A 72,089-nucleotide genomic window follows, 5' to 3' on the forward strand; every position below is an offset into this window, starting at 1 on the left:
TTGTATCACGGTGCGCTGAAGCAGGGTAGCATCTAAAACATGCAGGGCAGTGGTACTCAAGGACCAGGATTGAGAAACACTGATCTAAGGGATCTGTCCGGTATGTATTCAGTCAGCATGTCAACCATGTAGGAGGGAGCTAAGCCATTCATAGATTTAAAGACAATAAGAAGTACTTTAAAATCTACTCTTTATTTAACAGGGAGCCAGTGAAGAGAGGACAAAACAGGAGTGATGTGTTCATACCTCCTGGTTTTGTTAGAATTCTGGCTGCAGCATTTTGAATTTGTCAGTCCTGCAAAAAGTGCATTGCAATAATCTGAGATAAAAGCATGAACCAGCTTTTCAGAGTCTGATTGTGACATCAAGCATCTTACTTTAGATATATTTCTAAGATGATAGAAGGCAGTCCTGGAGACATTAGCTATGTGTTTCTGGAACTTAAGATCAGCATCTAACATAACACCCAAACTTTGATAAGTTCACAAGGTTTTACTGACAGATGAGTTAATAAAGGGAGAATATGTTGCCTCAGAGCACCTGGACCAACTAAAAGAATCTGTTTGATCCTCATTCAGCTGTAAAAAGTTTGTTGCCATCCAATAATTGATATCTGTAATGCACTGAATGAGGTAATTGAAGGTCTTTTTTAGTTTTCATCCTCCTGGAAACAATGGAACAGGTATGCAGGTCTGGCCTGTAGCTGCAGGTCTTTGAGACAGTATGGACTTCTGTACCTGGGAAAGATCATTTAATTTATATTAGGCAACAACAGTGGAATATCTTTTGTGTATCAATAAGATTGTCATGTACAGAAGGTAAGTATACCCTTCTTTTAAAATAAATAAATAAATAATTCCATTAAGGTAACAACTGTAATTTAATAAGTAGACAGGTCTGCAAAAACACCATATTTTAGGTTAAAATCCAAAGTGGTTTTTAACAAAATATTTCAAGATTCATCCCATGTTTATGGGATCCCCTTAGGCATCCCATAAACCAGATTACAATTACCTCGGTTAATCTATGCCTTGTGCCCTCAGACAGTGGTTCATCAGTTGCTCTCATATGTTGGTAGCAGACATGGAGCAGAAGAGCACATCCCTGCAGCTGAAGAAATACAACTACTGTAATTAATACAAAACATTTATAATAACATCAGTTACCAAAAACAGACCTTCAACTTCAAAGAAGAGGCTTAGTTGCAGTAATACCGGGAATGAGACACTATCTTTCATTCAAGGCAGGATTCAGGCTGGTTCCTGACTGTTCCAGTCTGAAAACCACATGTCATGTTTAACAACAATCAATATGCTGCTGCAATCATTTATTTCCTTGTCCAGGGTGGGGAAAATCTAATCACTGATAACATGTATTTGTGGACTTTTTACTGCAACTACCATTCAACATAGTTCTTCTTCATGCAGCTGATATCTGTAACTTACTGTAGCTGCAGAGAAGTGAAGCGGTCCTCATCTCCGCTACTCCATATCCACACTGAACATAAACACCTTTATGGAGGAAAGCTTTGGTGTCACCTTCACTCATTCCCTCTAATGCTGTCTAATGCAGCCCCACGCCCACAGCTCGGGCGCTGCGTCGTGCTCTTCGCCGCAGGTGACATGAGTTGTGGGTGATTAGGGAAGGACGTCCAGCCAGGTCCAGCACAGCTGCAGCCACTTCCTCATCTTCATCTTCAGTCATTCATCGCCAGCTCTTCCCTACGAATTGCCTGGCAAGCAGTGGGGAACCTTCAGGGCCTTCTACGCCTTCAGACAAGGCCTAAAAAAAGAAATAATAATAAATGTAATGATGATAATAAATAAAATAAATGTTTCCCTTAGTAATCCCACAATGGGGACATTTTAGTCTCTGCATTTAACCCATTTCCAGTCAAACTAGGAGCAGTGGTCTGCCATGCAATGGCACGGCACCCGGGGAGCAGTAAGGGTTGCTCAGGGGCCCAAAGTGGCCCTCGGTTGCAATCCAGGGGCTTGAACCTGGAACCTCCAGACTCCAGCCCTCCTCTGTAACCACTACACCTTTGTTATTAAGTATTCAATAATATTTTATTTTTTTCATTTCTATTTCATTTAATTTCATTTATATACAATATATTTAACAGATTTTCTCTCATCTATGTTCTAAAATTAAGTTTACTGTCAAGTTTATGTCCTGAAAACCTGTTATCCAATCAGAATGGTCTGTCTCTATTAAGGCCCGGTTATCTGGCTCATTCATTGGTCAGGACTTCATGAATCCCGGGGAAGGACCATGGATGTATTATAGAACTGGTTGGGACATCAAAAATGGCCGCCCATTCATTTCAATGCATTCTGCTCAGCCAGCGCATACGCCGAAAAAATTTCTGACTTCCGGGTTTACTTCCGCGTTATGCGGCCCATAGAGCATGCGCAGTTGAGTCACCTCCCATGATGCTCTGGGGCCTCCCATCATGCCCCGGGGCAATTACGCAAATATTAATATAATATGTATTAATATAATATATTAATTAATGTATATTATTACATGTATAGTATTACATATATTATTAATGTATTAATATAATATAATTACATAATATATATTAATATAAACATCCGTGGAATGCACGGACACGGCTGTGACGTCAGCCGTGACGTCACGCCCAGAAAGAGACTTTTCTTTGACTTTTCTGGCCGTTATAAAACATTTTTGACGGATATAAAGTCCATGACTTAAAAAATATAGAATACAAAGATTAGTAATTGTCGGTGATTACAGCTGGAGGTTCCTGTGAACAGTTTTAGAGGCTTCTCTTTTACTATTGCAGTCTATGGGAAAAAAGCTTTCTGGGCCCCATGGGATTTTTTGTTGCAGTACCGCGGCTGGCCACTGGGAGAAATCGGCGTGCCTTCTGAGTGCGAGACCTGGGGGCTGGGAAGGACAAGCTGTGTGTTTTGGTATGAAGAGTGACGGGCAAATCCACCAATCACGGTTTGATTTCAAGTGGGAGGAAATAAAACAAAAGATTGTAGGCATTCATGAAGTCTGAACATCAAATCTCTGCAGATCTGAGAGACGGTTGAGAGACAGTTGAGAGACGGAGTTAGATGGAGGAAGACGAGAGCGACATTGTGGTTAGCTTGATAGCATCACCTTTTTCAAGACGGCCTTTCACAGAAAAAATTCATTTAATAAAAAACGGAAGACCAACTCCAGAACTGGAATTAAAAGAAAAGGTTAAGAAAGTAGAAAGGCATTTCAAGACTGAAAATGAATATTGCCAACAATCATCCCGCTTTGTGACTGCTACTTCAGTAAACCAGAGAGCATTGTTGGCATCATATAAAGTGGCGTACCAAATTACTCGGTGCAAAAAACCCCACACCATAGCAGAGGAGCTGATACTACCTGCAGCATGCCAGGGATGTGCATTGCAAAACGTGCTCATTGTAGCCATTAATCCAGACATCACCTTTGATAAAAAAAAAAATCTGCACAAATTATTATTATTGTGTTCCTGAGTTAATGTTGATGATCAATTTGAATGCATTATTATTTATTGTAATATATATGTAATTTTATTTTTCAGTATCATATGGTTTGACATGGTCAGCCAAAAAATGTTTGTAGTTTAATAATTAAGGATTTAATGTTACTTTTGAATTTCAGATGCACTTTTAATCTTTTCTGTTACAGTTAATAAAGCTATTCTTTGTTGTAAGTTGGTCCATATTTCTTTCTTTTTTTTATTCTCTTATACGTTTATAAGGATACAGTGTTATGCAGAGGTGTACTTATAACAATTTTATAGACAAATTATAATATTTATAGTCGTGCAAGATGTTTTCTTCTTCCTAGGGGGGGCATGACAGGAAATAATTGAGAAGCATTGCTGTAACCGAACCCACTGAGAGTCAGATACCCAGAATAAGGTATATACAGATATTTTTATTAAGATATTGAAAACTGTAATCACCCGAGGCCTAGGATATCTGAGAAACCTCTCCCTGATGTCCTGTGGAGGATAATTCATAGACCGGAACTTCTGAGAAAGAATAAGTCAAAGACTTTCAATTCAGTAAGCAAAACTCCTTCCCGGTATGAACTTTCATACAGATGTATCAAATCAAATCAAATCAAACTTTATTTATAAAGAACCTTTCATACATAGAATGTAACACAAAGTGCCTTACATAAAACAAATACACAAACATAAAACGTATTAATGCCATCAAGACCATTAAGACACTTAAAAACTAGTAAAAGAACCTTAAAATCGATCCTGAAGTGCACGGGGAGCCAACGCAGCGATTTTAAAACACGTGTAATGTGCTCCCGCCCTCTGGTCCTCGTCAGCACGCGTGCGGCTGAATTCTGTAATAGTTGTAGGTTGTACATGTTCTTTTTGGGAAGACCAGAGAGCAGGGCGTTACAATAATCTAAACGACAAGAGATAAAAGCATGCATTAGCACCTGAGAGAGAAACGGGCAGACTCTGGCTATGTTCTTAATTATGCTGAAAGGGCATGTACACAGAAAAGGGGTCTGCTGGAGCCTATCCCAGCTCATTACAGGCAAATGGCAGGAGTGCACTCTGAACAGATCCCCAGTCCATCACAGACCCACATATATTATTCACATTGAAGACAAATTACAGGCTGAATTGAACAAAGTGGTCAAGTAAGATGTGATAGGAAAGGTGGAGGACCACACAGGTTGGTGCTCCAGTCTTGCATATAACACAAAAAAGGATGGATCCCCGTACATATGTTAAATGCCAGCCTTAAGAGATGCCGTCATTAAGTCCCAACTGTGGAAGAACGTAATCCAATTTTTTTTTGCAAAGGGATTTAGCAAACTTGATGCAAAAGAAGGCTATTGGTCAATCCTGGCCCACCATTAACAGTAAGACTGGAATCCTGGACCTCTGCCAGGGACATTTTTCTTTCCATTCGGGCTTGGAATATATAAATATGGATGACCCCTCTTCCCTCTGTTCCCTTCAGGCTTTCTTGCTATCTGATCATATACATTACTGAGTCACTAAGCCATTTACATTTCTAGGTAGTAATGTAAGTGACTGCACCAATGACTTGTTTGGCCTTGATATACATTTTTATCTCTTTTGAAATCCATGTTTCTCCTCCATTTGCCTGTGTTTTGCATGTCTGAGAGTCTGTGGACAGGGTGTGCATGTCTCAGCCTGTATCCCTCGCTGCATTTCATGGAGGTTAATCTGTGGATGTTCCTACTCTGCCAGAGCGACCCCTGACACGGCTCGTGTGTTCGCGGTTTTATGACGTTTTTATTTGTTTTTACGGTGTGTTTGATGGTTTTGTCCTTTATATCGGGATGTTAATACCAACTGCACTTTATCTGGCCTGCCTTTGGACAACGATCGCGAGTCCACGGCACGTAAATGGACTTTGTTCATGGCCGGCGCAGCCTCTCACCAACAACCCAGGTACGCTCAGCTATTCACGGAGCTACCTGGAGCTTGGCCGCTTTCGATCGGAGCCAGCAATTTCCTTCCTCTTAAACAATAAACCTTGTGAGTTAGAGAGAGTGGATACGAAGGAAACGAGGATCCAGAGGAGGGATACGAAACAGACTGAGGAGGAGAGGCAGCCGGCTACCGCTACCTGCCATAACGCTGTCAAATGTGCGATCGCTCCGGAACAAGACGGAGGAGCTTTCCACACTCACAAAGTTTGACACGGATTATGGGCAAACCAGTCTCTTCTGTTTCACAGAGACATGGCTCTCTGAGGGCACAGACTTTGAACTGGACGTTTTTAACATCATCCGGTTTGACAGAGATGCAGCTAGCCTGGAATATGCTTCTGCGCTACAACAACGCAGAGCACACGCCGTTGCCGTGATGCCGTCGTGAACCCTTCGGACTTCTCTGTTACTCCATTTCGCCACGGTGCAATACCCCCCGCGGCCGCTAGGGGGGGAGGGTGCGATCTTTTCCTGAATGGTTTATCAGACTTTTCCGGTCACAGTGAATCAAAGAGATAAGGACAACTATTGTGCAAAAAAACAAAAAAATAAAAATAAAGATAAGAGCACTGAAAGTTCACGACTGCTTCACGAAGCGGAACCGGAAATGCGTTGCTACCAAGCGAACCAATCACAGCCCTCTCGGCCTGCGTTGGTCTGCGACCTGTTGACGTGTAGTTACAATTTGTGGGAGGTGCGCGATTTGTTGCAGAACCATAATCCAGCCTTAAGTGGGCAACCAACTTTACAGGGAGAGAGACCATGAGCTGTAAACACTATGAACTGTTGACCGTGTCATTTAGACCGCACTATTTACCCCGGGAGCTTTCCCAAATCACCGTCATCCTAGTTTATGTACCGGGGCCTGACTTCAATCTGGCTGCTGAGCACAAAGCTGACAGCTACAACAGAGCTGTCAATAAGACTGGAGAGCAACCTGTGTTTCTGTTAGAAGATTTAACAGATGTCACATCACCACACATCTTCTTGGAGCAATATGTCACAACTCCCACCAGAATGCAGAACACACTGATTGTGGTGGTGATCTCCATGCACTGACAGACACACTGACCTCATATATTTTATTCTGTGAGGAGACTGTCACTCCCACAAGACAAATAGGTTTTCACCCAAACAATAAAAAATGGATTACAAAGGACATGAAACACTGTCTTGCTCTAAAGAAGAAGGCCTTCCTACAAGGAGACAAGCTTAGGGTGAGGGAACTGGAAAAGGAGTTCAGGAGGAAGGCCAAACTGGCCAAGATCAACTTTAAGGACAAAGTGGAGAAGAAGCTAACATCTGGGAATGCAAGGGAAGCATGTTAGGGAGGAAACACTATGATGGGCCGACCCACCAAACCTGCAGTGGTCAACTGCTCAGACCCGATCTCCTTGGCAGAACATCTCAACAGCTTCTTCACCCGGTTCAACAACAACAGCAGACCAAGCAACTGGACCTGTCCAGAGTCAACAGAGTCAACCCACACGACGCCCCTGGCCCTGACAGGCTCGGAGGCAGGGTGCTCAAGGACTGCTCCACCCAGTTAGGTGGAGTTCTCACCAGGCTGTTCCAGCTTCTCCTGGATTTTGGCTGTACCCCCAACCAATGGAAATAGTCCACAGTAATCCCCATCCTCAAAAAAGCACACGCAAAGGACTTGAAGGACTACAGACCAGTGGTCCTGACCTCAGTGCTTTGCAAGTGAATGGAGAGAGTAGTGGGTGACTAGCTGTCCGACATGTTGGCCGACAAACTGGACCCCCTCCAGTTTGCGTACAGAGCAAGACGTGGTGTAGAGGATGCAAGTCTCACACTTTTAGACACCGTCACAAAGCACATGGACTCTACACACCCACACACAAGGGTTTTATTCATGGACTTCTCCTCTTCTTTTAACACTGTAAACACCAGCACCTGCTCCACTGCCTGTCAGATCTTCAGGTGCACCCAGCACTGCTTTTATGGATTTATAACTTTTTACAGGACAGACCACAACAAGTGCTTGTGAATGGTTTTAAATCGAGCAAACTGGTTTTAAACACAGGGCTTCCTCAAGGTTGTGTTTTATCTCCCATCCTCTTCTCTGCATATACCAACAACATCTCTTGCAGCAGAGAAGGATTGACACTTTTTAAATATGCAGACGACATGGCATTGGTTGCCCACATGACTGGTTCTGATGCCCTGACTCAGTACCAGCAGGCCGTCAGCAACCTGGTCCAAACCTTCACTGAAAACTCACTCCAGCTGAACATTGCCAAAACAAAAGAGCTGTGCTGTGGAGGCAGAAGCAAGGCAGCAATAACGCCATCTCGTTTCCAGCCGCTCAGCATCCAGGAGCAGCTAGAGCTGGTCCAGTCCTTCAGATACCTGGGGACTGAGATCCACACCTGCCTGTCCTTCACACAGCAGACAGACTTTATTTACAAGAAGGCACAACAGCGTCTCCACCTGCTGAGGAATCTAAGGACATTTAAGATCAGCAAAGACATTTGAACTCTGGTTTACCGTTCACTCATTGAATCCATTCTTACATTCAACATTTCATCCTGGTACAACTTGCTCACCACCAAACACAAAACCAGACTCTCCCGAATAATAAACCAGGCCAGCAAAATATGCAGATCACAACACCCCCCCCTGTCTGATCTCTACAACCGCTCTGTGGTCAGGAAGGCCACTCTGATCACAGAAGACCCCTCTCATCCTCTCATCCTCTCATCCTCTCATCCTCCACCACTCATTTCAACTACTGCCGTCAGGCAGAAGGTATAAAATTCCTCTGGCCTGGAAAAACATTTAAAAAAATCATTCATTCCATCTGCTACAATCATTCTGAACCCTATTAAATAGATCATTGCACTTTTAACATGCACTAGTCATGTCTGTTCTAAATTATTTACTGTTTTTTTTCTTTTTAATGTATTTTTAATGTATTTATTCGTTTTCTATCGTAATGCGTCTTGATGGGAATGTGTGAATGTGTTTGTGAGCCCTGTCAAAGAGGAATTTTTGTCACCATTAAAGTATTCTAATCTAATCTAATCAAATAAAAAATAAGTACTGGACGAAAGGACCATAATGTGTGGGGTGCAGCTTTTTAAAGTGTAATTTTGTAGCTGTTCACTAGGAGGAGCACTAGCTATGCCTTGTGCAGACATTTTTTCACTTCTTTATGTTTTTGAGGTACTTTTATTTTATATATTTATTTTTTAAATGATATTTTCCGTACCAAGTTTGACAGCCGCACCAATGGCGGCGGTGCTCACTTGGGCTACTGTGCCGGGATCCCCCCGCCCCTAAAACCACACCCCCCCCACACACATGTGCAAGTCTTGTGATGATGATGTTTCATTTGTTATGTTGCTTTCTGTGCTGAGGTGTTTATTTGCACTTTCACACTGTGTATTTATACACAGTGTAAAAATGCCTTTTTTTTCCCTCCCCCATCCCAGTGTCATCCTTTCTCAACTGATCTGATCTCACCAGTTGATTCATGTCTCATGTTGTTTTGTCATTTGTTTTGTCTGTTGTCTTGATGGGTTGTACTGGTTGCAATTTCACTGTGCTAGGACGCCAGCCCAGCGACAATAAAGCTTATTCATTCATTCATTCATGTTAACATCATGAGGGTTAAAGTTTATAAATCTCGGTCTATGACAGTGTGAATTTGGCTCATGTGGATTTGACTTATAATTATAATTTCGGTACAATAAAACGATAAACAAACAGACATACTGTAAACATATCACTCATGTTTTTGTCCCATAATTATATGATAGACCGCAGGTCAATAGGGGGAGTACTGGATTTAATTAATTTATTTTTTCACTTTTTTGATTTGAAGATTTTATTTCGAACATGCATGTTAAAACAAGAATACAAAAAAGTAAAACAATAAAATACAAACGGAGTAGGATTGAAGTGACCACTTATCCAGTCCTACCCCTGAATCTTACATACATTCTTACATATAACAAGAGTTTCAATAAGCTTACTTATAAAACACACATACCTACTTTAATAACTGTTCAATACAGTGATATAATAGTCAATTATATGTATATATAAATATAGTCAAAAACAAAACAAATCAAAGCAAACAAAAGACAAACAAAACAAACACCCAGTAATTAGTTGTGCTACTATGTATGTATGTACTAATAGAAGTAATTATAATGCATAGTACTGCATAATCATTACTTTACAATAATATTACAATATAATAGAGAAAAATAGACAGCAATGATATAACAATGTAATTGAATAACTATATAAGACTAGATATGCTATACACTGGTTCATATATTTACCTCCAATTCTATACATACAAATTACTATAAATCTATATATCGACATATCTACATATAACTATCAATCAATATAACTATAAATCAATATATATTAATAGAGATTAACTTAAAGCACTGATAATAATATATCAAATCCCATGTTTTAGCCAGGTGTGTAATATGAATGAAACCGTGAATGAATGCTTCACCACCAGGTGTCGTATGTGGTCCATGCATGAGTGCATCAGCTCCTCCTGCTGCTGAGAGGAAAACAACGTTAGGACTGTTAAATGCGATTAAAGTGCGCAGTCTTGAGAGCAGCACGTGCATTCTCCCTGCATGCATATTACAATATTCCAATGCAATAACCCGGATTCCCTTGCATATCCATGGACTCATAAATCCCTACCACCATGTCAACAAGTCCTCCACCATTTCGAATTAGTAATTCATTAGTCATGCGCTTTATAGCGGGGATAGTGGGACACATTCCGAATTTGATGGGTGATTAAAGTAGCCTAATAAGTGAGTGTTTTAGATTTAGATTTAGTTTAGTTTAGTCTATTGGTCCTTTAAACAAATTACAACACAAATAACCCAAAGTACAGGTGTAAATCGTCAGTGTAATACAAAAAAATATATAATTTTGGTATATATATATATATATATATATATATATATATATATATATATATATATATATATATATATATATATATATATATATATATATATATATATGTGTGTGTGTACAATTTTAACTAAAAACCAAGGACCAAAAAGTGTAGACTGAAGTTTAAGATTATGACGCCTACCCTTTTCACAAGAAAAAAGGAAAGGAGAAGAATTTTTTTTTAGCTTTTATAAACTACTGCATTTAGGATTTAGAGAATGAAAGAAAATACATAAATAAAGCCATATGAAAGTTGCCTACAAATATATATATATATATATATATATATATATATATATATATATATATATATATATATATATATATATATATATACATATGTATGCACATGAATACATGCATACAAGTGTTTTACTCATCAAAGGAGGCAGCTGAAGCTGAACTGGGGTAAAGAGAGATACAGAAGCCCAAGCCAATGTTGACAGTCAATTCCAGCAGCCAATCAAGAGCTCTCATGTAGAATCCGGCCATGGGAACCGCGAGGGAGGTGCATGCATAGGGAAAGGCAAATACGTGCGTGAGCAGCCTCAGTACCGACCAGGGGAGAACGCATGGAGGGGCAGAGGTTGGAACTGGATTAACAAAAAAAAAAAAAACATGTCTGATGATCTGATTACGGACTGGCACCCAAAAAGACCTTATATTGGCCTTTTCATTCTCACATGAATTCTAGTCAGCAGCAACCGCGTCTTTGGATGGACTCGCCGCTTCACTGAGATGCGCGCAGTAGAATCTCCGGGGCTCAGCAGAGGAGACAGCAGTTTTCAAAGTTATTGAAATATTTAAAAACGCCATCAAATCATTTTGTTCCTTTTTACATATTTGTTAAGACGTTTGAGACTTGTAACTTCAGGCAGAGATGGTTGAGGTTTTTTTTTTAAAGTTAAGTTAACAAAAGGATGATGGTCTATGACGCGTTTTTCTTTAAGCCAAGTGTCCTTCTTTTTCCGGCAATGATTGTGTTTCTAATCATCGCGTGCCTTACGGATGAAGCGTTTTCCCAGATCCGCTACTCTGTCCGAGAAGAGGCGGATCGCGGCACGTTGGTGGGGAATATCGCGGAGGATCTGGGGCTGGACCTGACCAAAGCGGATTCCCGGCGGTTCCAGGTGGTGCCCAGCTCCAGAACCCCGTACCTGCAGGTGAACCTGGACACCGGGGCCGTGTCGGTCAACGAGCGGATCGACCGGGAGCAGATCTGCAAGCAGAGCCCCAGCTGCCAGCTCAACATGGAGGTGTTCCTGGAGAACCCGCTGGAGCTGTTTCGGGTGGAGATCGAGGTGATGGATATAAACGACAACCCGCCCAGTTTCCCCGAGACGGACATCACGGTGGAGATCTCGGAGAGCGCGACTCCCGGGACGCGCTTCCCCCTGGAGAGCGCCTTCGACCCGGACGTGGGCGCCAACGCTTTACGCACGTACGAAATCACCACCAACAACTTTTTCCACCTGGACGTGCAGACTCAAACGGACGGGAACAAGTTCGCGGAGCTGGTGCTGGAGCAGCTGCTGGACAGGGAGCAGCAGGCCGTGCACAGGTACGTGCTGACGGCGGTGGACGGCGGCGCGCCGCCGCGCACCGGCACCGCGCTACTGCGCGTAAAGGTTCTGGACTCCAACGACAACGTGCCGGTGTTTGACCAGCCCGTGTACACGGTGAGTCTCCCCGAAAACGTACCTGTGGGGACTTTAGTCATACAACTGAACGCCACAGACCGAGATGAGGGACTAAATGGAGAAATCGTGTATTCCCTCAGTAACCACGTCTCCACGCGCGTAAAGGCGCTGTTCGGCATCGAGCCGCGCACCGGCCGCCTGGAGGTGCGCGGAGAGGTGGATTTCGAAGAGAGTAGCTTGTATCAGATCTTCGTGCAGGCCAAGGATCAGGGTCCGAACGCCGTGCCCGCGCACTGCAAGGTCTTGGTGAAAGTCGGGGACGTGAACGACAACGCGCCGGAGCTCAGCTTCAGCACCGTGGTGGACGCGGTGGGCGAGGACGCGCAGCCCGGCACCGTGATCGCGCTGCTCAGCGCCACGGACCGGGACGCGGGCCAGAACGGGGACCTCCACGTGGAAATCCTCGGAGACGTCCCGTTTAAGTTAAAGTCCTCCTTTAAGAATTACTTCACCATCGTGACGGACGGGCCTCTGGACCGGGAGCGGGCCGACTCCTACTCCGTGACGGTGATGGCGAGGGATAAAGGAACTCCTGCTCTCGCAACCAGCTCCTCAATCCGCGTCCAGGTCTCAGACGTGAACGACAACGCGCCTGCATTCACTCAGTCTGTATATGACGTGTATGTGACTGAGAATAATGTTCCTGGGGCGTATATACACGCCGTGACAGCTCTTGATAGTGACACTGGACAGAATGCACTCATTAATTACTCCATCATGGATTGTGACATCCAGGGGATGTCAGTCAAAACGTATGTGTCGATCAATGAGGAGACGGGATACCTTTATGCTCTTAGGTCCTTTGATTATGAACAGATCAAGCATTTCACATTTATGGTCCAGGCAAAGGATGCAGGTACTACGGAGCTGTCCTCCAACACCACGGTCAAAGTGATCATTGTAGACCAGAATGACAATCCCCCACTAATGCTCGCTCCTGTAGGGAAGAATGGAACAGCCAAGGAGCTCCTCCCTCGCTCCGCTGAGCCAGGATACCTGGTGACCAGACTAGTGGCGATGGATGCAGACGACGGTGAGAACGCTCGCTTGTCCTACAGCATCCAGAGGGGGAATGAGAACGGCATGTTCCGGATGGACTGGAGGACGGGGGACCTCAGGACTGCAAGGCGGGTGTCATCTAAACGGGACACTCACCAATTGTACGACTTGCTGGTGATGGTGAGAGACCACGGCCAGCCCCCGTTGTCCTCCAGTACCAGCGTGTTGGTGATGCTGGTGGACAGTGTGGCTGAAGGCCAGGGCGACAGGGACAAAGTAGGCCCAAACAAAGCCACGGATAACACCCTGGACCTCACGCTTATCCTCATCATTGCCCTCGGTTCTGTCTCCTTCATCTTCCTCCTGGTCATGATTGTGCTGGCGGTGCGCTGCCAGAAGGATAAGAAGTTCAACATTCACACCTGCCTGGTCAGCGACTGCTGTCTGGACTGCAGCACCTCCTGCTCCAAGCAGGACCGGTCCCGGAAGAAGAAGCTCAGCAAGTCGGATATCATGCTGGTGCAGAGTAACGTCCACGTTAGCGGGACTGGTACGCCGCAAGTCCCCATTGAGGAGTCGGGGAGCTTTGGCTCCCACCACCAGAACCAGAACTATTGCTACCAGGTATGCCTGACTCCAGAGTCTGCCAAAACCGACCTCATGTTCCTGAAGCCATACAGTCCGTCTAGGAGCACAGACACCGAGCACAACCCCTGTGGAGCCATAGTGTCAGTGTACACAGACCAGCAGCCGGACATCATATCAAACAGCAGCATTTTATCTAATGAGGTAAGAGTCATCCCCACATACATTCACGTTTCTGGAACTTGTCTTAAACTGCATTCATAAAGTGGATTGATTCTTAGAAATACAAATCCTTATTTCATTTATTTCATGATCAGCAAAATTCAAAACACACACACGTGTACATACAGTATACATATATAGAGTATATATACACATATATATACATACATATATATACACACAGTATATATCTATACATATATATACAGTATATACGTATATATATATATATATATATATATATATATATATATATATATATATATATATACATATATACACACAGTATATATACATATATATACTGTGTGTGTGTGTATATATGTATTTTTACAATATATATATATATATATACACACAGTATATATATGTATATATACACTGTATATACACGCACACACACTTATACACACACACACACACCCACACATTTATACACACACGCACACACACACACACACACACACACACACACACACACACACACACACACACACACACACACACACACACACACACACACACACACACACACACACACACACATTTATGCACACACACATGCATGAAGCATGTCTTCTGCTAACCCCTTCTGCTGGTGGTTGTGGAAGTGACGGTATGTTTGACGTGTGTGTGTGTGTGAGTATGAGCTGGTATGAAACTCCCCCAGGGAGAATGGTACAGTCACAATGCTCTAAAGTTACACAAGATCATATCAGTGCTCCTCATAAAAGAGCAGCACTGCTTCATCTTGTGCCTTCGTAAAATATTTGTGGAAATTGCACCACCTCAAACATGTACTCCAAACCAGATATGAGAAAATGAAAATACTGACAGTACTTTTTTTCACTATGCAAATTATGTTACATAAGTTGTTGAAATGATGTAGAGAAAAATCTACTTCTCTTTCAGACCAAACACCAGCGCACTGAGCTCAGCTACCTGGTTGACAGATCGAGACGTGTTAACAGGTAAAAACCAGATTCTCACAGCAGGCTTTCTTCCACTTTCTTTTCACAACAACCTGAAATACAGCTCTAATATTTTATTTTTTCATCTAGTTGACTCAAAAATGACAGTCATTACAGTAAAGGCAATTTACACCTATTCAGGGAGATCAGAAAAATATATTTTGAAATGAAAATGAGGCTTTGCTGCTCTTTTTTTGTCTGTTTCAGTTCAGCCTTTCAGGAGGCCGATCTGGTTAGCTCCAAAGACAGTGGCCATGGAGACAGCGAGCAGGGGGACAGTGATCATGACGCCACTAATCGAGGCCATTCTTCTGGTAAGGTTGACTGTATGCATAGCGTCGCCTCTTTTTATCCCAGCAGGCTGATTTTGGTGTTTTTAAGGTGGATCAAGGGAAAGATCAATGGCTTTCAAGTTTCTATAGGTCCTGAGGAGGATTCATTGATTTGCATGTGTTTACTATGTGATCGGGATCCCAAAGGAGATAATTAATGGTAACAAGATCTGGTTGCAACAAACAAAACAGCTTGGTTATTAGAGCTACTATGAAACTATTGATACTAACACTCAGTTGAAGTCAGTATCAAATGAGCCATTTCATGCTGTTCAGCTTGGCCTTGAGTTAAACTGTCTTGTGATTTCCTGCTATCCTTTAAATTCAGTGTAACAGAACTAGATCCCGTCTTTGTGACCTGTTTACAACAGCTATGCTCTGATGAGAATGTGTTGGCTTTTTCCTTCTGTTTCGGAGGGGTTGCCACACCAGATCACTGCAGTCTGCATATTGATTTGGCGTATGTTTTACACCAGATGCCTTTCTGGACACAATCCCAAAAGCACAGGGGGATTGCTGATGATTACAATGTTTCTCTTGCCAATGATTACAATGTTTCTCTTAATACTTTTTTGTATCTTGTCTGGCATAAGATGATTGACACATGATTGGACAGTGATCAAATCTGAAGCTGCTGTCTGTAAATATGCAGTGCCATTAAATGAGGTGTTTGCTGCTGGGAGCGTGGTCACTCCTACGACCACTTAACAAGATGTGACAGGCTTTTTAATGAGGTGGCGCATGCACAGAAGTACTTGGAAGTGGCCTCCTTTAGCCAACAAAATGAGGTCCATTCATTTGTTCATTAGATTAATTTACAAGTGTCGCATTTTTTTTACATGCATTACAAGCACTTCTCCATGCTATTAGATCTCCCCACAACCGCCCTGTCTCAATTTCCTTTGTTTTCACTTCCCTTCCTCCTGACAGTACCCTTTTACAGGACTTGATACCTTTTTATTCCACTTTTCCATACCTATTAGTAACCATTTGGACTCTTTAGACTAGGGCTCACTGAGATATGCATGCCAGCTTTAAATCTTTATTCAGATCAGAGGTTTTTGGTGCAAGCTGTGGAATGTGTTGTCATGCTTGGTCAGCTGCACCAGAGGCACTGACTACATTTACATGCAGTCAATAACCCTTTTCTAACCAGAATATTAGCAATAACCCGGTTACGCACGGCTATGTAAACACCAATAACCCTTTTGAATAACCGGAATTTGCTCATATTCTGGTTTTTAAAAACCCGAAAATGACCCCTGGGTTACTGCTTTTCTAACTGAATATTGGGTCATGTAAACGCCAAACGGGATTTCCCCATCAAAAGGAACATGAATTTGTTTTCTGCCCATGTTCTTTTGGCAAGAATCGTGGTCTTTTGAGTCCAGGAAGTTCTTATAAACACGGAGAAACCAAGACCAGGAGGCGACTAATAACTTCATTGCTTCATGGCGTTCTCTGTGCATAGCTGGTTTGATCCAGATATCCCAAATGATTAATTACCATGTAAACAGGGATAACCCTGTTTGCTCACGCATTGGAAACAGAATATTCCCAATGTTTCAGTAACCGGAATATTGACCTTAACCCGAATTTTGACTGCATGTAAACGTAGTATCTGATTGTGCTATAGAGCTTTTCACTGTCACTTCAGTTGATTTAAATGATTAACAGCGATAAGTAAGCAGAACATCACCAGAGCTAAACATTGTACAACCCATCTCAGACCCCGTTTTAGCTGCTGTGTATTCATAGTTAAATTTTTTTGTCTTGTTTGCCATAGTAGAACATTTTTTCACCTTGACTGAGCTGCCATATGTGTATGGAGTCATAAAGTTTCAAGTGCATAGTCTTTCATTTGATAGCTGCTAGAGCTAATACTTTGCAACAATGGCACCCGTTATTTTGTGGGTTGAGTAGGGTTGAGTATAAACTGTGAGTATATGTAAGATATCAGCGGGCCAAGCCAGGCAGCTGTGACTGATTTGATAGGACTACCAGTTCTCTGACTGTAAGAAGACTGTCATGCATTAAAGTTTCAAGATTAGAACCTTACACAGCCCCGTATGTGCTCATGCTGAGATTTTATGTATAAAAATACAACCATACAAATACAACCCTAGGTTTCATTTGAGTAAAATGTCAAATAAAATTAAAGCTGCAAGCAGCGATGAACGGGCCCTCGCGCGTTCAATTTTCACCCAAAAAGATCAAGGACTCAAAACAAAGTCCTATGACACCACCCATGACTCTTTATGTCAAACCATTCAAAAAATATGGCAGAAAATAGGATCCATCAAATATCAACCAATCAGAAGAAGGGGCGGGACTAATTTGCACCAATTAAGGTGAAGGAGTCAAAACCGCGTCAAATGACACCACCCACGACTCTATGTCAAACCATTCAAAAGTTATGGCAGAAAATAGGACTTATCAAATATGGACCAATCAGATGAAGGGGGGGGGGGGGGGGCACGCTTTTTGGCGTCTAGCATCGCCACGGTAACGCTTTTGACTGAGAAAAGTAATGCGCGTCGTCGCAGGATAGATACGCACACTTTGATGTATAACACGTTACGGTTCAGGCCGTATTAACGGCCGAAGAAATCGCATAATTTGCGCCAAAATGACACGATTAATTCAAAATGGCCGACTTCCTGTTCGGTTTCGGCCATGGCGCTAAGAGACTTTTCTTTAAGTTGCAACATGATACAGGTGTGTACCGATTTTCGTGCATGTACGTCCAACTGTATTGTGGGGCTTGAGGCACAAAGTTTTCTAGGGGGCGCTGTTGAGCCATTAGGCCACGCCCATTAATGCAAACCATTAAATATCCAATTTTTCACCAGGCCTGGCTTGCGTGCAAAATTTGGTGACTTTTGGGGCACGTTTAGTGGGAAAAAAGGCCCTCATTTCGTTGGAAAAAAAAAAAAAAAAAAAAAAAAAAAATTCCTACAGATACAATAGGGCCTTCGCACTGTCAGTGCTCGGGCCCTAATAAGAATAAGAAAAAGAAGAAGAAGAAACAAAAGAAAAAACATCCATATATGTAAAAGATTTGAATTAAACCTTTATTTGCATGTGTGTGTTTGTGAGTGTGGCTGCTTGTGTGTGTGTTTTAGAGACAAAGATTTACTATGGAGAATCAAACTGATGTATCTTTGCATTACATACAGAATAATATTACCAGAAATATGTTAAATACTGTAATATTTGTCTCTTTTTTTGCATGTGTCGTTATGACTTTTCAATCTCTGTTGTCACTTAAATACCATACATCTTCCCCGCTCTTCTCTTTTCTTCCTTCTGCTCATTTCCAGCTGTGGATCTATTCTCTAACTGCACGGAGGAGTGTAAGGCTCTGGGTCACTCTGACCGCTGCTGGATGCCAAACTTTGTGACCTCTGAAGGGCAACAGGGTCTAGACTACCGCATCAACCTTCACGTCCCCGGCATGGACTCAGTCCCAGATACGGAGGTATTTATGAGACCGCAACAAATGAACAGCTGATTTTCCACTTTTGGTAAAGGGATGCTTCTCTTATGGCGCTTTTCCACTAGTACCTACTCAGCCCGACTCGACTCGACTCAGCTTGCCCTTGTTTCTTTTCCATACCGGGATCAGAAGTAGGCAGGGTTGGAGTGAAACTGCTGTGACGTACTTGATTGTGAGACACAACTTGTCTCGGCACTGCTGAAAAGTCTGTTTGTAGCCCTGAGCAGACATGGACTGAGAAAGCTCCTGATATATTTTTTCATTCCTCGTCGCTCCATCTAGCTCTCTCTGAATATTTTCCTCTGCCACCATTAGACCACGGAACAGAATTCTGTGCTGCCATTGTTCTTCGAATAAAATGAACAAGAAGCCGCAAGCTGCTCTTGAAATGTCACATCCTAACAGACATCTGATTGGCCAATCCCCCGACCAATCGGTGGCATGTAGTGTGATGACATCAGATGCAGCCGACTAAGCCGCTAAGAACCTCGGCAGAATAGTTACAGAAAAAGTATCTACTCGGCACGTTAGACCCCTAGTGGAAAAGCGGCAAACTGAGGCGAGTCGGGCTGAGTAGGTACTAGTGGAAAAGTACCATTTCACTAACATTTCCTCCACCATAATCATCACATTGGACCATCTCTCTATTGAGAAAAGAATTTGAATTTTTGCCTAGCTCATGTCAGTATTCCATGTGCAGCCATGTGCTTCAGTTAAAAACGAAAAACGAATTTAAAAAAATGAAAACAAAAATAAATGTCTCACCCTATGAATGTTTCTCTTGACCAGTTCTACACACACAAGTCTATTCAAATACATTGTTTCCCATTATCAATGTGCAGGATATTGCATATTTGTACCTACAATCACACACTGATGAGCACATGAAGGACAGCTGGAGTCTTATGCTACATCTACTCTAGTCTGCATTAATTTCAAATGCAGTTTCAAACTGCATTTCAAAGTCTGTCAAAGACTTGACAGTGACCCGTACAGTTACCCCAAGAACCAGTGGTCCATGGACATTAATATTTGGTACAGTTACCAAGAACCAGTGGTCCATGGACATTAATATTTGGTACAGTTACCAAGAACCAGTGGTCCATGGACATTAATATTTGGCCACAAATCCAGTTTCCTGATATTTATATGTACTTAATTTCTACGCCGGGGAAATACACGAAGCAAAGATTGAAGGCATACAAAAGTCTTGACGCTTGGTCCGACTTCAAGGCAGGATTTGTTGTAGAAATTAAAGTTATGAGGACACCGAACTTTATGATTTGACTGTTTAACGTTAGCTACCCAAAAATCCAACATTACCTGATACAAAATGGGAACCGCAAATCCACGTTTCGGTGCCTGGAATCCAGTTGTTTCTGTGAATTGCAGCGATCCATTTCTCTCTTAAGCTTATTTTTCAGCAGTCTGTAAAACGATATGACTGGCCAATAGAAGGTCAATCATCATTGACTCCCAGGTTAAAAGTCCAACTTAAGAGCAGAAATAAACATATTTACAGCCTGGTTCAAAAAAAACCTTTTGGTTTCAAACATTTGATTTCACACCCATGACAACTCTGAGGAGGATGAATATTTTTATACCACACAAGGAAAAATCTATATAAAGCATTACATTTATTGATGGTCATTTTTGATATCGCCCTGGAGTCAAGATGTTAAACGGTATATTCCGCTGTAAATGTCTGCCAGCAGCTCTGCAGATATTTAGGCGGGGTTCAGCTGAAGAAGCTGAGTGCAAAGCACCTTTGATTGAGCTTCATGTTCCCATTTGCCTCTTGAGCAATAATGGTTTGTGCCCCTTATGTGTGGAAAAACTGGCTTTGAATCATATTTTCAGAAGCCATTGGGTCACATGACCTACTGCTTTGTCCATTGTTTTAAAGACTATATGGTTGTTGCACATCTATGAGTTATCTTACCTGGCACAGGCAATCAGGAAAGGGTACAGATCTGAAGACGAAAGAAGACCAAATTTTGAAGTTAATCGGTGTCATTGTTTCCAAATGTTTACATTTTTGTCCATCCAGATCACAATGTTTATCTAAAAGATAAGCATGTTTCCATATCTGAAAGTCAAATTTGACTCTAATGTGGATACTAAATGTAACCTTAAAGGGGACCTATTATGAAAAACACGTTTTCTCTTGCTTTAACATATATAAAGTGGTCTCCCCTCAGCCTGCCAACTCAGAGAAGGAGGAAAGCAACCAGATTCTGCAGTGTCTGTACAGCCGCCCGGATGAGCCGTCCAGTGTCATGTGGCTTCTACGAGCCGTTCAGATTCTGCTGATTTTCGTTACGTAACCAAAATGCAAACCACGGCCACAACTATAAAACCGTGTAACTGCATGAGCGTCCGACTATCGTAGCACTGCGTGACATCAGACGCTCTCTGTCCATCTCCCTCCAGCAGCTGCCACTTTATTGAGGTTTTTGTAGTGAAATGAGGAGGAATCATAGAGATAACTTCTCATTTCAACTAACTGGATCAGCCGTTCCTCATCATGACTGTTTCCTACAGCGCTTTCAACCGGCTTTCAACGTGAGCGACAGGAAGAAAATAGAAGCAGGGCGTCCAACAAATATTCAGCTCAAAACGCTGCGCTGCGTCGCTGCGGCCAGTTAGGACAGTCCAATAGAAAATAAAGCAATGGAATTTATTTTATCGCTGACGCTCGCTCGCATCGCATGCATGACACAGTGTAAAGGCTGATTTATGGTTCCGCGTTACACCAACGCAGACCCTATAGCGTAGGGTACGCCGTAGGCTACGGCGTAGGGTCTGCGTCGATTTAACGCAGAACAATAATTCAGGCTTAACTCCGCCGGCCGGGGCTTCCGCCATTTTTTCGTAGCGGTGTATCGCGTCATTCAGGCAGCCAATCAGCACAGTGCCTCATTATCATAGCCCCGCCCACTCAGAATCCCACATAGATAATGAGGTTAGAAACGGTAAAGATAAAGACATGGCCCAGAGGCTGAATTTCTAATTTATATAGAAAAAACAATCAAAAGCTTGTTTTTAAGACATTCAAGACCTGTTTAAAATAGACATTAAATGCCATAATAGGTCCCCTTTAAGAAAAGTTTTATCTTGCAAATTGGAAATGCAATAGCCTTTGTGTCTTGTTCACAGACACTTTGAGACGTTGTGGACCTGAGGATCACAGCACCAGTCTTCTGATTTTAAAACAACCACTCTACCAACTGACCCATGGCTGCACCATTAGGATTGTTTTAAGGTAGATGAAGATGTTTGTGTTTCTGCCCTTGGTGTTGTGCCAAGTACACCAGAATAACCAAATCTGCAGAATAACCAGGTTGTTGTCATGGGTGTGGCTGAGTTGGAGCCAGATGCAGGAAAGCAAGGCGAAAAAACAAAACAAAACAAAACACACACACACACACACACACACACACACACACACACACACACACACACACACACACACACACACACACACACACACACACACACACACACACACACACACACAGCATGACACGAGACAGTACAGGCCGGCAAGCGAAAGACGAGATATACAAAGAAGGCTTGACGAGACACAGATAAAAAACGATGAGGACAGATGAGAACAAAGGAAGTCAAGACACAACTTAAACAAGGACATGGGATTTCAAAACAAAACTGGACGTAAATCCAAAAACCGTAACGAAACCCAAAACTGTGACGGTTGGGTACAGTTCAACATTATACCCTAGTTAAACATAATAATATCCTGAAACATACAATGTTAATAGATACAGAAATGAGACAGCAATCCATCTCCTTGGAATGGTCTTCAGAACACGCAGATATCATAGCAAAATTAAATGCAGTCTTATTTGCAAAGGAGCAACTGCTATTCACAAAGAGCTGAAGTTCTATTCATGAAAAATGTAAAGTATATCTATGGCTGAAACGCATAAGCTCCTATCTGCAAAATGATCAAAACAAAAAGTGGGGAAAATCTAATCTCCACTTTCCAACTCATTAATACCTAGTCTATATCGTTAACAGATAGTATAGTAATCCTGTCCCCAAAAAAGTGTGTGATTTATTGGGTATCCATAAAAATATATAATTGTTTGAGAAATATAGTTTTTATTTTGTGCTGGAGAGTGAATTTTACAGTTAGCAGCCTGTGTATTTCGGTCATTGATATTTTGGAGATGAACAATTATATATCCTTTTCTTGAGGCTGCAGTGGGAGTTTTCATGCAACATAATGGTTGCAAAACACACACATAACGATACACGTAACACATAAATCCTGTTTAACATGTCTGAAAAGGGGTAAGAAGAAGTAAGACTTATTTAATCATAACCCATCTCCAATATGCTCTGCCGGAGGGTCCCCCTTATGAGCCTGGTCCTGCTCAAGGTTTCTTCTTTCCTAAAGGGGACTTTTTTTATTTTTTCTTCTTTCGTGATTCCATGACTACAGCTATGGAAACTTTAATAGCAAAATACTTCAAAAATATTAAATATAAGCAAAAGAAAGCAACTCCACCCTGGCTAAATAATGAAAATTGTATACTACTGAAACAATGGCATTAAAAACATTATCATCTAAACGTAATACTGATAATCTTCTGTACAAAAGTTTGAGAAATGAAGTTGAACAGGAATTACACAACGCAAAGTCATAATATTACTAGGGGTGTCAAATAAGTGCCTTAATTGCGATTCATTAATTACCTGCATATTTAGCGCGTTATGTTTTTGAATCATTTACTTTATTTTTTAATCTCTTACTTTACTTTTTCTGTTTGCGAGTTGGCTTTTTTTTTAAGTTTGTGCTTCTTGAGTTGTTAGGAGTGGAAAGGACTGCCAAGGACTGTCTAGGTATGAGCACTGGGTGATGAAAATGGGTAAAAAATCGGGGATAAAAAAAATAAATAAATAAATAAAAATAAAAAAAAATAAAATAAAAAAAAAATAAATAAATTAAAAAAAAAAAAATATATATATAAAAAAAAAAAAAGGAGTGGAAAAACAATAGTCAGTCACACTTTGAAGCAGAGGTGTATAATCCAGCTGCCATAAAGTAAAAATCCAGTCCAGCAGTTGTTCTAACCGGTCACTAAACCAGCTCCTCTGCAGGTAGATGGTAGGTCGTTAGTGAAAACCCCTGTTCTAAATGTACAGGCTGATCCAGAAACATGGCAGGGTTTTTACTTTATGGCACCTGGATTATACACCTCTGCCTTGAAGTGGACATTGATTGGCTATCACTGTGTGTGGGCGTGGTTAGCTACGCTGGTAGACTCCCATTGTAGCTGGACAGGTGGGGGGGGAAGAAGAGAGGTGAAAATGGAGGAGCATGTGAATGTGGTTGGTCCGGTGAATGGGAAATTTACATTTCTAAAACTTGTTTTCTTTGTGAAAAGGACTTTGCTTACCACCAAAGCAGCTCAAGTTTAGCCTACCACATAAATGCAAAGTCCCGGTTGCGAGCGCGGTCAGAGCTGACGTTAGCAGCAACGATGTTAGCTATGTATCCAGCCACAGCAACGCTATTCACCAGACAAACTGGAGCAGAGCAGCCCGCAGATGTGCACGTCTGCGACCGAGAGGCCGGTGAATGTTCTTGCCAAGAGGATGTACTGTAAATAGTTATGACTGCATCTGTTCAAGCCTGTTAAAAAAATAAATAAATTACTTTATAAAGCCACTTTTTGTTGTTTAGTTTAGTTTAGTTTATTTCGGTCATGACATCACAAAAAAAGAATAAAAATAAGACAAACATCAAAATAGCTTTTACAAAATTAAAAATGAAATAAAAATGACTACAAGGAAACAAATACACTGTTCAAAGAAAACATTACAAAAAAGTTTCCAATATACAAATAACATCTAGACCGAAAAAGGTGTAGGCTGAAGCAAAGCTTATTCATTGCCTACCCTCAAAAATATTATTTAAAGTAATGAAATAAAAGCAAGAAGTAAGAGATAAGACTGCCAGTAAAACAGATTGCCTCCATGGGGATAACAAAGATTCCTCAAGAAATAAGAAAGAAAAAAAAGGTGCAGTCTACTGTACATGTTTCCTTCATCCTTGAATAATCAAATCAAATCACCAATTAAATTAATACCCAAATCAAAATAGCAAGCATCACCGCTCATTACGTTGATATAGAGAAATCATCCTTCTTTTCAATGTTTTTTTAAATAAGGTTAAGGTTCTACATGATTTCAAATCCCTCTCCAACTTATTCCATAAATCCACCGCTGCCACTGTAGTTCATCTCAGTTTGGTGTTGGTTCTGATTTTTGAATTCCTGTAGGCCTATATGCTCTCCCCTCTGAAGTTGTTATATATCAATATTTTGATCTGACACAAAAATGTAACGAATTCAAAGGAAAACACCTCAAGTTGAGGGCTTTTCTCAGCAATTTTTAGTCGCTTGACAGCACTAAATATTACACACAGCTGATAGGAAATGCTAATAGCCATAGTGTAACCCTGTGGAAACAGATTTAATCAACAGATCACATGGTCAAGAATAAATTAGAGAGCTGAAAATAAATGGAATAACCATAACTGATAAGATCACAATGGCTCATGAATTTATGACATACCTCATAAAATGCGTCCAAGAATTAACAAAACTTTGATTGTATAACAGCTGTAACTGACTCGGAGGCCGTAGACATTTGTCATTTATTTAGCATAAAATAAATAAATGAAGTAATTTAACATCCATTAAATTCTAAGGCAAGGGATATCTATAATTTATAAACTCTGTTCGTTAAGAGACAGAGTACAGAGCTTGTTAAATTCATCTTGTTAATTTATCAATTAGAGAAAGTAAAGTTCTAAATGGCTGGAAGAAAGCTATCGTTACACCAATTTTCAAAACATGAGATTCTGATTTGGTCATCAGCTATCGCCCTATCTCTTTTCTGCCTGTGTTTTCAAAGGTACTTGAAAAGGTTGTGGCATCACAGGTTATTGAACATCTAGAAAACAATCAACTGCTGCATTCTCAACAATTTGGAATCAAACCAAAATATTCAACCGAAACTGAAAATATTTTTTCCATTGAAATCATAAAACAATCTTTTGACAGTGGTAATTTCAATTCAATTCAATTTTCAATTCAATTTTATTTATATAGCGTCTATTACAACAGTTGTTCTTTCCAGAGAACCTAAACATGACCCCGAGACATTATTACATAAACATAAACAATGGCAGTAATGTTGTGGGGGAAGTGTCTCTGGAGCTTAAAAAGGCTTTTGACACTATCAGTCACAACATACTACTGGCTAAGTTAAAATCCTTCAATTTTCCAAAGAAACAGTTGCTTGGTTTGAGTCCTATCTCCCTAATAGACAGCAGTGTGTAAAAATGAATCAAGAAAATACAATGGGGATTCCCCAAGGATCAATTCTTGGTCCATTACTTTTTAGTCTACTCATCAATGATTGACCTAAAACCTGTCCTGAGGCGAGCTTCCAGCTTTATGCAGATGACACGGCCATCTATGCTCCTGTCACCCAGCAAGGCAGCAGAGACCCTAACGCAGTACCTGTATGAAGTCCAACAGTGGCTGGCTGGAACATACCTAAAACTTGTAAATGGGACCCATTTGACTCATAATGGAATTTGACCTGTATAAATAAAGGTTAAACACACTTTGTATACACTGAACTATCAGTGGGGTTTTTTTCTTCAATTTTGGTCATATACAAATTGTCACAATTCTATTTAAAGAAAATCTGATCACCGGTTCAAAAATTGGAAGGAGGAACTGATTTGATCAAAATTCCCCAGAAGTGTTTATTGTACAGACTACTTGATATCAAGAGTCTATCACTGACTGATAATCAGAGACCCCGACCGTAATCATTTATACTATAGGTGAAGAGGGCATGGTTTAGACTTTGCCTCTCTCATGGTTGGCTGGTTCTGGAGGCTCGTCCCCTCGTCCAGTCCAGCGCCACCGGAAAAGGGAGAAAACTACATCTGGTGACACTGGAGGAGGAGAAACTACAACCCCCTGCATTTTAGTCTTGCTTTCTCACATGTCTTTGTTCCGAACACGTGGTCCACCAAGCGCAACTAGAGGAAAACCTATCGACCACATTTATGATACAAAATTAAGTTGGCAGGTACGTTAAATGCATTTAAAAAATGAAGAATAATTATTCAGACATGAATATTGTATTTGACATGAAATATGAAACTCTACTGATCAATAACAAGATAAACCAAAGAAAATGTTTCTACCCTTACAATAGCATATACATAACATATTAGTAACTTCTTCAGAACATTTCAATAAAGTCTGGATGAATAATACCAAAGACTGCTGTGAGTGTTGCCGGCATTTGCAAGTTATGCCCAGCGATTGTATAAATGATCCATAGTGCATGCAGTGTATCACTGACGATCACCTGGCATGGCCTAGAAAAATGCTGCCGATCAAAGTTGCACTAGACATCACAGAAGTCGCAGTGTCAACATCAACATCACCCCCATGCAGAAAACATCAAAGAACCCTGTCAAAGAGTCTCCTGGCCATGAGCGTGTGAGTGAACGTGAATGCAAGGAATATCCTTCATCACCCACAACGTCACCATCACGCTCACCCTCTGGTGGAGACGATTCAGGCTCCAACGCTTCAGTGGCTGCGTCTGTGGCCTCGACCTCCTCCCAGCCCACAGAGTTCCACCATAAGCTTGTCATACATGCCAAACTGCTGTAGCCTCCCGATCCATGGTCTTAACCAGTTCTTTCTCCTCTGTTCCCTTCTTCTTCCCCGGGCTCTATGGGCAGCATCTGGTACAGCGTCAAATTGATGAGGCCATACTGATGTTGGAGGACAGCTAGTGCATACTCTTGTCTCAGCCATGCCACATCCTCAATCTCTCGAATGGACATTTGGTCACCATAGTCTTGAGGTGAATATATTTTGTACATGCACAAACATTTTCAACAGCTTTGTTATACTACAATCTATGACAGCATGCTTCATCTCGCTCTGATCTTATCCAAAAGACTTATTCAATTTACGTCAGCGTATTTGCCACATTTTTCACATGTCGGCATACACTGGCTAAATCAAGGTGTGACAGGGCCTTAACTAGTCTGGCACTGTCACTGCCTTTCCTCACCAGCAGCTTATCAAAGCCACTGGAGAGCCTGTTCCAGGTCCAAGTGGGACCTCTGCCATTTATTTTAACTCCAAAGCAACTTCCTAAGCGTGAATTATGGTTCTGCGTTAAATCAATGCAGAGCCTACGCCGTAGGGTACGCGGCTACGCGGCGGCTCTCTAACATTAGGAAATGAAAGCAAATGCACAATGTTAGTTTAATAGGTTTATTTACTTACAGGTTTCATATTGGGTTGATTATACTTACCATTTGTTAATTCCCTTTTTTTGACTTACCATTCAAGTATAGTGTTTGGGAATGGCCGGCTCAGCATTCAGCCCAGCATTTCCTGTCTTTTCTTAATATCAGTGATTCGAATTATTGGGTGATACCAAGCAAGGGGATTTTCTTTTACCCTGGTTATTTGTGTTTGTCCGTTTGATTTTTCTTTTGGGACACTAAAAGGATTTTCTACTCTTTAGGTAACTAAAATGCATATGAAGTTGTAAATTAGTTTTGGCACATATAATTGATTAGGTTGGTTAGAGTGTTTGTGTGACGTGACCCGTTGGTAGGGAATGGTTAATCTGAGTTTAATTGATGAGTGACTTCTGTGTATATACTGAGAGGGTTTAGATTTAGGGGAGAAGAAGATGGTGTGATTTGAAAATGGGAAAATGGGGTTGAGAAAATGAAGAAATAAACTTGAAAAATCATTGGAGTTGGTCTGTCTGCTCTCTACTTGGATGCTCGAGACCCACTACTTTACAATGACAGCAGGAACTATTTCCTGCAGCCATTTTCAGTTCATGTTATTATTTACACCAATGTATTGGGTTTGGTCTAATCACAGTTAGTTAACATTAGTAACATGATCAATTTAGAGGACCAATTTGCCAATGTAAAATATGTTACCAGGAAGAGGAAGTTTTAAAGAGAACAATTGCAAAGTTTACATGTTTGTTTCCTGTTTAAAAACTTTTATTGTACCTCCTAAAATGACTAGTGAAACTGAAGACTATATTATATTACAGTTTAAGTCATTTTTTTCAGTCAGGAAAAGCATAATATTGGATCTTTAACACTTCTGTATGACTGCAATAATGTTTAAATTGATGGTTCAGAACTTCCTTACCTCTTTTTTGATTTGTAAGGATTTGATTCTGTTCACCTGTCACACGAACACAAGGTTTAATTGAGCCCTCTATGCTGGATCCTGACACATTGTTGTGACTTCGTATTCTCCTCCCTCTTCCTCTAACATCACACTAATTATTAACGTAATTTCTTTCCTAAATCTCTGAAATGATGCAACACCATTTTCATGATATAGATATATAATATAAACCTGTAAATTATTAGTAAACAAATGTGGTGGCGGTGTGGGGTTTGTGCTCAGCTGTAGAGGGAGCCGTGAAGCAGTGGTTCAGTGGAGCAGCTGCATCCATTCACTTATCATCAGCTGCCATTGCAAAAAGTGACAGCTGGAGATGGAGGGAGGATATACTAGAGCTGCTGTGTCTGCAGCCCGTTTTTATGAGTCTATGAGTCTTTTCTGAAAAGAAAACCTCAATAAACTCCTCTAAACCTCTCTTAGTCTGCTGGATATTGGCCACGGTTACATGATGTTTTTTAATTAGGAATGAATTATTCAGAATTAAATAATTCAGAATTAAACTATTTTCCTTCGAGTTTACAAGGAAATAGTAATTCTGAATTGAGGTTTACATGGAAAACACGTTTGATCGGCTTTATCCAATTCCGGTTAAGGTCTGGGGGTTGGGAAGGTTCTGATTGGATAGGGGGCGGACGTCTTTACGTTTTTACGTCTACCTGAAGAAAACAAACTTACTCGCTTAACTTTTTTTTTTTTTTTTTTTTACTTACTCGCTTAACTTACTACTTAGCACCAACATGGAGGACCACATTATTAGCATCCTTTTTGGATTGGTTTTGATTTTATTTTTGAAACAGCAGCACGACAACATCATGTCGATGATTTTCTTTTCTATTGAGTGCTGAGGAGGGAGATAGAAGACCGTGCTTTGGCACGACCAGCGTTTACTGCGTGCTGCCATCTTGAAACTTTGTTTGGAAAACAAGCCCAGCGCGGAATATAAGCGCCATGGAGACAGACGGGCGAGGGAACGAGCAGCGCAGAAAGACCAGAATTAATTTAAAGAGGAATGAGTGTATACATGATCGCGGAATTATTCTATTCGGATTTAAAATCGGAATAAACCAGCCACTTACTTCGGAATTAAGTTTAATTCGGAATGGCCATTTTCATTCGGAATTAGGTGTTTACATGGTCATTTTTAATCATTTTAAATCAGATTTAATTTTAATTCTGAATAAAAGAGGAATTAAACTTCCCATGTAAACACACTGATTGTGTGTTACCAGGTTCAACCTGCTACAATGATTCATACAAATGTTCACTACGGGACAATACGCATGGCAACCAGTGCATGAACATGAAGTGGATGTTCTGTGGTTCTTTTCATGAAAGGATTTTTCCCTATTAAAATCAGGAAGAGGGACACGTAAGACATGAGCAAATTCAGCTCTGTGTTTATGAACTGCCCCCTTTCAAAATGTTCCTGCAGAGTTTAATGAGTTTAAATTAATTGTCTTCATTATCAACTAATTGGGTTGATAAACTTGTTGCGTGCAGCATTCTGCACCAGAATGCAGAATGTCAGTGACAGAATATCCACTAAGCTTTCCGGATGCATTTGAGGCAATGGCCTGACCAGAAGAGGAGTGGGAATGGCAGTTAATGCGCCATGCGAAGGCCCTTGACCTCCCAACATTGGGTCGGAGGAGTTTCTGCTATGAGGATTACCACCCAGCCTCCTGGTCGATCTGACCAAAAAGGGTGCTCTCTACTACCCCGTTTACACGTAGCAAAAACGGTGGTGTTTTCATGCGTTTTGGCCGTAGCTCAAAGTCACCAAAAACGATAATTTCTGAAAACTCCGGCCAAAGTGGAGATTTGCAAAAACTCTGTCTTCACGTTTGCTTGTAAACAGAGGGAAACGGACATTTAGGCTTCACAACGTCACATTATGCGACAGAAACGTCACCAGCATCATGTGTGCGACCTGTGTTTACAATTTGTTTGGCCACTGAAGTTACTCGTGTCATTTGTTGATGTTTTTTTCCAGGATTCTGATTGGCTAGCAGGACTTTATCTTCTCGTTACACTGCCCCCTGTAGGTTTGGCTGCTCATAGCACCATAACAGCGTATTTATGCGGGTTCGTGTAAATGATGGTATTTATCAAAACATAGAGGGGGAAATATCCGTTTTTGTAAATACAAATGTGTAAACGTGGCCTACATGTGCTCTGCCAGGCAACAAGCTCTCTATGAAGAATTGCTGTTCCATCCACCTCGGTTCTCTCTCCCTTTCTTCCTGCAGATGCATCGGACAAAGAGCCTTTTTGTCTCATCAGTTTTAAGGGGTTGGCCACCCCAAACTCTAACTTAGTTGGAAACTGTCAGAAGTGTAGTAAAGTGGATAAGGACTTTATGATAATCCTGTGAGCAGGAGTGTAGAGAGCAGGGAATTAAACAGGTGCTTCCGCTTAGTTCATCACCATCTCCCATTTTAATCAGTTGCAGCTGGGAGCTGAGAAACAAGGACCCAGAGCTGCCACTCTACCACTTGTGGATTAGTTCTGAAGAGTGTCATAGTCAATAACAGGTGGGATAAACATATTTTGTGTTGCATCCTGCCGGATATTCTGCATGGTGGCTGAATCCTGCTGCAACATACATTTCACAAATCATTCTTGCATCCAAATTTCTATGCAGTTATAAACATGTAAAAGCAAAACAAACCCTAATACAGTTTATTTATAGTTTTCTTTTCTTTAAATAATTTAGCATTTAGAAGCTGTTTTCGGCTTTGAACTCCAGACTTCTTCAAAGCATCATCCAACATGTTACTGATGTGTCATTTATCAGTTAACCGGTCAGGGAGCCCTGTCAAAGTTGCTCTCCCAGACTCCCCCTACATCTCCATTGGAGGATGGAATCCATGGCATGTGAGAGAGTCCACACTCCCTTGACCTGATTGATGGTGTCACTTGCCTGCTGCTGGATTTCGATGGACACTCTAATCCATCGTTTGAATTTGTTGGTCTTAGACGTAAAGACGTTGCCCTTGTCACTGTCCATGATATGGTTCGTGCTCTGTGATCTATGATGGCAGATTTCTTATTTCCATGTTCTACTTTGTTCTTTCGTGTCCCAGTGAAGCTCCCTGCTGTCTCCTTTTTTGCATTCTTTTTGAGTTCTTTTTTCCATGTATTATTATTAGTGCTGTCAGGCGATTAAAAAGATGAATCTAATTAATTACATGATTTATAATTAATTAATCTAATTAATCGCATTCTAATCTCATATCTGCTAAAGGTCCCCAAATAATTCGAATTCTAAAATAAATGAAATTCAAAAGAAAAAATATCTTCCTGTTCAGTTGCAAACGTGTGTTGGTGAAGTGAGCTCACGCTAGCCCTAGTACCTGTAACGTTTACAGTGGAACTTGTCCGGACATGTTTAGCGTTTAAATGATAATTCAGGCTGGACCAGTCAAAAGTGTTACCGTGGCGACGATAGACACCAAAAAGCGCGCCCCCCCCTTCATCTGATTGGTCCATACAGATAAAACTTTGTGCCTCAAGCCCCACCATACGGTTTGACGTACATGCACGAAAATCAGTACACACCTGTATCATGTCGCAACTTAAAGAAAAGTCTCCTGGCGCCATGGCCGAAACCGAACAGGAAGTCGGACATTTTGAATTAATCGTGTGATTTTGGCGCAATTTATGCCATTTCTTCAGCCGCTTCTTTGCCCGAACCGTAACGTGCACCCAGGTGTGTTATACATCAAAATGTGCGCCTCGATCCTGCGATAACGCACATTACTTTTCTCTTTCAAAAGCGTTACCGTGGCGACGATAGACGCCAAAAAGCACGCCCCCCCTTCATCTGATTGGTCCATATTTGGTAGTTCACCAAAAGTCACCAAATTTTGCACACAAGCCAGGCCTGGCGAAAAATTTGATATTTAATGGTCTGCATTAATGGGTGTGGCCTAATGGCTCAACAGCGCCCCCTAGAAAACTTCGTGCCTCAAGCCCAACAATACGGTTTGACGTACATGCACGAAAATCGGTACACACCTGTATCATGTCGCAACTTAAAGAAAAGTCTCTTGGCACCATGGCCGAAACCGAACAGGAAGTCGGCCATTTTGAATTAATCATGTAATTTTGGCGCAATTTATGCCATTTCTTCGGCCGTTAATGCGGCCCGAACCGTAACGTGCACCCAGGTGTGTTATACATCAAAATGTGCGTCTCGATCCTGCGACGATGGGCATTACTTTTCTCAGTCAAAAGCGTTACGGTGGCGACGTAGACGCCAAAAAGTGCGCCCACCCTTCATCTGATTGGTCCATATTTGATAGTTCCTACTTTCTGCCATAACTTTTGAATGGTTTGACATAGAGAGTCATGGGTGGTGTCATCGGACTTGGTTTTGAGGATTTGACCTTCATTGGCCTGAATTAGCCCCACCCCTTCTTCTGATTGGTCGATATTTGTTAGTCCCTATTCTCTGCCATAACTTTTAAGCAGGTTGTGATAAAGACATGTGGGAGGTGTCATCGGACTCGGTATTGAGTACTTGACCTTCATTGGCCTGAATTAGCCCCACCCCTTCTTCTGATTGGTCGATATCTGATAGTTCCTACTTTCTGCCATAACTTTTGAATGGTTTGATATAGAGAGTCGTGGGTGGTGTCATCCACTAAATGTCCAGACCTGAAGAATCTACATGCAAGTCATACAAGCTTCCACTGCAGCCTGAACGTGCACAAGGGTGCGAGGGCCCGTTCATCGCTGCTTGCAGTTTTAATTTTTGTTGTTTTCCATGTTGTTTCGTTTTTGCTTCTTCTCTTTTAGATTGTGCTCATTGTTTTCCTTTGTTTATAGCCCATCTTGGATAAAAGAGTGTGAGTGGGTGTTGAATATGCTTTTCCTCCTTCTGTCTGTCTTTACCATCTGTTGTAATATTGGCCAGTTCTGACGCCTGAAAATGTTTGTGCTGTGGGATGTTTTGATGTCCAGAGGAGGTATTGGTCTGTGTGAGTGGGTTTTCTGTAAACTGTAATTGTAATACTGCTGTCTTCCGTCCAGGACTGACATGGTACGATTTATTTCCTCTTCCTAAATGAATTTTATGTTGCCAGTGTTGTCTATGGTGTTCAGGAGATCTGTGAGTTCTTGTGTATCTCCAGCTTTTATTTGCTCCAGGATGTCATCGACCTACTGTTCTCATAGTGTAGGTTTATAGTGCTCAGGTGCTGTATGACTGGCTTTGATTTCCAGGCCCTATAAAAAAAACTCTTCATGATTGAGATGTCCTATTGTGAACCCATCTTGCCTGTAAATTCTGCCTTGGAAATAGGTGGAATTTGCAACAAAATGTAAACATATCGTCAGATTTTTGTGTTTTTTCAAGTTTTCTACTCCCCATAAGTAATTTCTGTACAATCTTTAGTGTTACCTCAATGGGGTTTTGATGAATAACAATACAATATCGTGTGCGATGAGGACTCCTCCTTTTCGCTAAGGTTATATTGTTGAGTTCTTGAGCCAGTTGTTGTGAGTTCTTGCAGTGGTTTTCAGTTGTACCAAATAGGGGTTTGATGATTTCCACTAGAGCTTTTGAGAGGTTGTAAGTGATTGATCCTATGCTATCAGCTATGGGACATAGTGGTGGTTCTTGTGTATTTTTTGGTGTTCCATTTATAGAGGGTATGCATTGACGTCAGTTTCCCACTGGACCACGTCCCCTTCCTCGCACTGAGTGGCAAAAATAGCTGCAACTAGTGGGGGAAACTTTTTACAGTCTGTAAAACGATAACTCTGATTTCTTGCTAAATCTATGAGTACAGTCGATCGCACAACAGCTCTTTCCCATTTTAGATGTTTTCCAGTTGCTCAAACTGAAAGTTTACGCTGCCACTCAGTCTTTCTGACACTCAGTCTTTCTGACACTCAGTCTTTCTGACACTCAGTCTTTCTACCACTCAGTGGGCGTAACCCGCTGTGAAGTCGCATCTGATTGGCTCTCGTAGGAAACCAGTCATGCTTCTACCTTTGATTTTGTTGTCCTGAATAAATTGATAATATCAACAACTTCACTTCCGCCAATACTAATATTTTCATACTACAACCTCACACACATCATTTGTCCATTTGTTAAACCTCTAATTTGAGTAAATGCAAGAATTCCTGCCCCCAGACCCACCCCGGACACGCACGCATGCACACGCGCACGCGCACGCGCACGCGCACGCACACACACACACACACACACACACACACACACACACTAATATTCATTCATTAAACCAATATCTTTTTCTTCGTCTCACTAATCTAATGTACCGTTGCTGTGGATCTTGTACTATGATGTATAATAATAATTATTATAATAATAAGTAGTAAGTATTATTTTTACATATTTACATATATTACAACTGATTCTGATAAATCGTTTTTATATTGACATTGATGAACATTTACAATGTGAACATATAAACACACACACACACACACACACACACACACACACACACACACACACACACACACACACACACACACACAATGATACATGTCTAATGAGGCATTTTGTTTTTTTCCTTTTTTCTCTGCTTGCAGCAAAGAAAAGAATGTGCTTGCTCCTTCTGTGTGGACATAACAGAAACTGCCTGACACTTCATTTTCTCACCTACAACCAGCTGTAAAAAAGGAGAACATTTTGAGGATATTTTGTTCTCCCTGCCTTCATCCCTCTTTACACAGTAAAAATTTAAAATAAAATGACAGCTGGCTGAACAAAATCAGGAAATATCTCCTGAAGGACGTCAATAATTACTACTGTTCTTGAGGTACTTTGAACACACCATCCTTTAGGAAAAAACCCCTACTCCTAAGATTTAGTGGCAGTTGGACACAAGACAAAGGGGATGGGATCAATGTTGGAAGTCAGTTAAATGGATAGCTTTACTAGGAGACCCGTTTTTTCCTCAGTGGGACTGGGAATCTGACAGAAGAGCAAGAACAGTGATTGCAGAGACTGAGCACATGTCCTTCTGTTCTTTTCCAGTCTGTGTTCACCCGTTTACAGCACTGATGCACACATCTTTTGCAACAATAAGCCCTGATGAGGACTACATGCAAAGAAGGAAATGCAAATTCAAGCGAAAGCGACCCAGAGGAACAAGTCTTGCAGCTTTTGTACTTCAATGAGACGTCAAATTGTACAGGAGAATCTTTGTGCATTTCATGATGCAATACTGTGTTTAAGAATGTTTTTATTCCACTCTTGTGATCAGGTGTGTATATTGAAATCTGTTGTCTACTATGAACCTTGTTTTCTTATTTTTAAGGTCATTTTTTCCTTTCTCAACACAAAGAGGACAGTGCCTGGTCCACACTTTTCTGAGTCACCATATTTTGTTTTTAATATGTCAGAATTGATTACTCTTAAGAACTTTCAAGCTCAATGTAAAACTCAATATAAATCCATCTATATCTACTTGTCCAGAAATAGGTGCAATTTGTTTCTGAGGTTCTCATTCTTATTTGAAGGCTTTACTGCAGAAAGTGCAGATGATATATATATATATATATAATTTTGTTGATATTTATTGTACCTCTGTTTTGTTGTAAGTAATAACTTGAAAATTAATTTATAAATAAAGGAAATGCAAAAAAAATTGTACGCAATTAAGTTGGAATACATAAAAACACATAATTAGCTAACAATAAACTGAATGATGTTAAACAAATGTCCTCTCTGTTTTTAATCTACCACACAGACGCCCTAAAGAAAAAAACGTTTACGCTGGCTTGTTTGAAATAGGTTTTGCTTCTCTTGTTCACAGTTGAAGCCTTTTACCTTGTAGGAAAATATTACCTTGTTATCTCCAGTCATCTTTTAGTGGTCCACTCACTCTGGTACAAAACGCAGCTACCCGCCTTCTTACTGCAAGCGTGACCACATTTCCGCTGTCCTAGCTGCGCTGCACTGGCTCCCTGTTGCTTTTAGAAAAGATTTTACATTTTCATTGATTGTTTTTAAAGCTCTTAATGGACTACCCCTCAATTATCTGACTGAGCTCCTTAATACCCCCAACTACGAAGGAGTATTAGGGCCAAACTAAGACAAAAAAAAAGGGAAATTACGAGAAAAAAGTCATAATAATATGAGAATAAAGTCGTAAAATTACGAGAATAAAGTCATAATGTTGCGAGAATAAAATCGTAATATTATGAGAATAAAGTCATAATATTATGCGAATAAAGTCGTAATATAATGAGAATAAAGTTGTAATTTATGAGAACTCTAACAGGAAGAACACATGCGTCTTTTGTGGAAGAGCAGCTGTCTGGTATAGTATGGTATAGTATAGTATAGTATAGTATAGTATAGTATAGTATAGTATAGAATAGTATAGAATAGTATAGTATACTATAGTATAGTAGTGGTGACTGCAAGGCTAGCGGTCGGTCGTTACATCTGCATCATTCAAAGAGGTTTTGTTGTTTCTCAGGAAACAATGAGGATGATCATAAAGATTTACCTCTTCCACAAAAGAAGTAATTTCTTCCAAGTCTGTGTGGTTCCTTCTTCGAAATGGACGCAGTCGTTTGCACAATCGTTTTAAAGTCCTTATACTGATAATAATTCGATGCTGATGTGCCAAAAGATTAAATATTTCCTTATTTGTGAAACCGATACCAAAATATAACTTCACAAGATGCTCAATATTCCTCATTTTAACACAGGAAGAAGAAGCACTTCCTGTTAGAGTTCCCATAAATTACCACTTTATTCTTGTAATATTACGACTTTATTCTTGTAATTTTACGACTTTATTCTCATAAATTAAGACTTTATTCTCGTAATATTACAACTTTATTCTCATAATTTTATGACTTTATTCTTGTAATTTCCAACTTTTTTTTGTCTTAGACCCCGTCCACACGTAGCCGGGTATTTTTAAAAACGAATATTTCCCCCCTCCGTTTATAAAAAAATTTGCATCCACACATAACCGAAGATCTGCGTTTTCGACCACATTCATAAGCATTCTAACCTGTAGATCATCTGCGGCTCCCGGGGAAGCTGCACCTCCGCGGCTCCGCGGGCACTGTAGGGTGCGCGTCGCCGCGGAGCCTACGGCGTAGGCTCTGTGTCGGTGTAACGCAGTAAGCGGTGGTCACGAGCAGAGACCATTTATTTAATAAATAGCTTGGAGAACAGATGCTGGATCATCTGTAGTAAACAAAAGTCGCACGTCAGAGCAGATTTGTTGTTGTTTTGGCGCATAATGTGACGTTCGAAAACGCAAAACTCCGGTTGTGTGTGTCTACACGCATCTACATAAACGGAGTTTTCAAAAATCTTCACTTTGCCCGGAGTTTTTTTAAAGCTTCGTTTATTTGCGTTTTCGTGTAGACGACAGGTCCAAACGTAGGAAAATATCTCCGGTTTAGCAGATATCCGCAGATATCCGGCTACGTGTGGACGGGGTCTTAGTTTGGCCCTAATACTCCGTCGTACACAACCCTGGCAGGTCATTGAGATCCTCCAATCAGCTGCTACTGGTCGCCTCAGGACACGACTGAAGACCAAAGGTGACAGAGCCTTTGCGGCGGTGGCCCCTAGACTCTGGAATAACCTGCTGTTTCTGCTGCTTACTTTTAGTGGATTTTGGCAAAATTTTATTTCAAACATACATTTAATTTTTAAATATTTTACTCTTTATTTTTTTATTTTATTGTGTTCTTGTATTTTGTACTCATCTTATTTTATTTATTTTATCTTTGTAATATATGCCTTTTGTTCAGCTGTTTTTAACTGTACAGCACTTCAACCTCGGTTGTTTAAAACTGTTCTATATAAATAAAGATTGAGTTCAGTTGAGTTCATTGACAATAGCATTACAACATGTGTGTAATAAGTGGTTTGTACCTCATTATTTGCAAATTTGTTGGACCTTTATTATATATTGTAAGATATGTCCTTCGTGGTGATGGTCCACTAACCTACAACTACTACAACTACTGGTGGTAATCTAGGCTAAGGCAGGTCCTGCATTTTCTTCAAACTTGTGGCTCTGTTGAGCAGCCTATTGTAAAAATATTAAGCTGCGGTCGCACATTAAAATTAACACAACCTGAATGAAACACAAATAATCTTGGGCCCATTCTACCATATTCTCAGCATATTCCCTAATTTAGGAATCAGTATTTCTTTACTTGCAAAAATAATAGATTATCTAGTAAAATACATATTTTTTGTAGTGGATGTGAATTGGTACATATATTTTTCATTAACATGCATTTATGATGCACTATGTGTCTTCCATACCAGCCACTTTATTAGGTACACCTGTCCAACTACTCGTTAATGCAAATTTCTAATCAACCAATCACATGGCATCAACTCAATGTATTTAGGCATGTAGACGTGGTCAAGACGATCTGCTGCAGTTCAAACCAGCATCAGAATGGAGAAGAAAGGTGGTTTAAGTGACTTTGAATGTGGCATGGTTGTTGGTGCCAGACGGGCTGGTCTGAGTATTTCAGAATCTGCTGATCTACTGGGATTTTCACGCACAACCATCTTTAGGGTTTACAGAGAATGGTTCGAAAAAGAGAAAATATCCAGTGAGGGGCAGTTCTGTGGGCGCAAATGGCTTGTTGATGCCAGAGGTCAGAGAACGGCCAGACTGGTTCGAGCTGATAGGAAGGCAATAGTAACTCAATTTAAAGCTGCAAGCAGCGCTGAACGGGCCCTCGCACCCTTGTGCTGCAGTGGAAGCTTGTATGACTTGCATGTAGATTCTTCAGGCCTGGACATTTAGCGGATGACACCACCCATGACTCTCTATACCAAACCATTCAAAAGTTCTTGCAGAAAATAGGAACTATCAAATATCAACCAATCAGAAGAAGGGGCGGGGCTAATTCGGGACAATGAAGGTCAAGGACTCAAAACCAAGTCCGATGACACCACCCACGACTCTTTATGTCAAACCATTTAAAAGTTATGCCAGAACTGAAAAAAAAAAAAAAAAAAAAATATTCTCATTAAATTATGGAATCATTGTTCAAAATGTTTCAAAATATGCCTATTTGTGGAAAGAATATGTAGTATTTGAGTTACATAAAAGCTTGTTATTTGTTTTCTTCCTAATTGTCCTTGTGGTCAAGAACCCCCAACACAAAAATGGTTTGGCCGCTGATAAAAATTTGATGTTATCATTTAATTCAACCACTAGAATGGTCAAAATGTCCGGTCAGCACAAGTCCGGTGCTCAGAAAAGAAGAGAAAAGAGAAGAAGAGAAGAAGAAAATAGAGGCCTCATAGATTCTCTACACAGATATTTTAAAAAGGGTGGTGACCGTAAAGCTGGAATTAATAAAGTCAGCATAGAGCAAGGTAAGAAACAGCAGCCAACGTTTACCAACCTTGTAACTTAACCTAACTGGCTAGCTCTAATGTTAACGTCCCTTAGCTTGTATAAAAACCTGAAGAGCAGAGGGAGAGGAGAGGAAGAGGAGAATGAGAGATCCGGGCGCAGGGGGGCCCATCTTAGATTATTTTGTCCGGGGCCCAGGCAAGACTGTCAGCTGGCCTGCTTTCCACAGTGGACGAGCCTGCATGCCAGCCCAAACTGCAAGCTTTCCCAGCCACGCAAGTCCTCAGTGGAAAGAGGAGGACTTTTTCTGCTAAATGGTATGCCCGATACCGTTGGTTAGAGTACAGCATTAAACTGCAAAAAGACATCTGAAGATTGCAAAGGACTCGAAGAAGAAGATTAAACTGGATGCGTTTTTTTGCCAGTCCTGTCGCAACTTTGGCACAGACATCAAGGGGGACAGAGTCGAAAAACAGGAATGAGAGACTGGGGGCATCTAGGTCTGAGCTTCCAAATAACGCAAAAATGATGAACCCTGACATTCAAAATGACCTCCTTGAAACTACAGCATCACTACTCCGACAAAAAATCAAAGCGGAGCTGCATGCACAGACTGACACGTACTATGCCATTTTAGCTGATGAATATAAGGACCTCTCAAAGAAAGAGCTCGTTGCCGTTTGCTTAAGGTATGTGTAGAATGGTAATCCGAGAGCTGTCGGATTTGTCACGACAGATGACATGACATCCTCTGGCATCACTAAAAAGATTTTGGAAGTACTGGAACCACTGCAGCTGATCCTGAATTGCGTGTGGGTTTCAGTTTTGACGGGGCAGCAGTTACATCCGGTGAGAAAGCCGGGGTGCAGGTGCAGCTCAAAAAAACTTTTCCTCATGCAGTGTATGTACACTGCCACTCCCACCGCCTGAATCTGGTGCTTTCGACAGCTTCAAAAGTGTCTCCCACTGTGGCCACTTCTTTTGATGTTGTGAAGTCACTGCATCATTTCATGACCGGAGCCAACAGACACGCACGATTTCTGCAAATCCAAGAAGAGCTTCACCCTGACGCACCCCGCAGATATTAGGTGTAGTTCAAAATCAGAGTCTGTGAGCCGAGTTTTAACATTGTATGATGTCATATTAGAAACACTGAGTGAGTTTGCGGAGGGCTCAGGTCAGACCAAAATAGACGCAGAGTCTCTCCTGCAACAAGTACAGACCAAAAGATTCGTATTTCTTCTTGCATTTTCTTTTAATATATTTTTATCCCAATTTTTTACCCATTTTATCACCCAGTGCTCCTACGTAAGTGACAGTCCTGGGCATTGCCATCCTCTACCAACCCCGGGAGGGCCCTGCACTGAACTCAGGTCTCCTCCTTAACCTGAGGAGTGAGCAGGCCGCATCTTTTCACCAGACAGGGGGGGGTTTCTCTGGCCGGACGTAGCGCGTGGAAGGATCACGTTATTCCGGCCAGATCCTCCCCACCCCATCTGGCGCCCCGGCTGGCCAGAGGGGGCACGTATAGCCCAGGACTGCTGCATGTTTTGTGAGGGTAGCTCCCATTAGCTACCATGGGGAACACGGGGAGAACATGCAAACTCCACACAGAAAGATCCTTTCACCAACCCCTTTTGTTGCATTTTCTAAGCGGTTCAGTGCAAGTGATTTTGTGACAAAAAGCCCCCATCTGTGCCAATGACTGACTGCACGCACATGATTGAGTGCTTCAAAGAAACTTTTGCTACTTTCAGGAGTAACTGAGACGGGGAATTCAAGAGAATAATCACGCTAACTGATGACATCATGAAGAAAAATGATGTGCAGAAATGGGATGTAGCAGGCGCACGAAACAGAAAGCTTGCAAAGTTTGCTGACTCGCACGTGGCCTCTACAGTGGGCAAGTGTGCACCCATCAGGAGTAATTCTGATTCGCAGTCCTTGTGGATTATGATGCTTGACAGACAGCTGATGGAATAGAACAACCGTTTTCAGAGTGACCCTGTATCAGACGCGTTTTGCCAGCTGGACATATTGCGCACGCCGAGCAGGCATTATGGACTTGGTTTAGAGGACCCTGAATTGACTGTGTTTAGGCAACTAATCAAATGGAAGGTGGATGGCGGACATGAGTCCCCGTCCATTATTGAAGTCTTAGACTCCTGCAACAAAAATGTTTTCCCCAAGATTAACTGTTTGCTTCGTATTCTGATATCATTGCCTGTTCCAAGTTGCTCTGTGGAGCCTTTTTTCTGTTGTCAACACGATCAAAGCCATCAGCAGAGCGACAATGCTCACAGAGAGACTGAGGAGCCTCTCGTTGCTCATGTTTGAAAAAGAACTTGCAGAGAAACTGGACTCAGATGAAATAATAAATGCATTCAAGCCATGCCGTCTTGCCCTTTAAATTGAAAGCTGTGTTATATTTCTCTATGTTTGCTTCATTGGGCACGCAATGTTTGTGTGGTTATGTTTTTGTGATGTTTTTTTAAGACAGTGTGGTTATTTTATTACTTATTATTATATTATATATATATATAATTATATATAATACTTATTATATATGATTGATTTCATTTGAGAGCACGTCATATGTACTTTCAAACATGGATATGTTTTTTATTACTGATGAGAGCACACACAACCTGTGGATATGTTTTGTATTATTAGTAATGTTGGATATACATGCTTTTGACCGTTTGTGGAGGTGTAACGTCCAGTTTTGTTGAAAATAAATTTGGCACACCTAGTCTTTGGTGGTACACACCCGATGTCTCTTTTCTGGCTACGCCACTGGTCTGAAAAAAACCACCTCATGTGTAAAAAGGTTTTTGTGACATTTTACAGGGTTTTTTTGTTTTTGTTTTTTATTCTAGGTGTCTCGATTAGGCTTTTCTTTGCCATACTTAGGTTTTGTGCAAATCTAGCGGTAATGGAAACTTACTAAGTCAGAACAGGAGATGTTCACCCCTCCGCATCCAGACTGCAAATCAATAATGCCAGGATCAGCTAGCGGTGCCTTTGTGGATGTCCGCTTCATTTGCAGTCAACGCAGAGAGGCGAATGTATTCTACTCTGACTGCAGCTAAGAGTGGCTGTTGTGTGAAGACTGGGCTGCCTGAGAGTGCTGTGGGACAGAAGAGAGCCCACAGCATCACTGACTGCTCACTTAGAGTGAGAACAATACCAGTTTCCATGTTAAAATCTCCAAAAGAGTATCCAAAATCATTATTCTGAGTTTAAAAGACTTCAATAACACCTGAAAAAGTTGATAGATTTGGTCCCTTGTCCCTTTTTGGAACATAATTGCCAGAGGGGTCTGAAAACTTTCCAAATATAGTAACAAAGTCACTAAGTTGGCAACACTGCTGCAAATGAATAATACATGCACAAAGCTGCTGCTGGCTGAGCCTTCCCTGCTTACTTGTGGGTCCGTTTGGCCAGTCCCAAACCTGGATAAAGCACAATAGTATTAAAATAAAAAAAACAAGAATACCTATTAAACACCTATTAATCTTTTTTTGGAAGAAGTCACTGAAACATCTCGTTTCTTAGGCTGCCTCATCCCATTATCTCCCTCATTATGCCTAATAGGAGATTTATCAGGGTTATCAGAATTGAATCTGAATATAACTTACCAAGATGGGTTAGGGTTCCTCATTGTCATGACTCAGTCCATTTGTTAGTTCTGTTTTCTGTGTCATCTTGTTGTATTGACTTCTCCTCTCGTTTCAGAGTCCCCTTCCCTCGTGTGGTTTCGTCCATCTCGTTGATTGTCTGCTCCCACCCTCATTACTTTCACCGGTTCCGTGTGTGTATATATAGTCCCTGTATTTCCCCTGCTCGGTGCAAGTTTCTTCTGTTTGTCTTTTTTGCGTAATCCCTTTGTGCTTATAGTAGTTTGCCCTCGCTGATTGTCTACCCGTGTACCGACCTCGCCACTGTCTGATCCTCGTCTGTTGTTGTCTCTCCGTGACGGATTACCTGTGCACCGAACCTGTGATTCCAGTAAAGACTGCTATTGGCTCCAGAATATTGTTGCTACACCTTTAGTTTTGATACTCATAGACCTATAGCCAAGAAATCTGAAAGAATACCATGCATTTATCTCTCTAGAAAAAGTTATCTAAACATATTACTTTAGCTAATTAATCACCTCCTTCCAACAACACTGCTGAGCCACAATCGGTTTGGTCAGCTTTCACTGATTTTTCTTTAACTTAATAAATCTAACTGTACTAAGATATTGATTCAATTCAATTCAGTTTTATTTATATAGTGTTTATTACAACAGAAGTTGTCTCTAGGCACTTTCCAGAGACCCAGAAAATGACCCCCGAGCAATTATTACACAAACATAAACATTGGCAGGTAAAAAAAAAATGGGTAAAAAACGGTGTGTTTATTTACTTTATTGTTTTCTCTTCCTATCCTACTACCACCTCTCCACCCCCCACCCCCCCACACACACACACTCTTATCTTGGTCATAAAACCCCGAAATCTTGTCCGCCATCTTGAGTCACGCGAACCTCAATCACGTGACATGCGCACACACACACACACACACACACACACACACACACACACACACACACACACACACACACACACACACACACACACACACACACACACACACACACACACACACACACACATTGTGTAAATAAATTCTGATGAATTTGAATGAGAGAAGTTGTTTGTATTTGTCAAAAGTCTTTGCTCGGACTCCCTTCCCTTCACTATTATTCGGAAGAATAATAATAATAATCGTTTTCCTGATTACATCAGGTGGTGCCCCGTTTTGATTAATTCATTTTGAAGATTCAATTTGATAAATAATCTACTTTATTAATTATTAAAGATTGTCCTCCGATAATCATTAATAACTCTTCAATAGCTGAACCAGCACCCCCTCTGTGGCACAACACGTTTTAAGTTTGGTTTTAAAGGTGGAGGTGGTGTCAGCCTCCTTAACTCCAACTGGAAGTTGGTTCCATAGTAATGGTGCCTGATAGCAGAAGGCCCGCCCTCCAAATCTACATTTGGATACTGTAGTTTTACAGGGAGCCAAAGAAGGGAGGCTAACACTGGAGAGACGTGGTCTCTCTTGTTGATTCCTGTCATCACTTGAGCTGCTGCATTTTGGATCAGCTGGAGCCTATTCAGCAAATTACTTGGACATCCTGCTAATACATTACAGTAATCTAGTCTAGAAGATACAAACGCGATAATGAGTTTTTCCCGCATCACTCTGGGAGAGGATTTTCCTAATCTTTGCGATATTATGAAGATGGGAAAACACTATTTTACAAACCTGATTAATATGCTGTATAAATGACAAATAATGATTGAAAATAACACCAAGAGTTCGCACAGTAGCACTGGAGGCCATGACAACACCATCTAATCCCTTCCTAAAATGCTTGGGACCAAAAATAATAACCTCTTGTTTTTTCAGAAATTATAAACAAAAAAATAGTGGACATCCAGTCCATGATGTCCCTAAGACATGCCTGAAGTTTAGCTAACCGATGTGGCTCCATAGACAAATAGAGCTGTGTATCATCAGCATAGCAATGAAAATGTATGCTGGGATTCTGGATTATACTTCCCAATGGCTGGATGTATAAACTGAACAAGATTGGCCCTAGCAATGAACCCTTTGGAACAGCATAGCAGACCCTCGTCTGTTCTGAAGAAACCTCTTGTACATGAACAAACTGGAATCTGTCAGATAGATATGATTGAAACCAACCTAAAGCTGTCCCTTTAATTGATAATGATTTTTACTATTATAAATGTGGCCATAATTGTTTTTCTTATTCTCTCATCATCTAACAAATACACACACTACATAGATGTTCTGTAATCGACATGATCTTCATCGATCTTCTTTAACCTGATGATCCATTGATCTACATCATGGCTCGTGGGAGGGATATCGAAAAAAAATGTCCCATGGGGGTCTCACATGTGCATCTTTGCTGGAACTTTTTACATGACTCCATACAACTATGTTCCAAATACTTGGAAACAACAAAGTTGTTATATGCATTCCCAGTAAACTATTCAGAAAGTTCTGAAGTGTAACTCCTCTTAACATCTCTGCCCTTGTTATTTTTGCTGTAAAGGTCACTCCCTTTAATCCAGCTTTCACCCATACTTTTGAGTTTCTGCAACTCTATTCAGATAACCTTCCTCAAAGTGTCACAACTTCTACCAACTATCATCCCCTCAATATACCTGGTACCCATGAACAAAAAAAAAAAAAAAACGCCTTTGTTTGTTTTAAAAATTCAAGAGCAGTTCTTTACTCTGACTGTGATATATCACTGCACTCACCCCCACAGAGATGGCCTAATGGGCACTCAGTATGCAGGCCAGGTTCTCATTAAAATGCTAAGCGTGTGATGGGAATGAGTTGGGACAAAACGTTTTAGGTCATAAACATGGTCCTGTGATTTTCTCTATTAAGAGGTAGTGCAAAAGAGATTCAAAAATGTTCTCCTCCCTTTTCCTTTTTTCAGTACAAGGTCTGATTTGTAGAGACCACCACCAAAGCTTTACCTGACCTAGCTTGAACTGGAGCAGAACACAACACAAGACTGGGAAGCCTTTTGAATTATGTAACTTGGAACAGAGAAGCATAGCTGCATTTATTTATGTACAATCTCTCTCTTTCGCACTCTCCGCCATTGCCTCCTCATGTTGTCTTTCTCACACATGCATTCATTTTGGTATTTACTTATTTACCAAGTGTTCCTCCTCTCTCTTGTCCCATTGTGTTAAATATGCAGTGGGATGCTTTAATATCAAATTCTCTCATCCTTAAAGTGCATTGGTCCTTAACGTGATGCAAATAGAAAGAGAATGGGCCATTTCGTGAACACAAACCATTTGCTTTAGTAATTTATTAAACACAGACATGTCCCAATAGGATGCTATTATTAATTCAGCCTGTGTTCTCGTGGTTCAAAATGCATTTAAAAAAACACATCAGTGAGCCAAAAAATTGCTCTGACATGTTTATTGCCATAAACACACACACACACTGTAGTCCTACAAACACCATCCTGTTGCCATTAAAAAGGCAGTGGAGCACAAGCTGTTAATTAGTCTGATATTGAATTGACTACTGGAAATGGTCTACAAAGAATTATTTTATGAATAATAATAACAACAACAGCAACTCTACATTTGTTGCAAATCGTCTTCTCATTCAAGTCAGGAAGAAAGATAGATTGCTACAATGTCAGTGGAAATGACTGATAATGTGGTAGAAATATTCAGCTGAAACCTGTCAGGAAGTGGTAGAGTTGGGCCCAGATGCAAAAGACCAGGAGACAGGAGTTCCAAAAATAATAACTTACTAACTTAAACAAAATCAAAAAAGCTGCTTAGCAGGATTGCAAAAAAACTAGAGCTTAAACATGATCAAAACCACAAAAACCAGACATGGACATGGAGAGAGGAAACAGTACGGACCAGCAGGGAGCAAAGGAAAGACAAGACCAGATACACAGAGGGGTTAACGAGACACAGGTGCAGATAGTCAGGGCAGATGGGAACAAGTCAAGACATAACTGAAGCACAAAAACACGGGTTTCAAAATAAAACAGGAATTGACAAAACCGTGACATAACCCCTGAGACGAATCAAGGGCAATAGACATAAAAATTACAGCAATCATGAATGTATTTATTTCTATGCATGCAAAGAAATAAAGATCACGCCTTCAATGCCAAGACAGCTGGCAAGGTAAGAAAGTGGGTAAGTCATAGTTAGGAGCAACATCCCTCTAATAGTCATCCTTCTAAAACGACATATCTTTCCTCCCAAATGCTAACAGAAATCCTTTCCAAGACAAAGTCCATCCAGAAGTGATTACAGACGCAAATTTTGGTGGTCAGTCTGGATAGCATTACCAAGATGTTAGTAGGTTTTTACTACTTCAACAGACATTCTCATCGTGTGTTGAGACATCCGTGTTCTGTTTTTTTTTATCTGCTCACCATGATTTGGTTTGCGGGCTTTCCACTTGGGGTCTACCCCTGCTGAGTAGATACATTTATGTAACTAGTCTGCTGAGGTTCTAAGTGGGCTAAGTCTGGCTGTATCTGACCTTTTCACACTACATCCCATTGATTGGTCAGAGGATTGGCCAATCAGATGTCTGAGTCAGGATGTGGACATCATTTGAAGAGCGACTCTGACGGCGGCTTCTTGTTCCTTCTATTCGACAAGCAATGCAGCGCAAAAGTTTGTTCCATGGTCCAACTATGAGGTGCAGACATTAATCTGGTGGCTGAGGGGAGAAATGAAAGCGATGTACAGTAAATGGGGAAAAAGAAATGAAAAGATCTACTGGGAGATTTCTCAGTCCATGGCTGCTCATGGCTTCCAACGGACTCTCTAGGTTGGTTTATATCTATAGCATATCGATCAGATTTGTACAACAGTGTTTTTCCATCCCCATAATATCGCAAAGGTTAGGAACATCCTCTCCCGAAGTGACTCATTAAGGAGTGATGCTGAAAAACTAATTCATGCGTTTATATCTTCTACACTACATTACTGTACACTCACCAGCCACTTGATTAGGTACACTTGTCCAACTACTCGTTAATGCAAATTTCTATTAAGCCAATCAGATGGCAACAACTAAATGCATTTAGGCATGTAGTCATGGTCAAGATGATCTTCTGCAGTTCAAACCAAGCATTAGAATGGGAAAGTAAGGTGATTTAATTGACTTTGAATGTAGCGTGGTTTTTGGTGCCAGACGAAGGGGTCTGAGTTTTTCAGAAACGGCTGATCTACTAGGATTTTCACGCTTAACCATCTCTAGGGTTTACAGAGAATGGTCCAAAAAAGAGACGTATTATCAGCAAGATGTCTAAGTAATTCTCTGAATATCATCCAGCTGATCCAAACTGCAGCAGCACAAATGCCTACCGGAATCAACAAGAGAGACAACGTCTCTCCTGTGTTAGCATCACTCTATTGGCTCACCGTAAAACTCAGAATCAAATTCAAAATGTTATTACTTGCCCATAAAGTTCGAAATGGCTTAGCTCCGCAATATTTGCAAGACCTCATAGGTCCTTATGTTCCTTATGCAGGTTTACTAGTAATAACATTTACCACACAGCCATTAAGAACCTTCATTTGTAGCTGAAACATCCTGATTTTAATACCCTTCTGACAGTACTACCCCCAACATTCAAATTATTAAAGTCAATAAACTTATAGAAGTAAAAATCCCATAAAATGTGCTGTCAGAACTATTGCTCATTTAACTTTTTCATTTACATTGCAACTGTCAAATTGAAGAAAGGTGATGCTGGGATAGAAAAGATAAAATCTTCATATTGCTCTGTCACTCAAAGTTGTTTTTCTCACTCCTTTCAGCATTTGGGTTTAGAGCACATCTGGGGAATAAAGACTGCCTGATTTCATAAGACATTCTATATAGTTTAAATTTCCATTTCATCGTATACTAAAAACACAGGATTTCTTGAAAAGAAACTTTCCCACTTGTTGTGCCACAAAGTGGGTGCTGGTTCAGTTATTAATAATTGTCTTTCAATCATTATTAATAATTAATAAAGATGATCACTTATCAAAATGAATCATCAAAATGAATCAATCGAATCGGGGCACCACCTCACTTATCAGGAAAATAATAACTAAACAGCAAAATCAGTCTCAAGGTAACTGTTATTATTTACGTGCAAGCCTGTTGCCAGGGGTGGGGTTACAGAACAAGAGTGAAGGAGGGAGTTCGAGCACAGACCTTCACAACCAGCAGCTGTGACAAATATGTAAAAAATAAACACAAAAAACTTCTCTCATTCAAATTAATCAGAATGTATTTACACAAGTGTTAAAAGATAGTGAAACAACACTTGGGATAAATCTGATGGCTAAACTATACATGAACAACAACTAACTAAACATTAACACAAACAGATTATATACGTGTGTGTGCGTGTGTGTGCGTGTGTGTGCGTGTGTGTGTGTGTGTGTGTGTGGCTGTTCATACACATGGTGAGGCAAAAGAAAAGATGGCTAACAAAGTCACGTGGTGTCTGAGGCCCAATCCCAAACTCCACCCTAAACCCTCAAGCCCTGAGCCCTCACAGACTTTCAGTGACGTCAGCGTCACGTGATCAAGTGTGCGAGGGTGTGAGGGCTCCAAATGGTATAAATAGGAATGGGACACACTTAGCAGAAACCGGAAACAAGTCAGATAAAAACGTCTGGTTTTTTTTTTTTTTCAATAAACTTTATTTAAAATTTCAATTTACAAAATTCCTAGTCAGATCAAAATGTTACCTACCGGTATTATAAGTTTGGGAATGATCATCCGGATGTTTGAAAACAAAGTGGTAGCCTATATAAAGGAGCATAAAATTCAACAAAGAACACAATTTAAACATGCGCACAGTACAATATGTATTTCCTTGTTAACATTGTCTTTCTTTCAATCTACCCATACCAGCACATCCAGTATGCCAGGATCAATCGCCCAGTAATTTCTTTTTTGTAAGCGCGTGTAAACTGAGTTAAATATTCCAGCTGTGTTATGACCATCTAATATTACTTTCCATTTTTCAGCATGATGTCATTTCATTTTTGTAAGAGAGCGTATAAATTGATGGTAACCTGAGCTAAATATTACAGTTATCTTATTACTATTTACTGCAACGTTTTTGTTCAACTTGCTGAAATTGTTTACATTTTGTGGTCATAAATAAATTAATAACCAAATTACTGCCTGACTTGTTTGTGTTGGATCTAAAACTATCTTGCTAGTATTTACATGTATGCATTTCTGTTAACATAGGGAATCTTAATTCAAACACTGTACTCAGATTAAAGAAAAGCAAGTCTTGTTTATTCAACACCAGCAGGTCAACTGAGGATTTGTCTAATCCAGTGCTTCTCAATCCTGGTCCTCGTGTTCCCTGTCCTGCATGTTTTAGATGTTTCCCTGCACCAACACACCTGATTCTAATTAAAGGTCCTCATTAACTTGTCACCAAGGTCTGCACAGTTCTGTTGATGACACAGGTACTTTTATCACGGTGTGCTGAAGCAGGGTAGCATCTAAAACATGCAGGACAGGGGCCCACGAGGAACAGGATTGAAAAACACTGGTCTAATATAAAATGAAAACAAATTAAATTGAACCTCAAATTATGAATGAAAAAATGATGAAGAAAACAACATTTTGTCCTCCATCTTCCCACAAATGTCAATTAACTTAGATAAGTGGTCATCCCTCTTCCTTTCCCTCTCCTCCTCCTTTTCATCCAGCTCCCTCAGCCTCTCTTTTTGTCTTTAGTGTTGAAGAAAGTCCAAAACGTCATTTGTCCTTTTTTTTGGATTTCTTTCCTCCGTTTGAATGAATGAATGAGTGAATGAAAAACTTTATTTCGAACATGCTAAATATATATATATATATATATATATATATATATATATATATATATATATATATATATATATATATTTAAACCAAAGAACAATAGTTAAATAATATGTTTGTTGGTCGCTCCCTGTTTGTAAAGGAAATAATAGGGCCGTTGAAAAATCATCACGGGACAACAGTTTCTGAATTTAAATCACCAGTGGGCTATGTATTTATACTTACAGGTGAACTTTCTTCTCGCAGTCGCACATGTTCCTTTTCCTCCGCCCCCTGTTTTGTTTACATTCTCCCTGGTAACCTCCTTTCATGTCACAACGCAATGAACTGTGGGTAATTCCCTTTCCCAGAGTGTGCTGGGATGCTGACTTGCGGGAAGGGGGCAGTAAGGGCTCAAAATGGCTGCCGGGAGCCCTCGCGCACTTAACCACTTTAGGAATGGGACAGCCTTAAGCCCTTACGCAAGGTGCGGGAGCGCGCACGTAAGTCTACGAGTCTGCGAGGGTGGAGATTGGGATTGGGCCTGAGTCTCGCGTGATTCAAAATGGCGGACGAGATTTGGTCTCATCCAGTGAAAAACAAACTCGGAGGCTTTTATGACCAAGATAAGAATGTGTGTGTGTGTGTGTGTGTGTGTGTGTAGGAGAGGATGAGAGGAGAGTAGGAGAGGATGAGAGAAATACAGAAGAAAGTGAAACCCAAGACACAAGAATAACTTCTCACTACCAAAAGACCAAGTTCTTCTGATGTTTCCAACACCAACTTCACATGTGCGCTCTGGTCATTCAACTGGGAAATGAGGAAGGGCTTTGTTATCTGTTGTGGAAGAACATCATCACGTCATCAAGATCCAGCAATGTGGATACAGCAGTAGAAAAACGATAAAGTACACAAACCCACTTAAACTAATAAATACAGTTGTGACAGGATCAGCGGTCTGGCTCCCATCGTAAAACTAAACTAGTTAAATGTGTTAACTATGTTTCTCTGCCCAGATAAAAAACAGCCTCTTACGTGGATCTTTGTAGTTGAAGAAAAAAGGTGGTTTGGTCTGGCCGGTCAGCGTTCCTTGGTGAACAGCTGGATGGTTACGCTCCGTAGTGATCCTGATAAAGAGCGGCTCTCACTCTCCTGCTCTCCTCATCTCAGTGTGGATAAGGGAATGCAGCATGGGCAAGGCAGCTGGGCCTCCTTCAGCTCCGGGTCGGTCCAAAGGCGTTCACGTCGAGGCATGCAAGGGTCCCTCGTACGGATCATCTGGGGCTCAGAACATTTGTGGGTCACTCGTTGCAGCGCTGCAGACTATGGTTGCCATTTCAAGACAACCAGATGCTTCTTCAGGCACGATAATGGAGAAGGCCAGTCCATAGCTAGTAGCTCTTCATGATAAAATAGGAGCTGTGGCCGTCTTCATAGCTCACAGAGAACTCCATGGGACCCTGGACAGGTCCGAGGTAGAAGAGATCTTGGGAGCAAGAGAGGAGGAAAAAAGAGAAGAGGGGGAGACTGCCTTTTATAGCCGAGCCCGGGCTGCCATAAATCGCGTCGATTCTTTTTGACCAAGGGCTGTAAATGCAAAGCCTGCCGGGGCTTTGAGTTGTTATGGAGGTTCCTTTGTTTCAAACCATGCGGTCGGCTGTAAGAAATCAAAGCTGGTCTCAGAGTTAGGCCTCAGAGCTGGGCCTTAAAGATGAAATTAAGGCTCCCCATGTTCACACAGGACTGTGGCCCTACACACTTGACACATTTCCATTTAGGGAGTTGGATATTGTTCTTGCCTGGCCTCCATTTGTGGTTGGTTTAGATGAAATACACTGAAAGCTATTATGTGGTAATAACACAATTGTTAATACTGACCATGACAAAGTTTTTAGTATTTGAATTATTTTTATCCAGATTCACTGTTCACAGGAAAATATGCTTTTATGACTGATTTTCTAATACATTTTACTAAACACCCGATGTAATCATTACTTTTTTTTTTTGTGTCTTTTTAACAAAATTAACATGTAAATCTGGAACTGAAACACATACTTAAAGTTGTTTGGACTGGAAAGTAAATATTATACCTTCAAGAAGCAGGAACACAAAAACAGAAACAGTTTTATTTAGCGGTATGGACTTAAAAATGGGATAGGAAAACAGATGGGAAAAGGCATGATCAAGATGTCCCTCTGTATACGTGTGTATTTTGACTGACAGCCTGTGAGCTGGTCCTAAGCTTGTGAGATGCACATCATTCTATCCAACTGGATGACTCCTGATGTGACACTGAATGCTTTGGCCTGAAATACCCATGACATACAGAGAAGATGGATGGGTGATGGAAAGAAAGAACAAGAAATATATACACAAACAACAGTAAGAAAATGGATGTCTTTGTGTATTTCTGTGTGTAAGAATGTGTGTTTGTGTGGATGTTTGTCAGCGAGAAAGAGAGAGAAAGAGTCAGGGAGACATGTCAGGCAAAGGGTTTGGATTTCCCCTGAGACTTACTGATAAAGAGATGGAAACAAACACAAGATAGGCTTAAGAAAGCTGGAAAGTGCTAAATCTTTCTAAACTGAGCATCTACAAAGAGCATGTAACACCATCAAGAAGGGGAGGGGCTGCTGTGGTGGGCAGGGGCAGGGTGGCCGGTGATGGGTGCCAGCGTGAGAACAGTCGTTGGTTTTCTTGGGTGGGGTGGTCTGGCAGATTGGGGTGTCCGTCTTTGGGCTGCCTCTGGGGGCCGGTTGTCTCTTCTTGTTTGTCACTGCCATTGCGCTGCATATGAGTGGTGGCCAGCATTTCCAGTTCTGGTTGGATTGCGCCGACTTTCTCTCACCTCCCTTTTCTATCCTCCCTTCTCTCCCTTTTTGCCGTCTTCTTCTCCCTCTGTCTGTTGGCAGCCGGTGGTGGCAGGAATTGTGCTGTTGCTGCCGGGCCGAACGTCCATTTTGCATAAGCCAAACACAAGCCAAAAAAACCCCATTCAAAATCACCACCTTGAAAAAACAAACAAACATCCAGCTGGCTCCAACTCAAGATTTCCTATCTGATTTATTAATCAGTACAGACAAATGCATCATCCTGAGTGACCTTTACATTAATATGGATGTTGTGAGCAATAATCTTAAATTAGCTTTTAATTCTCAATTCTCAATCAATGGGCATCTCACAAAAAGTAAACACACCAGCACACTGTTTTAATCATACCCTTGATCTCGTCCTTGCCTACGATAATCTGTTAGTGTCACCTGTAAAGTCCCTCCTATCTGACCACTATTTAATAACGTTTGAATTTAACTTTTTACATTGTCGACGTTTGAGTGCAAAATAGAATGTATTATTTCATCAGATCCGATAAAGCTATTGCTAAATTTAGGGAGGCCATCGCTCATTTTACGAGTGGAACATAGTGAAGCAGTTGAGGCCAGTGACCTAGGGTCTAGTTCTGCAGATGTTGATATCCTTGTCAGTAACAGTCAGTGTGGTTACATGCAGATCTAAATCAAGCTATTGGCCCCAGTCTATCCATCCATCCATACATTTTCTATACCTGCTTTATCCCTGGTAGGATCACAGGTCTGCTGGAGCCTATCCCAGATAATAACACGCGAGAGTCAGGGGTCCACCCTGGACAGGTTGCCAGTCCATCACAGGGCCACATATAGAGACAGACAACCAGACATACTCACACTCACACCTACGGGGAATTTATAATCATCAATTAACGTAGTATGCATGTTTTTGGACTGTGGGGCACGGTGGCACAGCTGGTAGTGCAGCCATCTCACAGCAAGAAGGTCCTGGGTTCAATTACCGCCGGGTACGCTGTGGGCACTGAGTGCCTGTTAAGTTCCCCCATGACTTCAGCGCCCACACCCTGGGTGGGGTTGGCGAAAGGGCCTTTCCGTGCGGAGTTTGCATGTTCTCACCATGTTCCCTTGTTAGCTAATGTGAGCTACACAGAAACATGCACACAGTCCACAGGCTATACACTGCCCCCTCTGGCCAGCCGGGGCGCCAGATGGGGTGGAGAGGAACCGGCCGGAATAACGTGATCCTTCCACACGCTACGTCCGGCCGGAGAAGCCCCACCCTGTCTGGTGAAAAGATGCGGCCTGTTCACTCCTCAGTTTAAGAAGGAGACCTGAGCTCAGTGCAGGGCCCTCCCGGGGTTGGTAGAGGATGGCAATGCCCAGGACTGTCACTTAGGTAGGACCACTGAGTGATAAAAAAGGAGAAAAAAATCGGGATAAAAAAAACAAAAAAACAAAACAAAAACATATGCATCTTCTTCTAGATACCTCTAGCACACATTTTTCTTCTTTGAAGTCTCTCGCGGTCTCTCGCATGGCGATTTGGGCTATGCAACCAGCAGGTTTGTCTCCCATGTTGACCCTTGTTATGGCAAAATCTTATATTTCAGCATTTTCTGTGTCACACCACAGGAACCTGTGCAGCCAAGTTTAATGTCACCCTCTCTTGGTCCGGCAGAACTCTTTCTCTGGAGGCCATCATTGACTCGGGGGGAAATTACAATTTTCTGGACGCTCAACTGGCTGGCTCAGCGGCAATTCCCCTTGTTGCCCTGGAGTCCCCACTCGCTGTGTCACCTCTACAACTGGATTGACATAATCTGGGGCCCATCGCTCAAGTCCCCTCACCATGACCATGTTGGGGAACCATGTGGAGGAGGTTCGATTTTACATCCTGGAGTCCCCCCAGTCCCCTCTAGTCCTGGGGCGACCTTGGCTTGAACTCCACATCCCCCATGTCAGCTATGGTGAAGGACGAATCCTGAGCTGGAGCATGGCCTGTTATGCAAGGTGTCTCCGTGCTGCTAGGTTCCCTTGTCAACCCCCAAACCGCCTCCTGCTGCAAGGTCAAGTCTACCATGACCTTGGAGAGGCATTCAGCAAGGAACGAGCCCGTACGTTGCCTCCTCACTAGCCATTGGTGAGGAGGCAACGTGCCATTGACTTCCGCCCTGGCAGCGAACTCCTCAGTCACCTCTACAACCTTGCGTCACCTGAGAAGGCAGCCATGGACACTTACATCTCCGACTGCCTGGCCGAGGGACTCATCCGTCCTTTACACTCGCCAGTGGCAGCACGGTTTTTCTTTGTGAAAAAGGAGGATAAGTCTCTCAGGCCTTGCATTGACTTCCATGGGTTAAACGCCATCACCATCAGGAACATCTACCCTCTCACCCTCATAAGTTCCAACTTCGAGCCCCTCCCCGGGGCCACCATCTTTAGAAAGTTAGACCTCCGGAACGCCTACCACCTGGTCCAGATTCATGAGGGGCATGAGTGGAAGACCCCGTTCAAAATCACCGTGGCCACTACGAAGAAATGGTCATGCCAATTTTGGTGGTCCACCATGGCCAAGGACATCAGGGAGTTTGTTTCTGCCCATCCCACCTGTATTCGCAGCAAGGCATCACACCAACCGCCGTCTGGCATGCTGCAGCCTTTCCCTGTTCCCAGTTGGGCATGGTCCCACGTCTCTGTGGATTTTGTTACTGCACTCCCCCCATCCAAGGGCAACAATGTCATCCTCACCATTGTGGACCGGTTTTCTAAGTCAGTGCGGTTGATGGTCCTGGTAAAGCTATCGACTGCTGCAGAGACGGGGGACCTTCTCACCACTCATGTCTTCCGCCTGTATGGGCTCCCCCAGGATATCGTTTCTGACCCCAGTTCACTTGCAAGGTGTGGCAGGCCTTCTGCTCAGGGATTGGGGCCATTGTCAGCCTCTCAGGGTACCATCCTCAGACTAATGGGCAGGCTGAGAGGGCGAACCAGAGCCTGGAATAAGCACTACGGTGCATGTCCTCTCTTCATCCGTCACCTTGGAGGAAGGACTTGCCCTGGGTCGAATACTCCCTGAACACTATTGTTGGGCCACAGTCCTATGTGAACATGGGAAGCCTTCATTTGAACTTTAAGGCCTAGCTCTGAGGCCCAACTCTAAGGATAAGGAATAGCCCCCTCATTGGGCATGGACCCCAAACCGCAGGGGGGGGGCGCAGTTGCAGCCTGGTCCCAGCTATAAAGAGCAGGTTCCCCCCTCTTTCTCTCTTTTCTCTTCTGCTCTTTTCCTCCTCTCTTGCACCCAAGGTCTCTTCTACCTCGGACCTGTCCGCGGTCCCATGGAGTTCTCTGTGAGTTATGAAGAAGGCCACAGCTCCTATTTTAGCATGAAGAGCTGCTAGCTATGGGCCGGCCTCCTCTATGATCGTGACCATGGAATGGCAACCATAGTCTGGAGCGCTGCAACGAGTGACCCGCAAACATTCTGAGTCCCAGATGAGCCAAACAAGGGACCCTTGCATGCCTCGACGTGAACGCCTTTGGACCAACCTGGAGCTGAAGTCTGCCCATGCTTCATTCCTCTCATTCACACTGAGATGATGAGAGCAGGAGAGAGAGAGCCGCTCTTTATCAGGATCACCTGCACAGCGTAACCATCCAGCTGTTCACCAAGGAATGCTGACCGCCCAGACCAAACTACCTTTTTCTTCATCTAAAAAAGATTTAATATTATGTTTGTATTTGTTTTATGTAAAGCACTTTGCACTGCATTCTATGCATGAAAGGTGCTTTATAAATAAAGTTTGATTTGATTTGATTTGACCCCTAGTGAAGAAGCGCAAAACCGGGGCGTGGTGAGTCGAGTCGCGCTGAGTAGGTACTAGTGAAAAGATCCAATAGTTAACACATTTAACTAGCGTAGTTTTGCGTTGTGAGTCGGGCCGCTGATCCCGTCACAACTTGTTGTTGTTAAGTTGGTTTTATTGTTGTTGCACCAGTTAAGCCTCTTGGCCAGGTCTCCCTCGCAAAAGAGATTCAATCTCAAGGGATTTTCCTAGTAAAATAAAGGTTAAATAAAATAAGAAATAAACTGTGTTCATTAGTTTAAAGGAGCATGAGGCAGGATTGAGGCAGGATTTATGAAAAAAATTCGTATACGTTTTAAGTTTTCTAGTAATAATGTCAGATGAAGCGTTCCAAACCAAAAAGAATGAGCCCTCTATTGTATCTCTCCGTTGCCTTGAACAGGCTGTGTGCTGCAAAATGTGCTGCAATTGTGGGGCCGAATTTCCCGCGCTGTCCTGCGCATGTGACGTCAAATGACGCTGCATGCGCGTTCTCCCCGTTCTCTCGTGCCGGCTTCACTGTTGGCTGCAGTACCCCCGACGGCCGTCGTGGTGAAGGGTGGCGCTAATGAGTCTCATTTCTTAAAAGGAGCCTCATGCTCCTTTAAGTGTGTTTGTTTATTTTATCATTTGTCTACTGTTGCATCAACATTGCTGGATCTTGATGACATGTTCTTCCACAACAGAAAACAAAGACCTTCCTCATTTCTCAGTTGAATGTCCAGAGCGCAGATGGGAAACAGAAGAACTTGGTTTTCCGGTAGTGAGAAATTATTCTAGTGTCTTGGGTTTTACTTTTCTCCTCTCATCCTCTCCTACTAACCCCCACACACACAGGTGACATATTGTCCCACTCTTATCATGGCCATAAAGCCTCAGAGTTTGTTTTTCATTGGATGAGATGAAATCTCATCCACCATTTTGAATCACGCAAGACTCACGCAAGTCACCATGCGACTTTGTCAGCCATCTTTTCTTCTGCCTCACCACGTGTATGAACAGCCATCGTGACACATGCGCACACACATATATAATCTGAAGTTTGTGTTAATGTTTAGTTAGTTGTTGTTTATGTGTAGTTTAGGCATTAGAATTTATACCAGTGTTATATAAGTGTATATAAGTGTTGTTTCACTATCTTTTAACACTTATGTACATACATTCTGATTAATTTGAATGAAATAAGTTGTTTGTGGTTTTTTTATGTATATTTGTCATAGCTGCTGGTTGCAAAGGTCTGTGCTCGGACTCCTTCCTTCACTGTTTTTCTGTAACGCTACCCCTGGCAACAGACTGGCACGTATGGAATAACACTTATTTAGAGACTGATTTTGCTGTTTTAGTTATTATTTGGTGGTGCCCCGTTATGATTGAGTCATTTTGATAAGTAATCTTCTTTATTAATTAAAGACTTCACCGGCAGCTGACCCTTTGAATGCTCCCTGGGGTACAAGCCTCCCCTACTGCCAGCTCAGGAGCCTGAGGCATCGGTACCAGGCATCGGTTCAGGCTCACCTCCGTCGTTGTCATAGGGTCTGGACCTCTGTGAGCACGGCCTTGCTCCAGGCCACCGCCTGTGCCACCAGGAGAGCCAACTGAAGCCGGTCACCAGATCCAGAGTACCAGACCGCCCAGAAGGTCTGGCTATCCATGGCTGACGTCCCTCTCAACATCCCCTCCCGGAAGTTGGCATCGAGGTTCATCGACCCCTACACCATTGATCGGGTCATCAACCTCGCTGCCGTCCGGCTGGTAGTCCCTCATTCCCTCCGACGTATCCACCAGGTGTTCTACGTCTCCCAGTTAAAGCCCTTTCTCACCAGTGAACTGCTGCCCCCAGCACCCCCACTGCCCCCTCCCCAGTTGGTGGAAGGCCACTCCCAGTGGGCAGTGAGGGGGCTTCTGAAGGTCCATCGCTGTGGCCGGGGTTTTCAGTACTGGTCGACTGGGAGGGGTATGGACCAGAGGAGCGGAGCTGGATTGCCCGGTCCCAGATCATGTCTCCCAGTCTCCTGCAGGAATTAAACCAGGCACCACCCGGATGCCCCTGGCAGGTCGCCAGGAGTCTCCTGCTCGAGGGGGGGTCCTGTTACGGTGTCACCTCCACTCATTCCCTCTAATGCTATCCCTCCACAACAAGCAGTCTGCCCCACGCCCACAGCTTGTGCACTGCGTGCTCTTCGCCGCAGGTGACATGAGTTGTGGGTGATTAGGGAAGGAGCTTTGAGCCAGGTCCACCACAACTCTCATCAGATCCCTCTGCCTATTTAAACGCTGGTTCTTCAGTCATTCATCGCCACATCTTCTCTAGGAATTGCCTGACAAGTATCCAGTCTCTGTTTGTCACATATATAATCACCGTTTGTAAGCTGACACTCTTGAAGCTACCTTTTGTTTTTTTCATAACTGCCTCTTTTGTTTGCTCTACAGGTTTTCCCCCTATCCCTTGGATCCAGCCCGCCAGGCCTCAACCCCCCCCTTGCTTTTGCTCTGCATTCTGTGGACCGGTCTCACAGCAGAAAAGAAAATACTGGCCCTCAGGTGGCAACCGCCACACTCCTTGGCTTGGCAGCATTGGGCCAACTCATTTGAAACTGTTTCGCTCGAATGGTCCGTGGCTCATTGACGGCCAGTTGTAAGACACTGCAGGCAGGGAGGTTGCCCATTATTTAGTTAAAAAGAGGGTATAGAGCGGACAACGTTGATTTCTTTTTTTCCTCCTTTCTTAGCTCATATGGCGAGGGATCCTGGGTAACAGATTCTCATGAAGTCACCATGTGAGGAATATAGGGGTTTTACTATAGCTTCATCCCAATACCACACAAGTGAATTTGTATGTTTGCACTGATTATATTGTCAGGGGGAAAAGAGGGGAGTGTTCTATGTATATTCACATTTGTATTTTTCACTTCCTTTCAATAAAGAATTTATAAAAAGTTAGAGCTAAAGCTGAGTTGGTGATGAAAATGTTATCATATACATGAACCACTGTCATCTGGCCAAATCAGGGAGTACTGTGAAGATGTTCTCTGATTTCTATAGTGTATTTAAAAGAATTCAGCTTGCTTTACTACATAAACTCTGGAAGACACAGGTGGATGCCACATCTGATTACCGACAAGCTGACAAACATGAGGCCATTTGCAAGATTGAATGGTTGTGTCTGATTGGGTGGTCAGCAGCACAGGGTGCTATGCTTTCACCACAGACTGTATGACATGTTGCAATTGTTGTTTCACTCATTTCATACTGTCAAATGTGATGTTGCACTAAATAAATGTCATGGCAAAAGGTTGCATGTTGTGCACAAAGCATCTTGTAGTGGAAATCATTTTAATTATTTAAAGCCGTTTTTCCTCTTTGATGTACGACTAATCATATGTGCAGGATCATGCATTCATGCACTTAGCCACTACTTAATTTCCTGTTAAAAGCAGATGGGAATGGATAGGTGTAATATTTTTGATACTCAAGATTTTTAATTCTTTTCTAGAGATAGGAGATTAAAGTTTGACATATACATTCTTTAAATTATGTGAGCTTTTATTAGACCTTGTTTACCACTCCATTCTTTATTCAGTAATATGTTTTGATTGCTTACTGCTTTCCTCAACTCCCCTACTTCTCCTGCCTGGCTTGTGAAAAAAAAAACTCTTTAAAGTCAACAATTTGTTTTATTTTAAGTGCAAAACCTTTATCTCCTTTTGCAAAATAGTCACATAGTCAACCCCCTCTTACAAAAAACAACAAAAGAAAAAAACACAGACAGACTAACAGACATGCAAAGCAGAAGAACCCGGAGCAGACAAAGAATTCAGCAGTGAGTAGGGTGAAGCTACTGAAGATCTCTCTCTTGCCTCTTCTAATCACATCATCACACTATGCATTAGTGAAGCTTTGTGGTCCATCTGACATCTGCAGAGAATATGTGAGTGAAGAAAGAATCCATCAAGAGTAATGAGAGTGCTGTATGCCCTGTGGGCAGCCATCTTTAATCTTTACCCATCATGCTTTAGCCATAAACTATGCAATCACAGTCTAGTTACTGGCAATAGGCGGTTTCCACTCAGCCATGCTGTGTTTGTGCTCTATTTAAAAAAAAGTCAGTGGTTTATTCTAGATGTGCTTCCCTCCTCTCCTTTTTAATCTTTTTATTTTTTAACCTTAACCTGACATGAAAGGTCCCGAGCTTATTTTCCATTTTTCTTCTCTTCCCCTTGGCAGTTGTTCCTTTACATCACTTAGGATCTCTTTCTCTCTCTCCCTTTTAGTATGTTGTCACTTGCTTGCTCTCTGTTGAGTAAACAATCTCTTAATTTGCTATTTTTTTACAGATAAAATTATGGTGAACTGCATTACTAGATAATACAGATAATATAACTGTTTATTAGTCAAGTCAAGTCACGTTTATTTATAAAGCACTTTAAAAAAAAACAGCTGACCACACAGGACACCATAAAACACATAAATAAAATAAAACAATTATGGTAAGTTAAATACTAGTGAATAAAAATTAGTTTTAAAATGAGATTTTAAAAACAAACTGCCATAGGAAGAGGCAGGCGTATGTGCAGTGGCAGCACGTTCCAGGGCTCGGTACCAGTTACTGTACCATTTACTGCTCTTGAGCCTGGAGAAGAAGAATTTTTAAATTAATAAAATTGATCCTATAAATATATTTTCATAAATATATATTTCTATAATAACTACCGACCTGTATCCAACTTACCATTCTTGAGTAAAATCATTGAAAAAATGTTTTTTATCCAATTAAATACATTTTTTTTTTAAATACAATATTTTTGAGAAATATCAGTCTGGTTTTAGAACAAACCACAGTACAGAGACAGCCCTTTTAAAGATTCTTAATGATCTCAGATCCAATATAGATTCAGAGAAGCTTTCAATCCTGATGCTACTGGATCTAAGCGCAGCTTTTGATACAGTAGACCATCACATTTTATTTAATACACTTAGAAGTCTGGTGGGTGTCTCTGGCACTGTTTTATAATAGTTTTACTCCGATATCCCTGATCGACGATTTTTTGTAGTATGGATACATGCTCCTCAAGATTCCATAAAATAAATTATGGGGCTCCCCAAGGATCAATTTTAGGCCCATTACTTTTTAATTTATACATGTTGCCACTTGGGGCCATCAGGAGACATGGCGTTGATTTTAACTGCTATGCTGATGATACACAACTTTACATTGCTGTGTCTCCTGATGGCATAGAACCAATTCATGTTATTTTAGACTGTATTTTAGTCATGGATGGCAGATAACTTCATACAGATTAACCAGGACAAAACAGAAGTTTTTTTTTTTTTTTTTTTTTTTTTAGAAGTGTTAATTATCGGTCCTGAAAACAAGAGAGAGATCATTTTAAACAAAACTGCAACATTTGATATCTTCTAAGTGTGTTAGCAAATCTGCGTGTCGGGCCCGTGCGGGTCTCGCCCTGGGGGGTTCCCTCTCTCCGGGCCCGTCTCCGGTCCCCCCCGCTGCCTCAGTGGCGGGGTGCCCCTCTGGTCCTGGAAGGCCACTTTCGTGGGGGCAGGTGTACCTGCCCGCGTCGGCGGCCGGGCGGCTCATTCTCTCCGGGCAAGCTGGCCCCCTGCCGGGTGGGAGTCGTCGGCCTGGAGGGTGAGGGCCTCCTGGCCACATGTCCGGCCCGGCCTGGACCGGGTGGCTGGGGATTGCCTGGGTTGCGGTCTGCCGCCGCGGGATCCCTGGCTGCCGCTTCCCGTGTCGTGGGGGCCCCGAGTGGATGAAAAGCGCTATATAAATACAGTTTGACTTGATTTGAGGCTAACACTGGAGAGACGTGGTCTCTCGTTGATTCCGGTCAGCACTCGCGCTGCTGCATTTCAGATCAGAATGGAGCTTATTCAGCGAATTACTTGGACATCCTGCTAACAATACATTACAGTAACCTAGTCTAGAAGATACAAATGTGTGAATTAGTTTTTTGTCTCATCACTCTGGGAGAGGATATTCCTCATCTTTGCGATATTGGGAAGATGGAAAAATGCTGTTTTATCAACATATTAATATGCTGTTTAAAAAACAAATACTGATCAAATTAACTCCAAGGTTTCGCACAGTAGTGCTTGAGACCATCGAAAAATCATCTAATCCCTTACTACGGTGTTTGGGACCAAAAGCAATAACCTCCGTTTTATCGGAATTTAGAATCCAAAAAATAAGTCGACATCCAGTCCTTGATGTCCCTAAGATGTGCCTGAAGTTTAGTTAACGGTTCCGTTACATCTGGCTTCATAGACAAATAGAGCTGTGTATCATCAGCATAGCAATGAACAGTGATGCTGTGATTCTGGATTCTACTTCCCAAGGGCTGCATGTATAAACTGAACAAGATTGGCCCTAGCACTGAACCCTGGAGGCCACCATAGCAGGCCCTTGTCTGTACTGAAGACACTGGTACAGAGCAAACTGGATAGTTATAACTTAAACACACCTTCAGCTGTCCCTTCAGCAACATGCTCTAACCTGTGCAGTAAAATGCTGATCTACAGTTGTCAAAAGCATGACTGAGGTCCAGTAGAACCAGTATGGACAGCAATCCCTTATAGGCCATAAAAAGATCATTCGTGACTTGAACCAGTGCTGTTTTTTGCTAAGATACATTCTAAACCCTGACTGAAAAACTTCAAAACAGATAATTTCTATACAAATGGTCACATAACTGAGTTGGAACTACCATTTCCAGAATTTTAGATACAAATGGAATGTTGGAAATTGGTCTACAATTAGCTAAAATGCCTGGGTCAAGAGAGGGTATTTTAAGTAAAGATTTAATTACTGCAACTTTAAAAGCCTGTGGTACATATCCTTAGTTTAGGGCTAATTTAATCTGGTCCAGTATTGTCACACCAAAAAGAGGAAAAACAACAAACGTGGATGATTTTTTATTGTATTTTTTTTATACTCAGAGGTACCAGCAATAACAGGCCAGAAGCCTATAAGCCGGGGGGGCGCATCTGCTACAGGTCTTAAAGGAAGACAGGAAAACATACACCGGTCACACAAGCCTTTTGGAAAAGGAAGAAATCCAAACCCAGGCAGCAGCCCCGCGGAGGACCAGAGGAGAGGGGGAGGAAACCCCCCGCTAGCAAACGACGCCCCCTCCCATCAGGCGACAGAGGGAAGCCCGAGGTGGGGCCCCCATGACCACAGGAGGAGGTAGCCGGGAAACCTACGGTGATGTTGCGTTCCTTGAAGTTATTATGATTGTAAGGGTTTGTGAATGTTAATATTTAGCCTTAGTGCATCATTACACTCTGCTTTTGTTTGTATTTTAAGAACCGACAGCATAACTTAAGTTGGTGGGACAAAAAACGTCTCCTCGTTCCGTTTTATTGTCACGCATATTATATACTGACGGATTAAGCCAAATGTACACGTGTATTGAGTCTTACACATTGTGGATGTCCGCGATCACTACTGTTGGACCACCGTCATGTGATCATGTGAACCCTGAACTCTTATTGACTGTTTAACACTTTCGACTTTAAAGCTGGATCAACCCCTGGTCTGAAATCAGCTTTAAAGTGCCTCCTAAAACGGCAGCTTTGTAAAGGACTACAAAGCCCACTGTGCTTTGGAGGCGGCGCGCGTCCAATCACTGGCCAGGTGCTGATGACGTCACTGCAGCCCACGGAACGAAAACTCTGTTGTCCCCCAGCTCTCGTCCTCTTTCCCAGCCCAGCGACCAGGACAGACCTCCTGTCGACCAGCGCATCTGGATCACATCTCCCCATTTTTCCCGAGAGCTGGGGGGAAAGAGGGCCGCTTTGGACCCGGATTGGACCCGAAGAAGCGGCTGAGGAAATGGCATAAATTGCGCCAAAATTACACGATTAATTCAAAATGGTCAGCTTCCTGTTCGGTTTCGGCCATGGCACCAAGAGACTTTTCTTTAAAAGGTCAAAATCTTTATTTAAAAATATAAAAACTATAACACACACACACACACACTCTACACACTCTACACACTCTACACACTCTACACACTCTACACACTCTACACACTCTACACACTCTACACACAAACTATTTACAAATTAAATTGCCTTCAAGTGTCAGCATGAAGTCTGTTTGTTTTGGGCCTTTTTGAGTTGCTGTAGACCTGGTTTCCTCTTCATCCAGTGCCAGCATGTCTGTGTCTGTGGTTTCAAAGAAACCGAAAAATGTAATATATATCACATATATTTAAGTGTATGATTTAAAGCATAATGAAATGTAGACAGTGATTCACCGTTTAAACACCAGCAGGTTCTTTGGACTTTATCCATTTTTTCCATCAGATCTTCGGACTTTTCCATATGTCTTTAGCTCCGAATGTAGGTGCTTGTTTTGTTGTTCGAGGGAACGTATTTTCCCTATTTTCCATATTATGTGAAGTATTGAATATGATGAATTTGGAATGTAAAACTTACAGCCAAAATTTGCAGACTTTGCCTGATGTTTTGTACATCAGTATCAATGGTATCAAACTTAATTGGGCTGGGACATGATCTGTGGAACAAAAGATAAAATTGTCATTATTGTTGTAGAAAATTGTAAATAAAATGTAGTAATGTTTTATTTTACAATTCACAGGACTAGTCTTGTTTTGCACATGTTTCAGAATGACCATTATTCTTGCAGGTGAGTAAGTAGTCAAATCGAACAGAGAAAGGCAGAGTGATGACAAAAATTACGAGGGACAAAGTACACGCTCACACATTCATAGTAAATTTTGTCAGAGTTTGGGTGTAAAGGACTTTTAAATACAATTAGATACATTGCATTTTAAGCATAGCCTACACGTCTTTAGCAAATCTTTAAGCGCACGTCACTATATGCCGCATTTCACTTGCTGTTTGCATCCGCGTCCGTTCGCGTGCACAACCAGCTGTGTTTATGAACATCTCGGTCGCGTTGACGGGAGGAGAGCACGTTGTATCGGCGGTTATGGATTGGGGCAGTAAGAACAGCTAGAGTTAGAAACGTAGTAAAATATTTAGTGCTATTAAGTAAACCAGCTGGTGGAATAACAGATAAATGTCAGTAACATGGGATGAAGGAGAGATTTGTGCTCTACTTGTGATTTCGGTAAAAAAAAACAGCGCGACTGGAGATGGTTTGTCAGCTGTTCAGCTAGAGCTGTTGGTTCTTGATTTTCGTCTTGCTGAGATTGGAGAGCTTGTTTGTATTACTGATGGTGAAAAACAGAGATCGTTCTATATTTACCTCGCGTCGGAGACTGCACCGTAACGTGCACCCAGGTGTGTTATACGTCAAAATGTCGTCCTGCGACGATGGGCATTACTTCTCTCAGTCAAAAGCGTTACCGTGGCAACGCTAGATGCCAAAAAGCGCTTATTGCTCCGCCGAACCTTATCGTAGAGACATCGTTCCAATTTACAAATACTCGGCCCCATTGGCGCTAAAGGACTGTACAACAACTGAACTTCTCAACAAAAAAAAGTGTACTGCCCCTCTCCCATCTCAGTTTAAGAATGGTAAAAAGATATATGATAACCCTACCGATATAGCAAATGAATTTAACAGTTTCTTTGCAAATGTGGGTTCTTCCCTGTCAAAGGATATGGGAGTTTCAAGTAGTAATCATTTAGATTACATTAAGGGCAATTCCCCTACTATTTTACAGTTTGAAGATACTAACGAAACAGAGGTCTTAGATTTAATTTCTAATTTGAAGATATCAGCAGCTGGTCACGATGATATTGCTGCTTCATTGGTTAAATCAGTGTCTTTCTCAATTAGTAAACCCCTTATGCATATTTTCAATTTATCTCTTCAATCTGGGGAGGTTCCTCAAGACTTAAAAATTGCCAAAGTTATTCCCCTGCACAAATCTGGAGATCCAAGAATTTTTAATAATTATCGCCCCATATCAATTTTACCATGTTTCTCAAACATATTGGAAAAACTGGTTTACAACAGAATGTTGCACCATCTAAACAAACACAATATCTTATACGAGCATCAATATGGTTTTAGAAAAAAATCACTCCACAGATATGGCCCTATTACAACTGGTGGAAAGAATCTATACAGCTATTAATAATAAAGAATTTGCTCTTGGCATTTTCATAGATCTTTCCAAAGCCTTTGATACTGTAGATTATACTATATTACTTGACAAATTACATCATTATGGTTTCCATGATATTACTTTGAAATGGTTGTCTAGTTATGTTCATAACCGTGAACAACATGTGCATGCCAACGGTTGTTTTTCTTCCAATGTTAAGATGTCATGTGGAGTCCCTCAGGGATCAATACTAGGACCCCTTTTATTTCTCATTTATGTAAATGACCTGGCTACTGTATCTTCATCCTTTACACCAATCTTATTTGCTGATGATACCAATTTGATACTAACTCACAGAAATTTTGATTCACTTATTGAGCAAGCCAATTCTGGTACAGCAATGCTTTCAAAATGGTTCCTTGCAAATAAGTTGTCGTTAAATGTTAACAAATCTAATTTTATTGTATTTGCAAGTAAAAACAAAAAATATTGTCCGCAAAAAGCTAAGATTTCTATTGGTGGTATTACAATCAATCAGGTTTCATCCACCAAATTTCTAGGTGTCTTTGTGGATGATAATTTGTCCTGGAAAGAGCATATACATTCTGTAACTAACAAAATCTCTAGATCCCTTGGTATCATCAGAAGAATCAGAGGTTTGGTCCATCAGGCTTGTCTCGTTACTCTTTATCACAGTTTAATTTATCCTTATCTCATTTATGGCAACATTGTTTGGGCAAGTACATATTCATCAAATTTACACAAATTACTCATTACTCAAAATAAGTTTGTAAGAATAGCTACTTCTGCCTCCTATTTGGCCCCATCTGCCCCTTTGTTTAAAAAAATAAATTTATTATCCATCTATGATATTAACATACTCCAATCATGTGCTTTCATTTACAAATGCACTTATCTTGCAAATATGCTTCCAAGTACTTTCAAAGATTTTTTTAAGACCAATTCACAAATTCATAACTATAATACCAGACAATTCGAGGATCTCCATTCTTCATTCAGTCGTACCAATAGCAGTCAGTTCTCCATCAAAGACAGAGGTGCCTCACTCTGGAACTCTCATATACTTATTGCAAAATCTTCACTGTCTATTAGTAGTTTTAAACAGAGATTGAAGACCAGCCTTATTGACCAAGCGTCCAGAAGTGCTTCCACTTAATGTGGACTCACTTCTGCACGTGCACACCGAGAAATTGTCTGTTTATATCCATCTTTTTGGAACGCTGTTTTTTTTTCTGTTTTTTGTTCTTGCTATTATTTCAATACAATGTATTTTCAATACAATGTATCTTCTTGGTGAGGACTTTGAATAAGCCCATTTAGGGCTTCCTTTCTCACCTGCACATATTTTCATGCTTTTATGTTCATTTAAACTTTTGTACCGTTTTTTTTATGTTGTGCAAATAAACAAATCAAAAATCAAACATCATGCTACTTATTACGATTTTTCCGATATTTCAATTTTAAAAACAAATTAAAGCTGCAAGCAGCGATGAACGGGCCCTCGCACTCATGGCCTACATGATACAGGTGTGTACCGATTTTCGTGCATGTACGTCAAACCGTATTGTGGGGCATGAGGCACAAAGTTTTCTAGGGGGCGCTGTTGAGCCATTAGTCCACGCCCATTAATGCAAACCATTAAATATCACATTTTTTGCCAGACCTGGCTTGCATGCAAAATTTGGTGACTTTTGACACCTTTAGGGGAGCAAAAAGGCCTTCATTTGGTCAGAAAAATAAAAACGAGAAAAAAATTAAAAATTCCTACAGATACAATAGGGCCTTCGCACTGTAAGTGCTCGGGCCCTAATTATGCAGCCAAATCAAGTGTAAGTATATCGGTAATAACCATTAAACATATGCAGCACAGACTTGTTTCAGTGAATCTATCAATCTTAGCTGAAACATTCAAGCCAAACAATCGGGCATCAAATTTCCAAAGTTAATAATAATTTAATTTCCAAATAATTGCCATTAAATTGATCCACTAGATCAAAATACCAACAAAAACAGCATTAGCTCTTCAAACTGAATATTTTAACCAAACTATAAAGTAAGAAAGGTTAAACATTACCTCAAATAACCAACAAGTAACCAAACAAAACCTGAACACACATTGTCCTTTTTTCATTCCATCAACAAGGTAAGTATATTCAAAGTATCCCACCAGTTGTGTGTTGACCTTTTAACTGAGCGGTTTTTGTTGAGCAGGTTATTTGGTTCCTTCTCTCCAAGCTATCATTGCTTGGTTTTCAGCACCAAACTTTTCTGGCTTTGTCTTCAGCTCCACATGTTACTCTGAAGGCAATATGGTTGTATTCAGGTTGGTTTGACCTGACAGGAAGTTGGGTACTGTGGTGCTCACTGAATCTCGGTCTGCCCCCTGCAGGTCTGGATGAAGATGTGGCTGTTGTGTTGTGAATATGAATGAAGATGTGGATGTTGTTTTACATATACATATATATATATATATATATATATATATATATATATATATATATATATATATATATATATATATATATATATATATACATATATATATATATATATATATATATATATATATATATATATATATATGTATATATATACATGTGTGTTACGTGGGACAGGAAAGCAAGAATAAAACAGAAACATTAATGAAGAGGCTGTGGTGCCCTCCCCAACCCAAAGCACTCTAAAGCTTGAGTTATGGTTCTGCGTCAAAACGACGCCGTGCCTGCGGCGTGTGGTACGCGCCGTCACTGAAGTGTCACTGATGCCGTCACTGACCTGCACCTCCCGAAAATTGTAACTACGCGTCGATGCGATGCAGACCACACAAAGACGGAGAGGGCTGTGATTGGTTCGTTTGGAAGTTGTGAACTATCAGCGCTCTTTCCTTCGTCTATGTGTGATTTTTTTTTTGTTTTTGTTTTTTGCACAATAGTTGTCCTTATCTCTTTGATTCACTGTGACCGGAAAAAGTCGGATAAACCATTCAGGAAAAGATCACAAATTAGCGGTCACGGGGGGTACTGCACCGCGGAGAAATGGAGTGACGGAGAAGTCAGAAGGGTTCACGACGGCGTCATGGTGACGGCGTGAGCTCTGCGTTGGTTTGACGCAGAACCATATTTCAGGCTTAAGGCAGCCAGTCTTCTTGCAGCAACCCCTGCCAGCTCCAGCCAGAGCAGATTTTAACCACTGCTCTGCATCTAGACTGCAAATTAATCACGCATCTGCAAAGCCACTGCTTGCAGATCCTGCACTGGTCCAGCGCCATTTAATACTAATTATTAATAAATCTTTTTAATCATTCTAAAAATGATTCAATGGCGCTGCATTGGCCTGCAGTCAGGATAAAGGAGGTGGTAATAGAGGTATCGGAGAGGGATTCTCCTGCTTGGTGAGGCTGGTGCAGGTGGGCTCCGCACTTCATTTCATCAAGATGGTTGGCAGCCTCTCTCAATAAGTCTGAGATGCTTTTGGTCTCAGACATTTTACAGGATT

General features: G+C 41.5%; 1 protein-coding gene across 7 annotated transcripts; it reads left to right on the top strand.

The window, feature by feature from the left end:
• Positions 1 to 11,025: 11,025 nt before the first annotated feature.
• On the top strand, positions 11,026 to 37,062 carry LOC133447278 (protocadherin-10-like). Of its 7 annotated transcripts, none has more exons than XR_009782899.1 (6): positions 11,026 to 13,946; positions 14,877 to 14,935; positions 15,143 to 15,249; positions 18,591 to 18,748; positions 21,926 to 22,031; positions 35,641 to 37,062. XR_009782899.1 is itself a non-coding variant. In XM_061725903.1 (5 exons), the coding sequence occupies exons 1-5, from the start codon at positions 11,379 to 11,381 to the stop codon at positions 35,692 to 35,694; spliced, it is 2,946 nt and encodes a 981-aa protein (XP_061581887.1). In that variant the 5' UTR covers positions 11,026 to 11,378; the 3' UTR covers positions 35,695 to 37,062. The 7 variants fall into 7 exon arrangements, 2 of the variants coding, with proteins under 2 accessions (XP_061581887.1, XP_061581888.1); XR_009782900.1 differs by having other exon boundaries at positions 36,089 to 37,062; XR_009782897.1 differs by lacking the exon at positions 21,926 to 22,031 and adding an exon at positions 27,576 to 27,700.
• Positions 37,063 to 72,089: the final 35,027 nt, after the last annotated feature.

The sequence above is a fragment of the Cololabis saira genome, chromosome 7 (genome assembly GCF_033807715.1).
Source record: "Cololabis saira isolate AMF1-May2022 chromosome 7, fColSai1.1, whole genome shotgun sequence".
NCBI classification, from domain to species: Eukaryota; Metazoa; Chordata; class Actinopteri; order Beloniformes; family Belonidae; genus Cololabis; species Cololabis saira.

Coding starts and splice junctions, on each gene's coding strand:
- LOC133447278 (XM_061725903.1), top strand. CDS start 11,379: ATGATGGTCTATGACGCGTTTTTCTTTAAGCCAAGTGTCCTTCTTTTT. Junction 14,936..15,142: donor AGATCGAGACGTGTTAACAG/GTAAAAACCAGA, acceptor TGTCTGTTTCAG/TTCAGCCTTTCAGGAGGCCG. Junction 18,749..35,640: donor ACTCAGTCCCAGATACGGAG/GTATTTATGAGA, acceptor CTCTGCTTGCAG/CAAAGAAAAGAATGTGCTTG.